The sequence below is a fragment of the Cryptomeria japonica genome, chromosome 6, assembly GCF_030272615.1.
Source record: "Cryptomeria japonica chromosome 6, Sugi_1.0, whole genome shotgun sequence".
Lineage (NCBI taxonomy): Eukaryota > Viridiplantae > Streptophyta > Pinopsida > Cupressales > Cupressaceae > Cryptomeria > Cryptomeria japonica.
This window is the reverse complement of record NC_081410.1, coordinates 617812247-617884335: the sequence shown is the minus strand read 5'-3', so window position 1 is coordinate 617884335 and position 72089 is coordinate 617812247. Positions and strand designations below refer to the sequence as shown.

At 34.7% G+C, this 72089-nt stretch overlaps 2 protein-coding genes across 3 annotated transcripts; both read left to right on the top strand.

Moving 5' to 3' along the window:
- Positions 1 to 20116: 20116 nt before the first annotated feature.
- Positions 20117 to 52328, top strand: LOC131055014 (mitochondrial outer membrane protein porin of 36 kDa). 2 transcript variants are annotated; one of them, XM_059207525.1, is made up of 7 exons: positions 20117 to 20387; positions 20495 to 20545; positions 20628 to 20695; positions 22743 to 22853; positions 23156 to 23242; positions 51303 to 51511; positions 51698 to 52328. In XM_059207525.1, exons 2-7 carry the CDS (start codon positions 20497 to 20499, stop codon positions 52002 to 52004), a joined length of 831 nt encoding a protein of 276 aa, XP_059063508.1. In that variant the 5' UTR covers positions 20117 to 20387; positions 20495 to 20496; the 3' UTR covers positions 52005 to 52328. The 2 variants fall into 2 exon arrangements, with proteins under 2 accessions (XP_059063508.1, XP_057845600.1); XM_057989617.2 differs by having other exon boundaries at positions 20120 to 20387; positions 20485 to 20545.
- A 9664-nt stretch (positions 52329 to 61992) lies between these two features.
- On the top strand, positions 61993 to 66224 carry LOC131055030 (exocyst complex component EXO70A1). Its single transcript, XM_057989638.2, has 2 exons — positions 61993 to 62593; positions 64230 to 66224. The coding sequence occupies exons 1-2, from the start codon at positions 62159 to 62161 to the stop codon at positions 65757 to 65759; spliced, it is 1965 nt and encodes a 654-aa protein (XP_057845621.2). The 5' UTR covers positions 61993 to 62158; the 3' UTR covers positions 65760 to 66224.
- Positions 66225 to 72089: the final 5865 nt, after the last annotated feature.

Sequence of the window (72089 nt, the reverse complement as noted above, 5' to 3'; positions counted from 1 at the left end):
ATGTTATATCTGATGGGATCTCTTCCTCTTTCTTCTTCATGGCGACTTTGTCGTTTTGATGCTTATCTTAATTGGGCAAGATCAAAGTCAGAGGGGAGCTTGGCTCCTTCTTGTGCAAGCTTCAAAAAGTGAGCATCCGCATTGCTCTTGAGTATTTCGTCAAAAAGTCTATTAAATAGAGGGTTATGCTAGGCCCTTTCTATTGTTGCAGGATTAGGAGTACTTGGGTTTTCGTCATTTGCATTTCCTCCAAGGGCTTCTTGGAATTCATTGATGTTTTCCTCCTCTTCTTCCTCAATCTCCATTTGTCTAGTTCTTAGTCTAGTATGAGCCATTTTGTTCACAAGTTTTTGTTGAAGTTGAGTGAAAATGATGATGAGTTGTTGATGAAATGAGAGATTGATGGTTGGTGATTTGTGTTGCATGTGGATCTCTAGCACTTTAAAGGTAGATGTAACCAAAATTCCTTCTTTGAATTGCTTGTTTGTTTGATAAGATTTGATGTGATAAGGTGTAGAGAAATCTGAGATGTGTTACAGATTTAACTACCTAGTAATGAGAGGATTTACTCATGAACTAGTTTTAACTTGCGTAGATGTGTCTCTTAGGATGAGCTTATCCTAGATGTAGAAACAATCTAAAAAGTGATGGGATGCGTTTGATTCAAGCAATATCTAAAAGAGAACTTAGGACAAGAACCTCTTAATGTTTTGAGAGTTGGAACAGATTGATGATGAAGTGATGATGTATGAGTGAGATAATGGATGAAATGTTTTAACTTCAATAAAAGCTTTGTGTCACAAATGGAACAAATTCTACCTCTTCCCTTTCAGGCGTTGATGGTGTTTCTCGAGTTATGTTGTATGTGATACAAACATTTGGGAAGAAGTTGGGATTAATCTTGCCTCCTTAGTTTTTTGTGATAACTCAAAGCTCTATATTGCATAAAATCTCTGCGGTTTAATGATTCTGAATCAAATTCGTTTGTTTTGCCTTGAAGGTAGAGACGCATGTGACGTAGAAAAACTCTATGAGAGACAAAGATTTGTCTATTGAGATAGAAGAATTTCCTCCTTTTGATCAAAGCCTTTGAGCTCAATAGTCTTCTTTTTGAGTTGATGTTCTGATGACGATTCTTCTCTTGCAAGATGTGAAGAATGGTCATAAAGTTTGATACTTTGTTGTTTGCACTTTGTTTTTGATATTTTTGGTTGTTTTGAAAGATGTTTGGTTGGATGAATACTTGTTTTGGAATTGATTTTTTATTCTTCTTTGACAAGAAAACAAAGCAAGCACACAAACACAAGAATGTTGCCTTAAAAGGCACAAATGAGTATGGGTCTAGATTAACCCAATCTTTGGACTTTTTATGACCCTTTCCTTTAAGTGTATTTTAGGTGCTCTTCTTTCCAAAGCTTGAAGTAAGCTCAATTTGTACTTGGTCTTGACTAAAACGAAGACATCTCAAACACTTTGTATTCCTAAGGTCAAATGGCCAGTTGTGATAAATTCAGCCCACATCTTGATATTTCTTCGACTTTGGTACTACATACCTTATGAATCCCGCCGTGGCAGGTAAGGATGTGATATACTAAGTCTTGTGCGAGTATAACAAATAGATGATCCCTATGATGGGGGAGTCACCACTTTTATCAAGCCACAAGTGACTTTTCAAAAAGCTATGTTTCTACTCAAGGAAATATGTATGGTGAGTATCTTGGGAGCAAAACCATTTATGCTCTTGCACTGAATTGTATCTTAAATATTCTCAATCAATAGAATGGGTGGGCTACTACTTAAAGGTGTTTAGTCATTTTCGATGTCTTTGGACATAAGTTCATTATGCAATGACTCACTTAAGAGCCTTGTAACTTGTGGTGGGGCCCATTTGTCCTTTCGACAAGTTACACTGTAGGAACAGCTATACCTAAGGCTACAACTTTTGCTCTCACCTAATTTCTATAGCGGCTCGAAGGATTTACCGCGCGAGGTCGTTCCCAAGAGTGATGTGTCTCTTGGCAGGCCTCTCTTAAAAAGATAAAATTTTGAGCGTTACTAACACTTTTCTCTTGCACCTAGGACCACGAAAGCCAAGGGAGAGGATAGTGTGTGTTAGAAGTAGGACCACTCGACCAACCTTTTGCACAAGTGTGCCAAACACGAAATGCACTTGTTCTTTTTAACTTGCCATCGCAATGTGTTTTAACTATTTGGAGATGTTGCTTCAATAATCATGGTGTTCTTTTTAACTTCAAATGCAAAATTTTGAGTAAACTAGAATTTTGAAAATCTTGGTCAACTTAATTTGAAGCACATATGAAGGAAAAATCACTTTGCACACATTTGGAAACAAGTTGATTGTGAGTTTTATTTGCACCAAAAATTGAAGTGTGGATTGTAAATTTTTGCTTAAGTTTGATGCTAGAAATAAATTTGTCTTGTTGATTTTAAGCACCAAATGAAAAGTTAAGCCTAAACTTGCAATAAACACAGTTGTTTTGTTCAATTTTAGAGCACCAAATACAAAATTTGATCCTAAGCTTGCACGAAAGCAAATTTTGTTTTGTTCAATTTTAAAACACCAAAAATAAGTTTTTGATTTTTAAGGAGGTTGGTTTTTAGACCTGCACAAGAAACAAATAGTTAGTAAAAATCGAACCTATGGTGGGTTTCTACAAGCCTAAGAATTTTCACTTTTTCGTTTACAGGGTCTTTTTTACAACGTTCTATTACAATAGCGCTACTCTGTGTTTAAACAGAAGCGCTATTTAACACAAACACGCTAATATAGACACAACAACGCTAAAAGTAAAATTTTGACAGAGAAAACAATAGCACCAAAACAAGGTCAAAAGCGTTGAAACAAGGTCAATAGCGTTGAAACAAGGTCAATAGCGCTACACTTGGTACTATAGCGCTATTGTAAGAACAATAGCGCTAGAACAACATGTTGCAATAGCGCTACAACGTGATCAAAAGCGCTAAAGCGCAACCTGTGTGTCAAGTTTCAACATTCAAACATGTTAGTTGTCAAAAAAAATTGTTTATTTAAGTGTTTGGATTCACGTCGGGTTCACCAAATGATGTTGTGCAAAAAGGGAAGGTTAGTCAATGATAACAAAACACAAACAAGAAGAAAAGCCAAGTTGTTAGTGTCAGAAATCATAAACAAAATACTTTCCTACACAAGCATATCAAAAGAGATACCAAAAGCATGACATAATATCTAACTAGGAAGGTAAATATGATGAGGCATCTCCAAATGCCTCCTAACATGCTCTTGGCTTCTTCTTCTTTGTTCCTCTCCTCTCCAAGTTCCAAAATAGTGTAGCTCTCAGCAACTTTTTGCACTATGGATGCTTATGGAGGTTTGAGATTGAAGTATTTGTTCTAAATATGAATAAGAAGCTAATACTATGCTATTGATACTAAAATGATTTATTTTAACTAAAATGACAAGATATTAGTTGATTATGCTAAAATGCTCTCTCAAAATGCCTATAGCTTAAATGCATACAAGTTTTTAGGATTATGGCTAAGAATGCTAAATGCTTGAGGATGCTTGAGGATTTGAAAATGAGGAATGTGAGCTCTATTTATAGGTAAAATGGAGCAATGGATGGTTGAGATTGAGTAATCTCAACAAGGGTCAGGAATGAATGATATTCAATCTATGTGATGACTTTCAACCCAATTCCAGGATGACAAGTGTCAATATGAGATAGGTTGAGAGGAGAGGGAATAAACATTAAATATTTGACATGACTTGAGAGTCAACTTGGGGGTTAGGGTTAAGGTTGGGTTGAGTGAATAAATTCTTTATTCAAAGAATAAAGCTTTTATCCAATGGATAAACTCTTGTGCAAAGGCAAAAGGGATAACTATGGTCAAAACAATAAATGCTTGAGGAGACACATGAGTGCAAGTTGAAATAACCATAAATGGTTATGTAAGAGCCATTAATGGTCATGTAAGAGCCATTAGTGGTTTTGGAAGACTTTGGAGGTTAAATTGTTGAACACACAAAGCATTAAATGCTTTTCAAAGACTTTGGAGTCTTTGAGAAGTGACTCAAAGTTGCTTAGGAATGTGACAATACTTAGGGAATGGATTAGGCTAATTAGGAAGGGGCTAGAAGAATCTGGAAGGGGATTAGATTTGCAAGTGGGTTTGGTGGGTGAAGGAAAATAGGATTTTTATTTAAAATAAATTAATTTATTTCAATAAATGTGTGCAAGTTGCATTTGTAGGAAAATGCAAGTGGGGGGGATAATGATTTAAATAAATGTTACTTTATTTAAAAGAGGAAAAGGGGGATTTAATTAAATAAATAGATTTTATTCATTTAATTGATTGTGAATTTGGTTTAATAAATTAATTAAAATAAATTGAATAATTTATTTAATTAATAGGAGAATGCTTGAAGATGAATTAATTAAATATTAATTTAATTAATTGATGGCTAGTGGATTTTTAATCAAATAAATAGCAAATATTCATTTAATTAAAATGGACAGATTTGTGTGACTACAACAACAATAAATAATGATTAACATCAACATAAGATAACAACAATAAGGTATAAGGAGATCACCTTGTGTTGTAGTGATCAAGTGGTTCCATTTTAATGGTGCAACCAAGGTTCAAATCCCCACTTGTCCCAACCGATGTTAATACCAATTTGGGCCCACTTTGGTGGACATGTAGGACAATGGAAGTGCAAATATTGAAGTAGTGCAAAGATTGGAGGACATGTTGGTGGTTGTGGAGGTGGAGATTGGAGAATATGTAGGAGGTGGAATTGGAGGACATGTGAGGAGGTGCTCAAGAGGAGCTTAAGGACTAACTATGCCAGACCTTCGTTGGGTTGTTGTGCTCATAGACCTTGTCCGAGACCCATGTTGGGCATGTGCTGCTCGTGGATCTAGATCCTCATTGGCGCGTGCTCCTCGTGAACTTTGTGTCAGACCCACGTGGGTCTTTCATGCCTGGTATTTTTGTATTAGATCCATGTGGGTCTTTCACTCACACATGCTTAGGGTCCCTGCTAGGCTTCTGTGCTCGCAGGTCTGGCTTGTTGGATTCGGGGATGAGGTCCCCCAGTTTGTGGCCTCACCTACTGATTAGACCAGGCTAAAAATCCATGTAACTGATAAAAACAACAACAATAAGGCATAAATCAACAACATAATATGCACACATAACACACCTTTTACATGCATAAACCGTTATAGAAAAAAAACTCCACCAAGAAGAGAGGACAAACTTGTATTAATAACATTAAAAGTGCTTACAACATAATCACTTCCATTCCCCTCTTTGCCTCCACCATAGAAACACCTATGTACATGTAAACAATCTCCTTATGCCTCACATTTGTCCTTCATTCCTGCAAAGAAAACTACATTCAACTATTCCACATAATTCTACACTCAAAAGGCTGAATTTATAAAATGGTGCTGGCCCAAGAAATCCAAAACCACCAATAAAATTTCCCAAATAAGACTCTTCATTACTCACAACCACAACCCTTTGAATGCCTCCACTAAACTTGAAAATGCATTTATTTATCTTCCAATACCTTCCCTCCAACATGGACACCTTACTTGCAAGATCAACATTACATTAAATGTAATAAATGACTAGAAACCAAGAGACACTTGTTACCTCTTCCATGCTCCCACTTGGAGAAGCCCATAGGTCATTTTATTTCCACTTTCTTAAGTCATTAAATATCTTATTCTAGACATCCATAAGTGGGAAAAATAATTTTAAATATTTGTGTTCACAACTCACTTTTACCATTGCTAATGTAACCCATCACCCCCTATGAATGTATTACAAACGATGGTGAGAATTAAGTATTACAAATTATATTCGTAATACATCTTAAGTGCCTTATGACACTTTCCAAGGATGTTTGAACCCCGTCGTAGGATGCACAAGGTAGATGACACCTTAATCCTAACAGAGGGATGGGATTTGGCATAGATGTTTTAACTTCCATAACCATTTTATCAAACCAACTCATGATGTTTGTTTGTGAGTTTTATATTGGAAAAAAAATTGGATTTTTTTTTCATACTTGGTTTTTATATTTTGGGATATACGTTTGGAGTGTTTGGGGGATAATGGATGGATGTTACCTATCTCAAGTCTATCTCTCTAGATGCCTACAATGCTAAGATAGTGAAAAGTAGACTTTCAATACTTTTTTATATGTGACATAAGCACCAAATTATGCAACAAAAGTGCCATAACATACAACAAAATCACTAAAATAGGCAAAAAAAAGTGTCAAATGGTTGCAAATGTGCTAGAACAGGATGCAAAGGTGCCAAAATAAAGTTCAAAGGTGCTAAGCACCAAAATAGAGGACAAGGGTGCTAGAAAAAAGTAAAGGCACCGAATCAAACACATATGCACCATAATAATAAAGCATTTAAAAGTCAATTTTGGGTAGATGTTTACAATGTTTGGATGAATTATTGAGGAAAAAAATTGTTTATAATTACTTTTGGCTTGGTTTCAAGTGACTTAGATACAATTTTGGTAAGAAAACACAATAGTTGTTTACATATTCAAGGTAATTGGGTGGAATGGTGTCACTAGTATATCACTAGACATAATAACAACTTATTTTATTCAAACAAGGCATATTTTTGATAGTTCAAACCCACACAATAAAATGTCATAGAATTGTGCATGCGTGCTCCACTCTCAAGAGTCAGTAGGGTACAATGGCATAAGGACTTGCCTAGAATCTTACTTTGAAGGTTCAAAAACCTTTTAGCTTGAATGATTTCCACCTTACTTAGGACGATACATGTTGGATAACTTTAGACATGATATTGTACCTTGCACCACACTATAGAAACAACCAAAAGTCTTAGGGCTTCTAATAATAAGGTTTGTAGTGGTATTTGTGAATAGAGAGCCTGTCTGTAATAGCCTAAGATCATGGGGTCTCCACTGCTCTCCTCAATTGCTAGTCTTGGTGGATTAAGAGTCTTGCAACTTGGTTTTGAATGATGCTAGTCACTCTTTAAGGTACAACTTTTGATCTCCCCTCTCTATACAATCCATCATAAAATATGCTTGATTTTGACCTTTAGGTGATGAAAATAAAAAAGAGTGTTGGTATTCCTGATGTACCTAAATTTGCACAAAGTGCAAGGGGAGAGCATACATACACAACAATTCTAGGTAACACAATAGATTTGTGCAAGTGCACCAGACATGACAAACAAATTATTTTTTGACTATTTTAATTTAGTGCCTAAAAGGCTAGTGATAAAAAGCAAACAAAAGTCTTTGACAATTGTCTTGCAACATATCTATAATAGTTTTCTTTTGTCTTTTGATAAACAAGCTACACAAATTGGGTTAACAACCACAAAAACAACAAAGTTAAATAAAAAGGATAAAAGTGAACACATGAACAAAAATGCAAAATCAAATAATAGAAGGGCCATAAATATTACAGAAGTGATATAATTTAGAATGTATGTGTTTGAATAGAACAAATGAGACAAACCTGAACATATGAGCCATGATAAAATAGAAGAGTCAAAACAACAACAAATGAGCCAAAACAGAATAAATTCGCTAAAACAAACTTCTTGCAACCAAAATGACAAACACAAAACTAAGAAGCAACATATTATCAACTTGAGAAATTAATACCTCAATGGATGGATTAAATCATGGAAAGGTTACCACAATATTTGGAAGAGACTTGTTAAAAAGTTCCACAAAATATTAATGAGAAGAAAACATAGGTGCCAAAAGAAGTCATTGAAGCTCCAAAACACAAAATGGATGTGCTATTAGGTGATAGATTAGACAAAACATAATAAATGTGCTTCAATGTGATGAATGAGCCAAAACAATAGAAAAAAGTGACAATCTATACCTGCAAACTTATAAACACAAACATCTTCACGAAAGATCAATAACCAAGGACATGGATCCCATTGAGTATGCCAAAATGTGTGACATGAAAATGATTAAAAGACTAAATGATTAAAACAACTAATCTATAATCATTCAATCACTCAATAAAGAAGTAACAGTAATGCAAACAAAGGAAAATAAAGTAAATCAATACCTCATGCATAAAACTTGAAGCTCTCCATTGACTCTTCAATCACACCTCAAAGAATTGGATGATTTTGTCGTGTTGCTCTCATAAAGCACAAATAGTGAATTACACAAATATTCAAATAATAGTTTAAATTATTTAGATTTTGTTAGATATGATTATTTGTCACGATGATGAAGAAGATGCAAATTTGTAGACTTTTGAAGATAACTAAAAAATAACAGCTTTCATTTTAAAATATAATTCAAATTTTTTAATTTTTTAGTGGAAGTGGGCGTGCACAGTTTATTTTTCATTTCGAAATTGAGGAAAAAAAGCAAGTTGCCAAAGTTGTTATTTCTCAAAAATCAATAAAAACAAAGAGAAATATTTGTTTCCATATTCTAAATTTTGTAAGATTTGAGGACAAAATTTGAATTCAATAATTTAAAAAATTATTTAATTAATAAACGAGAATGAAAATGATCAAATAAACTATCATACCTATATTTTGAAAAATGCATGTAAAATACGTATGAGATATCAAATTTCAAAATTTTTAACAAATTCATGAGATAAACAATGATACAAAGTGATGCATCCATAGATTCAGTTTAGAGCATATTCATCTATACCTAAAAAGTGGGCAATGACTTTTGTAAAAACTTGGGCACCCTCAAGCTTTTATAATGCCTAAAAATTGATAATAACAAAAGTTTACAATTAAAATTAAATAAGTTGTAAAAGTTTGATATCCTTAAACTCTTAACTTTATAAAAAATTGAACTAAAAAATAAAATCAAATCAAATCTATGAAACTATTTGATTGTGAAAATCTCCTAAATGAATCCAATAACATTTAAATCAAAAAACTTAAATAGAGCCTACATTTGACTTGTAAATTCGATGCCCCCCATAATAAATTTAAAGAATAAAGGTTTAAAAAAGACCACTTCCATATTTTTTAAATCTTTCTAATTTATCAAGTCAAATATCTTTTTAGATTTTTAATAATGTGATAGAAAATTTATTTTTTCTTTTTTTCTTTTTTCAAGACTTCGTAATTAAATTAACTTCTTTGTAATTTAATGTTATTTTTCTAACAAATTATTCTTTATAAAAAGGTCAAAACAAAAATCAATTTTCTTTTTATAAATAATGCTCATTTTGGTAACATCGAGTTTTCATTTTTATTAAAATTAATTAAACATCCATTAAAATTTCCATGTATAACTGTATGTTAATAATGACAATCATAGATGACTCTAAATATTCCACAATAAATAGATTATTCCAAGCACTTCTAGATCTCTTGCAATGCTTTCAATTGTAGTAACTAAAAATAAATTTTGAAGGGCCAAAATATGACATTATTCTATAGTAAGCAAAGAGAAATGACATAAGTTTCAAAGCTTCAAAACAAATGACACAAACCTTTAACAAAATCTATTTGTAAGTCATTAAGTGACAATTTGACTGATCACGAATTCACCAACATTCAAGACATGATGAGTTGCTTTTGTAAAAATGGATATGATTGGTGATCACTTAAATTTTAACCATTTATTTGCCCTCGATCATTCACCATCTCTATCAAATTTACTTGTAGAAATATTATGACAAGTATCTCTTAAATTGTTTGAAGTGGTTCCCTTGAGAAAAATAGTGTTGATGTTTTGAATGTGGATAAAATCATCCCATATTTTTATTCCTTAATTTCTATTTTAAGCAATAAAAATATAACAATTTAAAGCAACAAAAAAACAACAATCTAAAGCAGCCAAAAATAACGATTTAAAGAAGTAAATAAAATAAAATTAAAGCAACAAAAAATTAATGCAAAACAATTGATTTAAACAAAAAAAATCAAATATAAATTTTTTATATTAAATTTTATTTTTGTACTAATAGTTATTAAATGACAAATTATTATCAAATATTTTTTTTAAAATCTATTTTTTTTGGAAGGATATCTTATATCATTCTTATGTTTTTCAAATGTTACATGTTTTTTTTTTAATAAAAAACAATATGAGACTTTTTTGGATTGATTAAAGATATACTTTATTTATTATAAGAAAAGCTTACAATCTGAGTATCATATTACAGTCATATACTATAAATGCCCCTGACCAAACCACCACCCTACCAAATAGCAACCTCAAGTATCTATGGAATAACTGCCCTACCAATAACATATCCAACCATGAACATTGTGTTCATACAACAAATAGCAAGTATATATTAGATTTACTGTAATATATTGACAGACCAATTGAAAACCACCAACCTGATAAGTTCATCTACATTCAATTTACATCAACTGCCAAAAAAGAGGCTCGTGTACCTGATTTTTTTACAAAAACTTGACAAAAATTAACAAAGGTTACACAAAAATTGGCTTTTAAAGCTCTCCATGCCCTCTTGCTCGCCTACCCATCCTATAAATCCTTCGCCTTGAACCTGAGCCGCTTCCCCACAAATGCTTGACTAGTTTCCACTTATAAAGCCCTTTCTTGCTCCTAATTAGAAATGTGTTGCTTGATAAATTCCTACCCAATATGTGATTCTTCTCTCCTTTCCTCTTTGTCACTACCCTCCTTCGATATAATGAAGGGTCTCTTAGGATGAACGAATTCAAAAAAGCGTCGCCATTCTCCAAATGGGGCATTGAACCCTTCCCCCAGCACTGCCATTTCCAATAGTCCTTCCAGACCTAAATGCCATTCATTCTTCACTAGAGCTAGCATGATCCACCTCGTGGTCTCTCTATCCCCGAACTCCAGACACTGTGCCATGAGCAGAGAAGCAATGTCAACATTCATGCAATAGCGGTATTCAAAACCCATGCATTCATCCCCCAAAACTATTTGAATAATTTGAAATAGCATAGGGTTGTCAAATGAGAAAATATTTCTCAGACGATCGTCTATGATTTTTCCCATGAATGCAAGCTATTGCTTCAATATTCTCAAAGAGAATTTCACCTCCATTAACACTTCCAAACAGTGCAATAAAATGCCACCATCAAACTTTGCAACTCCACCTTTAAAATCTTCAAACACCACCACACAAAATGGCAATTTCTGCGATCACCCTACTTTTTAAGGTTGCTCACATGTATTAGTTGACATGCATTGGTTGGCACAATTAAACCTCAGTGCATTCACATCACTTCAAATCACCGTCCGTGCAACCAATCCTTCCATTTGCAAGTCCTAGAAGTCGAGCCACTAGAATTCATGGTTACCCTCGTTTAATTTGCACACCCAATTCAATAATAAGTCTGCCACCTTGTTGCCATCCCTTTTGACATTAAAATTTTTAAAGTATTTAAAAATAATTTCTCCATAGTGATATTAATAAATTTATTAATTTTCCAATTTTGAGCTTCTCCTTTAATTATAGCATTGACAATTATATGTGACTCCCCTTCCAAATGAACTTGAGGGATCTCCATTCTTTGGGCCATGTTAATTGCTAGTAGTGCCACATTGGCCCCAACTTCATTGTTTGTTCCCAGTGGTAGTTTCTAAGCATTAATAGCTAGAATATTCCCATTTTCATCCCAGGCCATACAACCCACTCCTGAGAGTTCAAGGTTGCCTTTCGAGGCCCCATCAAAATTAATCTTAATACCTTGAATTAGGTCTCAACCATTTTGTTCTCTTCATCTAATCTAGATATGGATTAGCCCATGAAGGCCCATTAACATGCCAAAATTTGAGTTAAGGGCATTATGCTTGCAGTCTAGAGTCTTCAAGGGAGAAAGGATACTTACTGTGATCGTGAGTAGTAGCCGTCACACTCATCACTTCTGCAATACTACATTCTATCTTAGAAAGCAAAATATAACATACTTTTTTTAATATTGATAAAATATTTACAATTTAATTTTTTAAACATAAATCACTAAAATTGTTTATATATAAAATATAGATGGACAGATGGGCATACAAAGGTTTGTCCATACATTCTATGAGTATAATACGCCTCTCAGTATAAATTTAATTACTTAGAAGAAAATGAAAATTAATAATTATATTAAATAATTTAAATTATTTATTCAAATTATTTAATAAATGTGAAAAAATAGAAAAATGTTTACTTTTGAAATAATTAAATAATTTTTAATTATTTAATTATTATTTTTGGTCGGTAATATTTAATTTTTATTAAATATAAGGAAATATAAGTTTCATTACATATACTGGGCCTGATCATCCCCCCCTAAAAGCCCATATTCTCACAGACTATCTACTGCTTACTAAATTTTACATAAGTGATTCAAAAAGCTATGCATATCAGTCATTCTACAAGCCACTAACCCCTTCAGGGGGATAAGACTTCAAATCTAGACACTTCCCCCACTATTTTTAAACAATAAGAAATTCATCAGCCTTATAACAAAAAAGGATTTCAACGGGTTTATACTTAAGAAAATTACCCCGTGTAGGACCAAGTATAGCTACTAAAATAACCCACAAACAAAACTGCAAAATGCTAAAATTCCATGCTCCTGGTCACTGCCGAGCAGCCAAAAAAATAGGAAATTAGACTCCATCAATAAATGAATAATCCCCAAGTCGGTTGACGTCTTGCACCACGCCTCCTCCTAGGAATGATAGTCAGGAACCAAAGCCTTCGACTTCCCCTAGAAACTCGATACTCCCTTATTGTCGCCACTAAAGAATGCCATTTTGTCTGAATGTGGTTCAACTAAAGTCTTTGATTAACCATTATGGGACAGCGCACAAAGGGGACTAAAACCAACTCCTCCACTGCAATTTGACTCTCGAAACATTCTCCATAATAAAACCCATATCCTAGGTAAGCCCATTCCAGGATGGAGTCAATTCGAGTTAGTAAATCATGTTCGAATAGGGAGTTCATGACCCAACGAATGTCACCTACTGAAACACCTAATTCAAGACCCCATGCCATGAGCATCGTTGCGATGTCAACATTTAATTTCCATCTATGGGTTGCCTGCTGAAAAAAAAATCCAAGCATCCTCTGCACTGCATTCACCACCTCATCAGATGGGCATTCGAGGAGGAGTTTAAGCCTATGATTCTCTACCAGCCCATGTAGAGCCTTTTGCTGCTTCCGTGTCTTGAAAGTGAAAGTGGCTTCCATCTTTCAACCCAATCAACACCTTCACATAAACATAGAGACAAAGCAAAAAGGAGATTTGAAGAAAATATTTGATCTTAGCTTCCTTAAAAAGAAAGCTAGCTTGTATGAACTGAACTGTTCACATAAACATCGGGACGCCAGGTTATAAATGTGCTTTGCTTTAGCCATCAAATCACCACCTTCACGCAGAGTGTGAATGGAGTCATTAAATACACTTGCTTGATTATAATCCACTATCCTCAACTCGCTTCACTGTTGCCACTACCATCATTAAGGCATACTCCTTACGAAGGACATGTTAGAACTACCCCTACCAAATTTTTCAAAAAACTCATAAAAAATGACAACTAAGAGACCCTGTTATAATCTTCTATTGAAAAAGTTACACGCGTGTCCCCGACACCCCTTAACTGCCATATGATTTCCTATCCTTCATAAGGTGTTAAAATTAAAAAACTTCAAAACCATATAAATCATCCATTTAAAAAATCGCCTATTCCACTTTAAAAATCCTCTGACACTACCCATCCTTCGCACCACCTTACCTCATGGAGAGTATTCGACCTCTCGGCTTACAGACATATATGTTGGGTTATCATTATTTAAAGTGATTCATCTAAATTTAGCTCACCATCAAAAACTTCAAATCTTGAATCCTCCACTTGGTTAAAAGACAAGGCCCATTTAGATAATTTGTCAACCACCTTATTACCCTCCCTCCTAACATGACTGACCACACCATCTTCAAATGAATTCAAATCCTCTAATACTAGTGATAAATAGTTCTGCAAATGCCATGCCTTAATTTCTCCATTTTTGATAGCTTGGATTATGATTAGTGAATCCCCTTCCAGATGTAATTTTCTAACACCATGTTACTGAGCACACTGGATTGCTAACAAAGCTTCATATGCTTCAACTTCATTATTAGTCCCCTTCCCAATACTCTGGGCCCCTAATTTCACCAAATCGCCACAATGATCCCTTAGCACCACACCCACAGCAGACAAGCCCATACTGTATTGCGTAGCTCCATCGAAATTTGCTTTGATCCATCCCCTTTGGGGTGGATTCCACTCTATGGATTTGTCCCTTTTATTACTTTACTTATTATTATTCCAGACCCCATGTCTTATTTTGATATTTGGCCATAGTTTTTGAATCCTCTTATCCTCTAGAGTGAAAGGGACATTCATGGATCCCAACTAGGAAGTTGCTGCCCCTAAAGACTCTTTGATTGCCTGATCAATTCAGCTCACAAGCCTCCTTTCATCTTCTATCTTATCTTGAAAAATCCTTCGGTTCCTTTCCTTCCATATTTTCCATATCACTGGAGATGGGCAAATATTCCATATGCTTGAAAAAGTAGACCGCTTATTTTGCCTTGGCCAACTTTCAAAGACATCTTTGAGAGAATTCTGTAACGGGCCATGCCAATTTAGCCTTCCCTTTACACTTAAATAATAATTTTGAGTTACCTTGCATTGTAATAAAAGATGGTCGAGATCCTCTTCTGCTTCCACACACATTACACACTTTGTGGGCCCTACTAGCCCCAAACTCTTCCTTCTTTCACCTGTAAGAATTCTCCCTTTGATAGCCAACCATGTAAAAGCTCCTGCTTTGGGGAGGCAGTGTTTGTGCCAAATTAAGTCGTTCACTTTTGAGCGGTCTTCCACCATACCTTCCAAGATTTGATACCCTAATTTTACTGAATAAATTACCATCCTTAGATCCACGCCAAACCACTCTATCCTGTTCTTTCGTGATAAAGATCTTCCTATGATCTAAAATTTGTTTTAAAAGAGATTGTTGAGCCTCTGAAAGCCTCGTGTTTGATAGATCTTTCCAGCACCATCCTTCCCCCAAAAGCCTTGTTTAACCTCCAAATAATCTCTGACCCAGTCACCCCAAATAATGCATAGCTGTGTCTTTATATCGGAAAAGTCAGCCATATCTTTTATTATAGGATAAGCTGCCCAAGAGTCATCCCAAAATTTAGCTAATCTTTCATTCCCAATATGCCATGTTAAATGATCTGTTAGGACTTTTCTACAACTCACTATGAAGTTCCATATTGCAGATCCCTTTGGCGAATTTCTAATTGTGAAAATTTTGTGGTCTTCCATAAAGTCCAAATATTTAGCCCTCATTACCTTAACCCATAACTGTTTCGGATTGGCATAAATGCTCCAGGTAAGTTTTGCTCTGAGAGCCTCATTCATAGTTTGCCAATTCCTTAGGCCTGCACCCCCCTTCATCTCCGAGCCAATAAAGGGATTTTATCTTGCTCATTTGCTCCATTCCAGAAAAAATTTCCTCATTTTTTGTTTAATCACATTTATGGATTTACACGGAATTTTGAGGCACATCATAGAGAAAATTGGAATCACCGAGACAACTATTTTAAGCATTAAAATTCTACCAACCAATGTCAGCCATTTACTTTTCCACCCCTCAAGTCTGCTAAAACAACTCTCCACTAAATTTTTCCATAACGTTGATTTGTTTGCTTTTCCAAAGAGAGGAATGCCTAGGAACTTGCTTGGTAGGATTCCCAATTTCATGCCAAGTATTCCACTAATCTCCCTTTGTTTGGAGGGTTCTGTATTAAAAAAAAATCTTTGACTTGATTTAGTTCTCTTTGACTTGACACATGTTCATATTTGTCAATGGTCCATTTTATGACTCTACCCTCCCTTGTCAATGCCTCTCCAGCCAAGAATATGTCATCTGCAAATTGAAGACGGGTAAGTGGTTCCACCCCTTCTGCAATCTTCACACCCTTCCAACGACCTGCCCTACACTCTTTAGTGATCAATCTCCCCAAAACCTCCACCATAATTATAAAAAAAGGGAATAGGGGATCCCCCTATCTTAACCCTTTGTTTGAAGGAAAGAAACCATGTGGGTTCCCATTGATGAGAACCTAAAAGCGTGGGGAATTGATACAACTGTCTACCCAAGCTATCCAAAGTGGATCAAAGCCAAATTTAGTTAGGACTTTTAAAAGGAAATCCCTATTTACCTCATCATAAGCTATTTTTATATACACTTTTATCATCATTTTTTCTCCTTTTGATAGCCGAATGGAATGAATTGCCTCATGTGCTAAGATGATTCCTTCATAGATGGATCTTCTAGGTGCAAACCCACTCCGTTCCAGGGAAATAATCTCCAAATTTTGTTTCAATCTATTTGCTATCACCTTTGATATCATTTTACATATCGTATTACAAAGGGATATAAGCCTAAAATCATTGAAAGTAGAGATATTCTCCTTCTTCGGTATTAGGGCTATGAATGTGTTATTGAAATCCCTAAGGACAAAGGCACCCTTTCTTGATTCCTCCACAACTTCCCACAAATCTCTAGTGAAAAAAAAGAGGGCAAGAAAACCATCTGGGCCTGGAGCTTTGTCAGAGCCCATACCAAAAACCGTGGATCTCACCTCCTCCATTGACACAACACTCAATAACATCTTGTTATGTTGTTCCTTCACACAAGTAGGGATGATGTCCATAACGGACTGTAGATCTTGATCTATTAGCACTTCTCCATTGAAAGATTTAGAGAAGTGACTAATGGCTTCCCTGTTAATAGTTTCCTGAACTATTAGAGGATCACCCTCCATATTATTAATTGAGAAAATCTTATTTTGTGTTCTCCTTACCTTTACCGCGTGTGGAAAAAATTGGTGTTTCTGTTGCCTTCCTTCAGCCAAGTTTCATGGGATTTTTGTCTCCAAAATGATTCCTCTCTTGCTAATATTTCAGAATACAACTTGTTTTGAGATCCTTCTCTTTCAAAAAAGATACTTCATCCATGCCTTGTAGGATGACTTATTCATGGAGCTATTTCAACTCTTCTTCTAATTTCAATTTCTCATTGAAAATGTTCTTGAAAGATTCTCTATTCCATTTCTGTAGTTGTTCTTTAACAAATTGAAGTTTTATAAAGTAAGTGAAAGCTTTATTTCCTGCCTTTTTTTGAGATGTGCTTCCACCAAACCTCCATTAGAGATCTGAGGTTGTTGTCCCTAAGCCACATTGCTTCAAATTTGAAAGGACATCTATCTGGAGCTTTTTCATCCTGTATTCGAAGACATATGGGGTAATGATCAGACCCCGTAGAAGGAAGAATATCTGCAATGCATGTCCAAAGACTAGATGACCAATCACCAGCTATGAAGAACCTATTTAGCCTTTCAGCTATGTTTAAAAATTCGCTTCTTCTATTGGTCCATGTGTATTCACTAGTCTTGAAAGGAATCTCAATTAAACCAAATTATGTAATAAAGGAATTGAAGTCTTTATTACTATGTCTATTCCAACCAACTCCACCCATTTTATCCGAAGGTCTAACAAAGGAATTAAAGTCACCACCTATAATGAAAGGATTTTCAATGTCCCACTTAAGACACTTGGATAAATCAGTCCATAACTGTTTTTTTTAAATAGTGTTGTTTGGACCATAAACATTGATCATATACACATGCATATGCAATTGTTTGGAGTAAACTCTCACCCATTGCCACCAATTACCCTGTCTCATGATTGTGACATCCACCAAGGAGTCATTCCACATAAAAGCTAGACCACCCAAAGCTCCCCGAGCTTCCACTAAAGCACATTTCTATTTTTTGAATCTACTGTGAAAAGTATCAAAATCCTCTATCTTAATTTTAGTTTCCTGCAAACAAGCTAGATCCGATCTAAACTGATCAAGGCATCTCTTGATCAATCTAATCTTGTTAGGGACATTGTAGCCCCTAACATTCCACAAAAATTGCCTCCAGGAAGAGACCACGTCCCTTCCCAATCTCAGTTTGAGTTTACTCTGGCCAACAAGACTTCCTGTAATTTCCAGTCTAACTCTGTTGGACTTAAGTCCTCTTTTCTTCTATTCCCCTACTTTTACTTTGACATTTTGAGCTGGTGTCGTTTCTAGAGATCTCTTTTCTTGATCCCCTCTGACAACAAGTAAACCTAACTCATCATCCCCTTCCGGGGCATCAGATGATTCTCCCTTTGAATCTGATGATATCAATTCCCCTCCACTGTCTTTAACTCCTTCAAAAGATGCCTCTAGATTTCAAATGGGAGAGATTTGGATATCTTTGAAAACCATTTCTTCCAGGTCTTGACCATTATGAAATCCTTGTAAGGTTTCCCTATTGTCTTGGATTTGGGACTGTAATTGATCATCTCTTGTAAATCTCTTGTCCATGTTTTCTGCCTGAGTCTCTGGGACTATTGTCTCCTCATCATCTTTATTGCCGTCATGGATCTCGTTCGATATATAGTCATCGACAGGTTTTAGATGATCAACATCCTGGATGTTCTCCTCCTTTATGATATTATCCGAAACACTATTACCCTCTTCAGTAGCCCAGGGGTTCTCGTCTATAAGCCTCTCTCAATTCTGCCTTTGAAGATCATTTTCTTGATGGTTGGTCTCTCAAACCAAAGATTCTATCTTGCGAACATCTGAAAAAGTCTCCAAACCCATAATAGAGGACTCTAGCTCAAACATTTCATCAATAAGCCCTTTCATTAAAGCGACTTTATGGATTGTGTTGTGCTCTAAAGCACTCCCCCGTTTGTGGTTATGAAGCACATCCCAGTCCAAAGCTTCCCAATTATGTTCCCAGCCATTAGATTTTGAAAGCCTTATAATTTCCTCAGCCAAAAAAATTTGTTCTTTGAGCTTCCCTTTATCCCCTATTTTGCAATCCCCTTTTGGATGAGCAAAAGATTTGCACTCTGGGCATGACTCCATCAAATCTTCTAACACCACCTTTTGAATCCAAATACCCGATCCTGTTTTGATTTCTAGGGTGTCCGGTAAATTGTGAACTGGATTCCATTCTATGCAAATCCTCGAAATCATGCTGAAGTTCGAAGAATCAATGAATTCTTCTACTTTCTTGAAAACCCCTAAACTTTCACCTATTCTTCTTAGGGTTTCTATATCCTTGTATTCTTGGGGCAACCCTGTAAGTTTTAGCCATATTGGAACCCTACTGATAATCTCTTCCTCAGGGTTAAAATTTGGCTTCCACTTGATAATATTAAAACCTTTCCCATCCATAAAGAAAGGGCCATTATCCAAAATCTAGTTCCTGTCCTGGGCAGAGGGGCATATAACTAGAAAGAAACCATTTTCTAAAGTTTTAAGCTCCACTCCCTCACCCCAGATGGAAACACACCATGCTTTGTCTTAGAGAAAGTTGACCATGTGCCCCCCCAATTCAAAAAAAGGGCATGTTCACTAAAAATCTTAAGTTTTCACTCCATTCCTCATTAGAAATTTCTATGTTCAAAACTCTACTGTAGACTGAGTTCGGGCATACCTCTAGGATCTTTGCAGCTTCCACCGAGGGTTTTGACCTCCAAAATTTCTCCTGCATTGTTTTAAAGTCGATCTGCTGCCTGTTATTTAATTCTGCATAGCCATCAAATCTTGCCTTTCTCCAGTCCTTGATGTTTTTCGTGGTTGCTCCACCTGAAGGCCTTCTTTGTTGAGAGGTCTCCAGACCCTTCCATGGCCATGACTGTCTTCTGAACCTTGATTGGTACTATGGTTCCAGTTTCTTTTCAAAGGCTATTTGAGATTTAAACCACCTCTGTAACGAAAGCCTTCATGCCTTCTGAAACTCTGCCAAGAACTTCCATCCGCCATGTAATGTAAACTTCTCATTCAGACTCCATAATCAAATGGAGTATTTAATTATTTAATTATTAACAATAAAAGAAACATTAATTTAATAAATAATTGACATTATTTAATTAATATTTAATATTGATCGAATTATGAATGAAAAATGACGAATAAATGATTAGCCAATTTTGAATCTACATTAAGAACTTGCACATTTGTGAAGGAGGTCTACCTACGATGAAATTATGAGGTATATGACATTTTAATTTATCTGTTCTGAGCTAGTGTAGATCAACGGTTATTTGGATGGAATCTCATGGACCAAACGTGGATCGAACGGTCATAATAACTCCAGAAATTGTCTAGAAAAACCCTTTCCTAGGGTTTCGGAATCTGCGGGTTCTAATTGGTAGGACGAGAACTACGATCGTTAAGAAAGCCATTCGTTAGACAATCTCAATCTGTCACTCACCGTGTCTGAATACATTCTGAGGATCAACAGGTGACCCTTTTCATACATTTTAACATACTATTTTCATAGTCTTGATCTCATTCCTTTGTTTTTTTTTCTTTTTTCATTTTTTCCTCATTGTGTTCAGGTGATTTTAGTGATGGGGAAGGGTCCTGGACTGTTTTCAGACATTGGCAAGCAGACCAGAGGCAAGATTATTATTTTAATCCGTCTTATTTATATGCACATCTTGTTTCCAATGCATTAATAATAGTGGGACTTATTGGGCAGATATCCTTAACAAGGATTACAACTTTGATCACAAGTTCAGTATCACCACCAATACAGCGAGTGGATTGGTAAGTCCTTTGTTTTAGCCTAGGCAATAGGTTCCTGAATTTTATTAAAACATTGTTCTTTGAGAATTTTCTATGACTATTGTAAATCTTGGGTGAGGTTTCGGGTAGCCCTTTATATGGTCGTCCCACATAGCATTTTTGTGTCGGATATACGGGGGCCACATTCATTAATTTTGAATTTAGGTTGTGTCGGGATGTAAATGCTAAATTTTTCTGAAATTCTGACATTATCATCTCACCACATTATTGTACCATTGCACGGTACAGTTTGTTATAGAATGTTTTCTGGACATTAGACTGTACTGTGGGCTTCTTTTTTAATGCTCGTATGTTTTAGGCAAGGTCATGAATTGCCTTATTGTGTTGAGGGGAATTGAAGTATTTGTCACTCTCCTGGTTCACATCTTCCACATATCTCACCCTAGTTGCCATTACAACACATTTCCTTGGACATCTTTCTTTGTTGTATGAAAGAAAATTGAACAAGAATCTACTTTTCTCTGATTATTCATACTATTTCAGCTATTTTATGGAGAATGACACTGATATGAAATAAATTTAAACAGGTAGAGAGTCTGTGACCAACGATCACAATGAGTGATACTAAAACTAGATGACAGATTATAACTGCTAAGATGTATCTATACAAACCTAAAAGAACCATGCAACATAGCTCCAATAGCAGGTAGGCCACCGATCGGAATAAAACCAAAAGAAAGAAAACGACCATAGTTCTAAAGTCTGATGTTTGAGGGTTTGACAGCACACATTTTGTTTTCTGTCACCATGATTGTTGTTGGTCCCAATCAAGTTGGCTTATTATTAACATGAGTGTTGCGAACATCAAGAATTGCCTGGCTCACACTGGTTATGGTTTATCTTTTGATACTATTGCAGTGGCTTTTATTTCCTTCTAATTTTGATTTGGTATAATGCTTGAAATTACCACGTTTTGTCCTATGTTGTTCTGTGTGGGTACAATGCTAGAATGCTGAAACGTATCTCTTGTGTAAGTCAAGTTCAAGTAGTCTGTTTCAGTTCAATAAATGGCATTATGAATTTCTCTTTAGAATTGCTGGTCGTATTCATCTGTGTTTATCTGTTCATATGGAACTAACGAGCAGCATCAACAAAGACAAATAATGAGACATCTTTTGAAATGAGTTGAAAAATCAATAATTGTAGAATTGCATTCTGGCTTTCTTCAAAATGCAATATATCTTTAGATCAAACAGTTCATCTTCATCACTGTCAGTTCTTCACAGATTTTTAATTACCTTTGAGGTTTTATTGGGTATTGCTGAATTTGGTTACTTCTATTTGCAGCATCAAGTGCTTATAATCAATGTGAAATGAAGGTTGGGTACCATCTATTCTTAGGCATGGGATTGCGCTAGAACCCAGCCAAGTGCGTCCTTTCAGTTTCACATTGTGTTTTCATGTAGCTGCAGCTGTCTGCTTCACCACTGTCTTCCATCTGCCTCCTTTTTGTACACACTGCCCCAGTCCTTGTTTTTTAGCCCTCCATGTGGTGAAGTGTTGTCTGCCTCTGTGCAGATCAACATGCTATTTGCACTTGTGCTACTGTGCCATGTAACCTTGTGATTAATCAAAACTGGGCCCAACCCAGCCACTTTGGATCGCTTTATTATCCAAGCCTTCTTGGACCACTTAGGATCAGAAGTTAGAACTATCTTGGACCATTTTAGTATTGCTATCTATTATAATTTAAATTTGCACATTTGATCTATGAATTACTGTAGATGATAACTTGATGTCCAAATTATATCATGACATAACATGACATGATTTTTAGATTTTCTGAAGATAAGAAAATTGGAGCTTTAGTATTATAGCTTAGGGGAAAATCTTTCTCTAAATACACATAATAGATGAACTTTGTTATTTTATTTATTTATTTTTGGCTGATAAACTATTTTATGCAAATCATAAATTTATGAACAGTTTTCAAGATTAGATTGCCACTGCTTGTTTTATTTTCTCGTATGCATATCTAAAGTCCTAATGGCATCATTGTCACATTCAGGCATTTACATCTACTGGCACCCAGAAAGGGGCGCGTTTTCTTGGAGATGTGAAAACAGAGCTGAAAAGTGATAATATTACATTTGAACTTAAAGTCGATCCAAACTCCAAGGTATGGCATTCTATTTCATTTTAACTAATGTTTTACAATACTATTATATGCTTAGTTTACCTTAAAACTAAGGCAATGCTTGCATGGTTTGATGGTTCTGTTTGCTTAAAGTTGGTCTCTTTTATGCCCCTTTATTAGTATTAGAATATTATTATTTGGCATTTATTGCATTTATCTTTATTACCCATTGTTAATTTTTGACCAATGAGGAGCCTGTACCTATGGTGCTCTGCTTCTATCAAATGGATTTTCATGACTCAAATTTAGTTAAAAAAAATTTATGTTGTCTTTCTGATTAACAGATATTTTCAACAGTGACAGTTGATGAACCAGCTCCAGGTGTGAAGGCTATTCTCAGCTTCAGTATTCCTGATCAGAAATCTGGCAAGGTGTGAAACTATATTTCTTGACTCAAATTCACACACTTCTTCTTGATTTAACATTTTTTTATTTATTTTAAAACTGCACAGCCTAAATATTAAGACATAAGAATTTCTATTGTGGCATTTGTGACGGTCTTCTCTAAATTTTCTACAAATGCTCATGGTTTTCTCTTGCCCTTTTAAAAGTTGATTGGGATTCTCCGAGTGCAAAAAATGTTTTTGAATTTCAAGTGTATGCAATCCACAATAATTTAGAAGACATGCAAATTTCTGCGGGTTTTGGACAAAGCCCTTCTTTATTGAAGGGTCAATTTGGTGTCTAATGTTGAATCAAGCTTTTACTGTAGAATAAATCATATTCCTAAAAGCTAGAACATTCTTCTTGAATATTTACAGTAAAGGCACTGAGCACAAAATTATAAGATCAGACATACATCAGAATAATATTCACGTAAACAGTATAATTTTTAAATTTTATGTTATGTTAATTCTTGTAACTTGTGAGGCAGAGTTATTTTGTTATTTAATTGTCACGAAATTTAATGAAAAAGTAATTGTCTCAAAATTTAATGAAAATCTGGCAGGCACAAAATATAATGAAAAAGTGATTGGCACAAAATTCAATGTAAAACCTGTGATAGCCTTACAAGTATTAAAACAACATAAAATGATACCGTTTACAACAAAGAAGCATTAATCGTTTGGGGAATTAATCGGCAAATCAAAAGTATAAGATTTTTTGAAAAAATTGGGAAAAAATCGGATTTACAAAAAAAAGTAAAAATTTGAAGAAAAACAATCAAAAACTACTTATTTTTTTATATATAAGGGCATTTCCATAGCATAGAGATATTGAGAGCAGATACAATTCAAAGAGTTCAACCCATAAATTGTAGAAAATAGATTTTCGTTGTTTATATTCATATTGCCGATTATATTGCACAGAACATACAACAACAAAAATAATAACTAGATTGTGACAATTGTCAAAATGTCAATTCCAATATAGTTTGTGATTTTGTACAAAGTCAACCTATAAGCTAAGTACAAAGTGCCAAAAATCAATTGTAGCTAATGACAAAGCTCTTGGGTGAGAGCTTGTCCTAGCTTGTTCAACAAATTGGAGCTCGTGTTGCATAGACAATTTTTTCGGTTGTACTAATGTTTGCCAAAGTCCTAATTTTAGATTATTATTCAATTTTTGTCTTTTTTTAAAAATTGATATTTGATTGGAAACTATAGAGACTGAAGTTAGTAGGTTGGTGGCTTACGGATTTACTTTATTCATTTAAACTACAAAATATTAAATATTGGGCCTGGTTTTGAGTTTTCAATAAGTATTAAATCGTCAACAATATGTAGTAATTGATTATACATATATAATTTTTTATATTTAGTTACTTTATTTATTTATTTTATTAATTTAGACTTTAAAAAATAAATTTAATTACATATTTATAAGAAATAACATTTAAGTATTTTAAATGTTTATATATTGTAATTTTTATTAAAAAGTTAAATTTAAATCAATTTATATTCTAATTTTGTTCAAGATTGTATAGCTTTAAATTAGATTGTAGGGTTTAATAACATAATTTAAAATTAAATAGAATTTATATTTTTTGCATTTAAAAATATATTTTAAATAATTTTCCTAAATAAATAATTAAATAAATAAATAAATTCTCATCTGATAAAATTTTTCCATTCAAATAACTAATTTTTCTGATAAATTTGATTTTTAAAACATATAAATAATATATCCAAAAGTTTATTAAAATAAATAATATTAATTTTGTTTAATTTAATTTAAATATTTAAATTAAATATTCTAAAATATTAAAATTTTGATTTATTGAATGCTAATTTAAAAAAAAAAAGAAAACAACAAAATAAAGTTATATTTTATTAAATATGGTGCAAATAAGGCAGCGTATATAGTAAAGTAAAATAATACATGTATTATAAAATTATAGTATTGAATATCGTGCAAAGTAAAACAATAAAATTATATTGTATTAAATATTAATTTCATACTTCATAGGATTTTTGAAAAGCAGAAAAAAAAACAGCATCGTATTTTGCCGTGGACGCCCACAAACCCTACTTTTTCCTGCCACGACCATCGCAGAATTGTTCTGGCTCGCAGTTCAGACACCATTGAAATTTCTACTAAGCAGCGACCCTCATACCTCTCGACCACGAAAATGAGTTATAACCCTCGCGCGACCTGATCTACAATGTATTCGCAGCTTTTTTTTCTGGATTTTGCAGGTTTTAGGGTTTTCGCCATAATTTTTTGAGTGTTTATTTTTTGGCGTGTTTTTGGACGATTAACCGTGCGATTTAATTGTGATTGAGCCGCTAAAAAATCGTGGAAAATCGTTGACTGATTTTTCCATGATTTTTTGGGGGAAAAAATCGGCACCACTCACGATTGCCGATTAATCGCGATCAGTCGCGATTTTTTCACGACTATTGCTTTCACTACTTTACAATACACATCCATGCTCATGAGTTTTTTTTTTTGATTTATAATTTCCAGAGAGATTTATCATTTAAGTGAGTTCCTCACCCAAACACAAGGCACAAATGGGTACGCAGTCATGAGGCACACCTTAGGGTGCACTTAATGGTACAAATCCACAAGGCACAAGGCATATGAGCAATCCTGGCCCAGCCAGGATTTGAACCTGGGTGGCCAATCAATCAGCCACATCTCTCAATCAATGTACTATAAGGCATATGAGCAATCCTGGCCCAGCCAGGATTTGAACCTGGGTGGCCAATCAATCAGCCACATCTCTCAATCAATGTACTATGCCCGTAATGGTGAATGCATACAAGCTTTGGTATCATGAGAAATGGGAAATAAATATATTACAAATGACCCTTAACCTATCAATATCATTTACAGATCTTCATATCACCTATTTTTGATGGTCAACTAGATTTATTTTGGATATCCATCATCTATTGAAAACTATCCTCCAGCAACGTTAAATATTTTGACTTTTCTCTTTGTTTGAGTTTAGTTTTCTTTGCAATGCAGCCTTGTTTTTGAATAATAATATTGTTATCAAGGTTCAACAGCTAAATTGACTACCTGCATGGCTATCAGCAGAAAAAATGTGTTGGAAAATGCTAAATCTTATATATAAATTTAATAGCAATCTAACACTAAAAATTTGAGTAATTAGAACAAAATTTTGAGTGTTGGATTGGGAAAAATCTGCACGATAATATTTTAATAGGAGTTTATAAATGCCAAATCTTTCATTGTGGAAGCAATTCAATTGTGGAATGCAGGCCAAAGTGCATGCTGAGACAGACTTGAGTTACTGAAGATAGAGGTTGACAGTAAGAGTAGCTGAATGATTCATTCCTATAAGTGTAAGACAACTTCTTCTGAAACTTACACTACAAGACCCAATATTTGTTCTCCACAATCTTCCAATAGCAGGCATGCCAAATATAATGCCCTCTATCTGCTATATTAGCTGAAACCAGAACTGATGAAATCATAGAGGGTAGGAAAACACAATTATAGGTTAGAAACGAAACACATAAAAATTCATCCTAGACCCCTGTTCAAGATCATATGTGCTGTATTTCTTGTCATTTTCTGCTTTCTGTTGAGGTTCTGCATTGTCTGATTGATCTGTAAATTGATTTTGGAACATGAGGTCATTGTGCTCTGACTTCATGATGAAGAAAGCTAAAAAAGTTTACTTTGGTGGCACCGAAAGTTGAATATGCTTTACATGTTTAGATACCTCCCAAAAAGTTATGTACCATTTTCAAGAAAAAGGTACCTCATTTGAGTCTGAATGCAAAGGTTATGACCTCAAAAAGAGGAGTAAAAAATGAGCATGTAAGTATTGGTTTTTTTATTATAATAAGTGTGGTTTTGTTTGCGTCATAGGGTGGTTTCATAATTACTGGGCGAATTACACAATTGCTGTTTTGATGAAAGTGATGAGTTTGTCATGCATCAAAATATGACAAGTGGCATTTTGAATTCTCTGCAATTTCCTGATGTCTTTTCCTCCATTGTTCTAGCTTGCAAAAGTATAAATATACTTTATAGTTGCAATTTTAGCATCAATGGGAGAATTTGAACTGAATTCCAACATGATTCAAGTGGGATGTGGTAAGGTGGACTGAACAGAGAGAGAGAAAGAGTGAGAGAGGGGGTTTTTGAGTGATCATAGGAATAGAATATTTAGAACATTGTTGTTCTTTGTGTCATTGGAGGAAAAATCATCATTTCTTGAATTGTTCTATTGTTTTCTCACAATTTCCTTTGGTGGAAGTTGTGTGTGATTTTGCAGGTTAATGGCCACAACCAGATAGAAACCCTTGATGAAGAAGCATGATTTCTCAAGCTAAAAGCTAATATTGCAGGCATAGCTCAGTCAATGGAGATTATGTAGGTACATGGAGAAATTGTGCTCATTGGACGATGCTATAAAAACAAGGGGAAAGCCCTCTTAATAAAATGAGAGGAGAAATGGCAGGGTGAATCAACTCTACGAAGGACACCTCAATTCAAGGCTGAAACAGAAATTGAAATTTCACCATTTAAAGGAGAGGTAAATTTGGAGAAGCTTGACCATTGGTTGGAACAAATGGAGATATCTTTTAGCATTAATTATCTTAGTTTGGATTTTTTTCTTCTTTTTCTACTAGATTGAGAATGGAAAAACATGCTTTAACTTGGTATGAAAATCTTTTGTAGGCCATGGCTTTAAGAAAACAAGCTTCTATTGGTTCTTGGAATCAATTTGAATTTTGTAACAGAGTACATTAGCGAGTCTCAAAGAAGGGCTATCCAAATGGACAAGGATGTGCAAGACAAGGAATGCTTGGTTAAAAATATTGGAGGCCTTCATAACCATATTGGATGAGGTCTTGTTAAAAAATATGGGAGGGCTTAATAACCATTTTGTATGAGGTTGTGGTTAAATATAACGGAAGCCCATATTGCTCTCTAAGTCGATGGACATTGACGAAGCATCTATGCATGTTCATTACCTTGAAGTTGATAGTTCTCCATCCTCTCCAAAGATGAGAGGAGCCATGGCCAATTCAAAAAAGGCAAGTTCTACAAGCACTAAAACAAAGCCTGCAATATATTGTGACCATTGTGATGTGAATGGTCATATGGATGAACTTTTTCGAAAGCTAAATGTAGAGGAGTAACCGTATTGAAAATGCAAAAAGGTTAAGAAAACCACTATTGGCGCCATCATTAACATGTAAAAAGAAATCAATAGTAGTTTAGAAGTTGATACCGAAATTTCTTGTTCTCCAAGGAAGCTTAGTTTTAATCTTATGGTACAAGAGGAAAGAGGCAATCAAAATTATATAACATTAAGATTCAGATCAAGGGTTTAAAGTTGATTTACTTCTCAATCTAACCTCATTTCTCAAGTGCTGGCTGAACATCTTGGTTTAAAAATTAAAAACTTATCGACACGCCCAAGACTTCTGCTTTGGTTTGGATTAAAGAGGGTGCTGATTTGCTCATTAGTAAGCAATGCAAATTTAAGGTGGTTGTTAATTGAAAGTTTGCTCATGAGGTGGTTGTAATGTTGTTCCTTTGGATGTTTGTGGAGTTGTGTTTGGCAACCCCTACATGTATGATAGGGAAGCTGTTGGTTGAGGGCCACCCCTCATTTTGAGTTTCCGTAGCTTTTGGGGATCAAAAGCCTATGTATTGTACTATTGAGGATGTGCGATGTGTAAATGGATTAGAACATGATTTCATCACACTATGACCCACGATTAAGAAAGCTCAAAACACATACTTTGAAGGCACCCAATGTTGAGTATCCTTACATTGTTTATTTCTTCTTGAAAAGTTATGCTCTTGAAAAAAATACCACCTTGTTTCAAATCTGCGTGGAAAACTTATGTCTCCCAAGAGTTGGAGGAAAAAATGAATGCTGAAGTGGTGGTTTTGTTTCAATCATAGCGGTATTAACATGATTGTTGGGGCAATTATGAAAACACTGATTTTCTAAGTGCAGTGGCCTGTGGCATTTCAAATTCTGCACTTTTGACTTCTTGGTGTCTTTTTCTCTTCTACTTTGGCTTGCAAAAGCATAAATATTAATACTCATTATTTACAATTTTAACATCAATGGTGGTTGCTGAATTTGTTGATATCAATGAAAAATGCTTTATGTGTATAATTCTAGAAGTTATTCACATATGATGATTTGTACATTTATGTTTTGTCCGATTAAATATTTATGGTGGGGTTTTATCAGCAAAATAGCTGACATCTGAATTGAGCATTTTAAAATCTGAAAAAACAGAGGCCCAAGGCTTGATTTTCATGGTGTAGAGCAATGCAGCTCACAAGAACATGTGCTCTCTCTCACCCAATCGCCAACTCAATAACCGTGTTTGTGCATGACTTGTGTTGATACTTTTTTAAATTTTTATCTTAAGTGTGTCTAAATAGCTTGAGCTTTTGCTGCCTGATTGATTTTTCGCTCATGATTTTTTCAGTGGACATTTCATTTTATATTATTCAACTTTAGTGTTTTATTCTATTTCAATTTTTCATTAATAGTTGTATTTTGATAATATATATCATATTTATATTATATATAATTTATATATATAAATATTATCTACTAGATAAATATATTTATAATAATATATATTACATTTTTTACCTTATATAAATATGCTATATACTATTTGTTTATATAAATGTACCTTGGAATTTTTTTAGTATACTATTGTGGACCATATGTCCTTAGTTCAATAAAAAAAGTAATAAAAGAAACAACAATATAATTGTATGATATGTTAAAAAATGAATGACAAATTGGATAAGTTTAGAGAAACAACAAGAAAATGTTAAAAATAAAATATAGGAAGCTTGTAAACAAATTTTTGTATGCACTCAAAAAACTTAAATTAAACTTACTTTTGAATGCTGAATATCCTTGGTGCAAGTTATTTGATTCTTGAGCACTTCAACACTCAAAATAACCAACCATGTTTATCAATGAAAAATAACGAGTTCTGGAAAATTAAAATGATAAAGTAGTAGTTTTTGGTTTCAATGTTGCTTTTTAGTTTTAGGGTTTAAAAAAACATTTTTTAAAGATTTATTGATCGTTTGATTCATGGGTTTGCCCAAGGCATGGCTTGGGTAACTTGGATACTGCTTAGGTGCTTAGGCGTGTAACTAGGTTGCTTGGACCAAGCCTATGTTGAATCTAGGATGCAGACCCATTTGGGTTGGTTATGGAGGTTGGAATAGGCAAACTTGTTCCTAGTTAGGGGCTGGATATGGGGGTTGGTATGGGTGAACCTGGCTACATAAAATCTGAGATGATAAATGATTGAATAATTACAAAGGAGACAAAAGATCCTTAAAAAAGAAATTGTAGAGGATCTTTCCATAGCGGAAATAATCGAGAACTAAAAACATAAATGGAAGTTACTAGAACTGACTAACTGACATACAAAATAGAAAGTTACTAAGTAAACTACTTATATGACTTAAATGACCATTATAAGCTAAATATTACAATATGACTTTAATACCCTCCCTTAATGGTCATTCTATTAACTAAAGCTTTTGTCTCGACATTTTACAACCAATCGATACAACCCATGATCTTCAATGTCGACCGCAATGGTTTTCTTCTTGCCATGGAATCTCGGGTTGCCTTCCAACATGATGTTGGGTAATGAAGTCGTTTGTCTCGCTATTTAGAGACATGTAAAACGAGATAAAATGCAGTGTCTCAAATACCTTCGATTTTTGTTGGCAAACAATTGGCAAAAACCTGAAACCCACAAATTGATAACAAATGTTACCGTGATTTTTGCACTCAAGGATCCATGATTCTCAACACTCACAGATCTGTGATTTTGCCTTAAATAAAATCCCACTCCTTTTTTTTAAGAAAAAATCATCCAAAAACTTATGAGAAACAATTTCCAGGAAAGCCACAAATTTAATAATAAAAAAATTCGCCAAAAACATAATTCCTCGATTTTGTTTAAAAAATAGTGGGCAAAAATCTTCTAAAAATTTCTAGGTAAAGTAAAGTTCACAAATTTTGTATTAAAAAAACTTGTAAAAAAAAAAAACTATGCTCTGATACCCTGAAATGATAATTGATTGAATAATTACAAAGGAGACACAAGCTCCTTAAATAACCAATTACAGAGGATCTTTCCATCATGGAAACAATTGAGAATTAAAGACAAATGAAAGTTAGTAAAACCCCCCTTAATGGTCATTCTATTAACTACAACATTTGTCCCAAAATTTTACAACTAGCCGATGCAACCCATGATCTTCAATGGCAACCGCAATGGTTTTCTTCTTGTTGTTGGATCTTTGGCTGCCTTTGAACTTGATGTTGGGTAACGAAGCCATCTCTCCCGCTATCTAGAGATATAGAAAACGAGATAAATGTAATGTCCCCACTTTGAGATATAATTTAATAATAAATAATAATAATAAAGTTAAAATACAAAAGAATAAAAATTAAAGTTTGATTAAAGTTAATGAATGGTCAAAAGGCATTAAATGATAAGTTGTGACTCCCCCAAATATATGTAATGTCCCCACTTTGAGATAAAATTTAATAATAAATAATAATAATAAAGTTAAAATACAAAAGAATAAAAATAAAAATTTAATTAAAATATAAAAAACTACAGTTAAATATAATTAAAATTTGATTAAAGTTAATGAATGGTCAAAAGGCATTAAATGATAAGTTGTAATTCACCCAAATATGAGGTATAAAAGGGAGAAGAGAACTCATTTGAATGGGGATAATATGGGAATCAGAAGTGCAGATCTGATTGTGAAAGGTTGTGTCCCTTTCAAAGGGCAGAAATATTGAAGAGTTGCACTCTTTCAAAGGGTGCTAATGGTGGAAAGGGTGTGTCTCTTGCCAAAAGGCATACATGATGAAGAGGTGTGACCTCTCCTTTACATTGAGAGATATAAAGGAAAGGAATCAAAAGCATGCGGTGACATCACCATAGATCAGATCAGATCAGATCTGTTATTAAGTTACAGACAATAACATCTTTGTTCTTGGTGGTATGCATGGGGATGTGCTGAATATGTATGCTTAATATATGAATCTTGATAATGTTCTTATGCAGAATTTAGTAGTAATATTCATATAGACTGCAATATGTATGACAGTCATACTTAATTTCATATACATTCATAGTACATGAAAGACCATTATATATTATATATAGCCCAGTCTTTAGTCTTCTGCTAATGCCTACGTAGGGATAGGGGATTTGTGTAGGGAAAGGTGGAGTAATTTAGTCACTAGATGGGTAGATCCAAAGATGGGTAAGGACATATTTTTGAGGCCTTGAGGGAGCCCACTCGTAGACTGTTTCCAAGCGCCCTAGCATAGTTTTTCCACCATCTTCTGTAGGGTTAGGGAATAAGTGAGAGCAAACCCTAAATTTAATTACTTATTTATTGCATTATATATGCTTCTGATCACAATAACCTAATTGAAGACATAGTAATGTTAAATGATGTATGTAACTATTGGGAAACATGTAGCATTCTAATAGGGGATATTACAATAAAATGCAGCAACTCAAATACCTTGACTTTTGTTGATAAAAAATTGACAAAAATCTGAAACCCACAATTTGATAACAAACGTCACTGTGATTTTTGCACTCAAAAGATCCGTGATTCTCAACACTCAAAGACCCATGATTTTGCCTTAAAGAAAATCCCATGATTTAAAGAAAAAATCGTCCAAAAACTTTTGGAAAACAAATCCTAGGAAAGCCATGAATTTAATTATCAAAAAATTCTCCAAAAACACAAACCCTCGATTTTATTTTTAAAAAATTGGGCAAAAAACTTCTTCGAAATTTTTAGGTAAGGACCACAAATTTTTATTAAAAACATTCGCCAAAAACCCCCACGACTTTTGTTTAAAAAAATTAATCAAAAACCTCCATTAATTTCCTCAAAATTTCTAGGTAAAGACCATGAATTTTTTATTAAAAAAATTTACCAAAAAAGAATCTATGTTCAGGTACCATAAAATGATGATTGAATAATTACAAAGGAGACAAAAGGTCCTTAAATAAGCAATTACAGAGGATCTTTCCATTATTAGAATATTGTAATGTTTCTTTAATTGTCATCTTAGTCATCTTTAGTTAGTTTTTATTTTCAGCTTTAGTTTATGATTGTTACTTTTAGAAACATCATCTCTTGTAAATTCTTTATATAGAGCTCTTGCTGTATTGTTTAATAACATCGAATATTTTAACATGGTATCAGAGCAGGCCAAAGGGATTTCATCTCCTGTAAATTCTTTCTATAGAGCTCTCGCTCTATTTTTTAATAACATTGAATATTTTAACATGGTATCAAAGCAAGCCAAAGGGATTTGATATATTGGCAATTTTTTTGGGAAAAAATTTGTAACCTCTTCTTATTTAGAATTGTTTTTTCCAGAGATTTGTTTTTTTGATTTTTTATAAATCGTTGGAGGTTTTGTTGAAATCTATAATTCGAAATTTTTGTGGGTTTGACTTGTGTTTGTGGGCAGTTTGGGTGCTGCGTTTGAAGATCATGGAGGTTTTCTTCTATTTAAGCCAGATCACGGGTTTGTTTCTTCCTATTCGTGAGCAAAGTTGCTGAAAATCGTGAGAAGTTTTTGGCCCGTGACTGGTCGCATCTATAGTTCGATATCCTTTGTGGACATTTTCATCACAGGGTGTGCGATTCGCGACCTTCTGCTTTTTTGTGTCAAGGGTTTTGTTTGTATTTATTTGCGCGACCTATCTTTCAACTTGTTTTTCTACCGTCGGGGGTTCTTCTGCTTTGTCCACGACTTTGTTTGGTTTTCGACTTTTCGTTTGTGCAACTGGTTATTTCACATCATCCTTTGTATGTGTGACGTCTTTCCATGTTTGCTCGCACGAGGGCTTTGGTTTCTGCACTCATTTTTTGGAAGGATTTTTCTCCACTCCTACTTGTTGCTTTTGTTTTTTCGTTCCCACGGATTTTTGGTTTTGGTTTGCGATTGTGGTGTTTCAGATCTGCAACCCGCATTTGTATTCTACATCCTATGAACTAGGGTTTCAGATCCTCTGTACCTGCGGTCTAGGGCTTCGTGGATTCGGACCATGTTCAATGTCTTCATCTCCTTGCAACATTAAGACTAGGGCAAGCAATTTGCCTCTTTGTTTGGTCACCTGGAGATGTTTTGATGGGTTTTATTAAATTTTTTTCCCTTAAAAAATTTCTGATGGGTTTTAACAATTTTTTTCCTTAAAAAAATTCTGGGAGGGTTTTAATAATTTCTATCCTAAAAAAATTATTCTGTTGGGTTTAATAAATTTCATCCTAAAAATCTTATTCTCTTTGGTTTATAATTTTTTACCTTAAAAATTATTCTGTAAGGTTTATAATTTTCTCCTCAAAAATTATTATAAGGTTTTTTCGATTTTTGCCTCCTGTTTGGTTTATAATTTTTTACCTTAAAAATTATTCTCTGAGGTTTGTAATTTTCTCCTAAAAAATTATTGTAAGGTTTTTTCGATCGTGTTGGATTTTGCCTGATTTTATCCTCAAAAATCATGGGTACAGGTGTTCCTGTCTTAAGGGTTTTTACTGGTGGTTTAAAAAAAAAATGATGCTTCGTAAACTTCAGTTTTTGGGTTTGGCGATCTTTTCCTCAAAAATCGTGGCTTCTTGCAGTTTGTTTTGAGGTGTCATGCTCATTTGCAAAAGTTTGTGGACAATTTGTGTTATCCAAAAGTTCTCCAGATTCTGGGAGGGTCAATGGCAGGCTCATCTCGGTGATAGGGTCTTATGGCAGGCTCATCTCAGTGAACATTCTGAGAAGAAGGGGGCAGCTTTCTTTGTTTTTCTCTAGGTAGTTACAACAATGACCATTAAGGGAGGGTATTAGAATATTGTAATGTTTCTTTAATGGTCATCTTAGTCATCTTAGTCGTCTTTGGTTAGTTTCTATTTTCAGCTTCAGTTTACGATTGTTTCTTTTAGAAACATCGTCTCTTGTAAATTCTTCTTTATATAGAGCTCTCACTCTATTGTTTAATAACATCAAATATTTTAACATCTATAATGGAAATAATCGAGAACTAAGGACATAAATGGAAGGTACTAAAACTGACTAACTGACATATAGAATAGAAAGTTACTAAGTAAACTACTTAAATGACTCAAATGACCATTATAAGCTAAATATTACAATATTACTTTAGTAAAATCTGTCTCTTCCATGTCTAACTGAGGCTCTAAAATCCCCAAAAGATAATTCCTTTTGAATAATCTTTACTCCTATCAATAGAAAGCATCTTGAAAAGCAGCTATGGTCCACTTAACCTCGTGATCATCAAATGGAATTCTGTCAAGAGTTATGCCCGTGCTATTTTGAATTATTGAATAGCCTGCCATGTAAATGGGAATGCTAATCTTATGACAATTTCTGTCTATGGTGTTTCTGATTTCGTTATAAATCCCCCCTAGTGGTATCTCTTGCATGGCTGGACAGGTCTTAAGCAGCTCATAATTCATAACTCATAAGATTTTTGAATCTTATATATTTGTTTGAGAACAAGATTCTACGGCTGCATAACAAATAATGCCAACAGTTGTAGTAGTGAATGCACATAATACCAGGATGTACCTTTTTATCCTTATTCACCTTGGAAACCATCTATCTAGACTACTCTCTAGAATCCATTTTATGTTGCAAAGAATCTTTGGTTTCACCTTCTGCACTTAATTCTTGCTACTCAAGTTCAACGAGTTTCGAGCTGTAAATTGCTAGGGATGTGTGGTGGTTGCAAAGAAGCATCTGCACATGCATGGTAGTTGAAATCATGTTGGGGGTTTGCAAGCAAACTTTTGATATTCCATAGTGTTTACTTTGGTTTACTATTGTGTTTATAATTGAATAAGTTGGACTCAGCAATAACTTGGCTGACCCAACAATTTCAATCGGTTGGGACTCAGTAGTAATATTTTTTATCTTTTATACAAGGCAGTGGAACTCAGTCCATGTTAAATATCCATGAAACAACCCTTATAAAACAAAACTGAAAATGACGTGAAAATAAATAGTAAACAAAAACAAAAAAATTTCTCTTACATCCTGATGATGGATCATGGAGAGATCCAAAATGTTGATGCAAAAATTCTCACACAGTTGAATCCAGAAATTAATTACACTCAAAAAGAAAAAAAATTACCAGTCTACCAACCCTGTAAATCATTTCAAAATCTGCTCTTCAACACTAGCAAACGTTAGTTGAATGCCTACAAACCCTAGCCAAATGCCTGCATACCCTAACCAAATGTAGAGCTCAATATACACAGTCAAAATAAACAGAATGGGATTTTTTTTCAGGTGGGGATAGAGTTATAAAGTTGCAGCCAAGTTTCTCTCCAAAAATTACAAGTTTTTGCCAAGTAATTGGCAAGCAATTGGCAAGTCAACAGTGATTTTTTCTGAATAACTTGGCTGCAAGTTATTCCGAAAACTTGTGAGTTATTTTTGATTTAGCAGCTATGGTTGTCATAATGTCCAGAACATGAGGTCTAATAAATGTTTCCCTCTTGCTTTGACAAACCTGTTGAGGGTTTTGCAACTATGGTTGTATTCATGTCCACAGTATAAGATCTAATAAATGTTTCCCTGTCTTGGTTTGATATCAGTACCTGCTGACGCCAAACATTGGCTAGCTGCACTATGCTGGAGGGTCCATCTTCATTTCTTGCATTTGGAAGAAGCACAAACTGGAAAGATGCATAATTTATATTTCAATTACTGTCCCCTGCTTGATCAAAATGGATTTATTTGGATGAAGTGATGATAATTTTGGTAAAGTCTAGTGTTTCTCCAAGTTCTGGGTATGATGGGATGGCATGTATTTTTTGGATTGTTAGACTGCAGGAATCAGGTATAGCATCCCCCTATAAACTGCAGTGTGCCAGGTAAACTTTTTAACGTGACCGGTGACGCTGGCACGACACGTCCTCCATTACCACGTGGGCTGGGGGGAGACTAGACCTCGTGACCTCGTGCTTCACCACTGGAAGCTCTCACCAATCAAGCTACGCCCCCAGCCCTTTTTCCTGCTTATTTTAATTAATTAATAAACTGTAAGTTTTTTTAATTACCAAAATTAGGAAGTAAAGCTAAAAATAAATATAAAACAAGAGGGAAGCAAAAATGTGCAGCCATGTGTGTGTGCAGGGGCTTTATCAATTTAGCCCACACTCTTCCTCCAGGGGCTTTATCAATTTAGCCCACACTCTTCCTCCACAGTTGAAGTTTCAAATCCTAAGCTGTAGCTGCTCCACCATTTCAAGAGAAGATTCCAAATTATGCATTGTGCCAATTACAAAATTAGATCAACTGCACCTTAAAAAATTAAGCAGTAAGCAGCTGCTTGAGACCATGCTATAAAAATATAAACATATATAAGTGAACTCTTGAAAATTTCTCAACATTTGAAAGGAAGCAACTACAGTTGTCCAAGCAATGTCAGTCTGAAACACTTTCAATTAGGATTTCAGTGAATTTAACTTGCAAGGTGGAAGTTTGTCTGGCCTCATAGTGATAGACACATTGAAGGCAAAAATTAAGTTTGAATAGTTCAATATATTTCCTTTTAAATGAATACGTTAAGGATGTCTTCTTGTGGGCGGCCTCTTACACTCATAGTTTAATGTTGACTTAATTTGCATCTATAATTAGGTTCTTAGTTGTCAATCAAATAAACCTTTAACTATCACCAATAAGATTTGATCACAAATGTGTTTTCCATGCAACAGATCCCCAATTTTTTATTTATTGGATGTGTGTGTTTTATCCCTTGCTTTTAACGAGTGATGTCTTCCTGTCTATGTTCTTGCTTTTGTATGGCAAAATGTCTACCAAGGAGTTGATATTTATCATTTTGTAAGTGAATGAGTTTTGGTTCAACTATAGTTTGTCTGAGGAATGAGTCTTACCAGTTCTCATGTGAGTCATATTTGACAAATTCCAGGAGGTTAGTATTATCGATTTAGCTTTGTTAAATCTTGGAAGGCCTAGATTCCTCACTCTCCTCTGTACTTTGCCTGATTTGGCTTGATCTCAGTGACAAAAGCCCATAGGATGCCTTACACATTTTCCCAACTTTTATTGCATTATGTGTTTTACAGTTCTAATTGCAATTTCTATCTCAGGGTCTTTCTATCCTAGTACTTTTGCATCTCAAAATTTAGGTTGGCAGATTTAGTCTAATACCGGTGTCCCAAGTTTGGCAAGTTTTAATCTTTAGAATTAGAAATATCATTGGAAACTCAAAACTTTTTGACATATTCATTAATGAAGCCTATGTTGTAGATTTTTGTAGTAGGGTTGCTTATGAGGTGCATCTAATTATGATCTACTGGACCTTTTAGGTTGCACTTGCATTCATGAAATGGGTTGAGTTACACTAGTCCAACTTAGAGGATTTTGTTCTATTTTTGCTTTTGTTCTGCAATTAATTGAACCTACAGAGTTAGCCTTCTCTACAAGCCTCTTTTGTACGCCTCTTTTATTCCCTTGGCAGTTATGGAAAGAGGTGCCACCTTATCCTGGAATGTCCCTCCCACATAAATGGCAATTGGTTTTTGTTCTGAAACTATAAATGGTGGGGTTTTTTTGGCATCATTTTCGTTCCTTTTTTCCTTGGGTTTGGGTTCAACATTAAGATTGAGATGAAATTTGAGTGTATCTTATTTCTTTTGCTGCTAGAACCATTTATAATTCTGTTCCAATTTTCAACAAACTTAGGGGTGCAAATGAACTAAAATTTGAAAAGTAGAAGCTGAAATGCTCTAATTCCCCTGTCTGGTTGAATCACACCTGGTCTAAATCCTGATCTGTATTGACCAGTCATATCACACATGTAATAGCAATGGATTGATCGGAAACAATTGATTAGGAAATAGAAAGTAGGCACCCGTGGGATTGACCTTTGGAAATGAATAGTTATGCCCTGTAACAGGGGGTATATAGATGTGGGTTGAGCTTCTCCACATATTGTTTCTCTTTGTTCTTTAATCTTTTGCTTGTTGCATCCCCAAAATTATGTTGCACATTTAATTGTTTTTATTGGTAATGATGATTCATGAAATATCTTCTCTGTCTGTCTTTGGTTTTCGTTAGATCTTCTTAAAAAAAAATGTGTAGGTGGTGGTTGTCAATGATGACAAGGGCACAGGAAATGGCATCCTCATGGATTGTCAATGAGGGTGATGGATGGACATTCTGATAACTCAATTTTGGATGAGGAGGGAACATTTTGCCTCATCTGGAGAAGCTATTCATTGCAGACTTGAGCCCCATGCAAATAAGATCTACTTCACGTATTTATAATTTATCTGTGTTGGCATCCATACATTCTCATTAAGTTCATTTTTTGTTTTTTGCTATTTATATATTGTTCAGTTCTTTGAGAGTTTGTACCATATTTAGTTGAGTGGGAAAGTTCCTGAATATATAGTTTCCTGCTCAGTCAATGTTGTAAGATGATTGAAGCTATACCCTGGTCCTATTATGTCTGGGCTCTGTTTGTTAATATACTTATTTTATATAATGAAATTTAGTATTTGCTGTTTTTTTATTTCCACCAACTACTGTTATGCTGGATGTATTGCAAAAATTAATAGAACACAATATTTTAATATTCTATTAAATAACTGGATTCATTATTAGAAAGAGTTTCATCTACTTATATAGAGATTGGAGAAGAAACTACCCAAATGGATAAACATTACATAACTCACTAAAAAGTGAACTTAAAAAATGAAAAGATTACACTTGCCACTAAGGTGGCTTTATTATAACTGTAAGCCTTATCTTTTAATAATTTAATATTATTCTAATTCCCCCCCTTAAGGCTTACTTAACTGAAAACATAACAAACTAAAAACACCTTGAACCATGAATATCCCATTCTTCAAAAGCTTTTCTAGGTAGAACTCAATCAAGTTGCTTCAAACCTTCGTAAAGGTGTAGCTCCTAAGTTCTTGGATTACTAGCTTATCTACAATGGCTGCAACTTCTTCAAGTGAAATTTGATCCAATTTTGTTGAAGGACCCTCATTTTATCCAGGTTCTATATAAGAAAGAAGACAGTGAGCTATGAACGTACACCAGGTTCTTTGCTTTCTTTGATCCTAATCAGTTCCTTTTTAGTGAATAAATAAAACCATAACTACTCCAATTTCTCTCACAAGATGAAGAGTTGACTACTTGTGAGAGAAATCTAATTGCAAATGATTGAAATTTAGGGGTTTCACCTCCATGGTTCCATCCTCACTCTATAGGGTTTTTTTTTTTTTTCATATCATATAAAGCTTCCATGAAAGAAAAATCACCATGCCCACCAGAAAAGTTATTCCATTGACTCCTCAAAAGTGAAGCATCCTCACCTCGACCATAAGTCTTTTTTATTGCAGCCCAAAATACCTTCATTACGTCTCCATCCTCATATGGAGTCCTCTTATTGGCCATTTGTACATCATACCATTTAGGATTAAGGGCATAGGTAGCACAATGAAGAGGAGTTAAGTTTGTTCCATCGGCCACATGACTTTTCCTCTATCAAAGGATTAAGAGAAAGATCTTTTGCATCTGTTGTCTTCTTGACTCTTTCACACATGGAATCTACTACTTCTCTAAATTTCTCCCAAACATGTGTTGTTTGAATCTGCAAATCAGATCACCTCACATATGAGCTTAGTAAAGTCCACAACAAGTTTAACATAAGCCAAAAAATGGTCATCAAGGACCATACCTCTCACCTCAATTGTGATTTAGATTGTTTGCAAGCTGCCCATGCATCACTAACAACCGTGGAACACAAAGCTCCTTTGACTTAACAAAGACGGTCAAGAAGAATAAAGTATGTAGCAAACTGTGTATCAGTAGTTTGAGAAGTTCCACCTTGGAATTTTTTTTGATAAATGGTTTGTTTGTGGTGATGGTTACATATGAACATCTGTATTTTTCTGCCCTTTTCTATGAGATTTGAAATCCATTGGAACTTGCCAATACCTTTGAGTGCATTATTCAATGAATGCACTCACCCAAATATATGCTTGTACCTTTTTTGCACCAATATGCTTGTGACTTTACAAATTGAGGTAGTATCAGTAACAACTTGGACTACATATGATGCACCCACCTCCTCAATGCTATCACATAGCTGGTTATGAAGAAAAGCTGCATTTTTTATTTCCCCGAACAATCGATTACCTTCAAAATATAAGGGTCTTTGCTGCATGTTACCATATGATATTAAGCAATGGACAATTTCTAGCATCTATCCACCCATTCATCATGATATTGGATCCTTCTATAGCCCACACTCTTTTCATTTCGCTAGGTTGCCGGTTCGGGTTCGGGTTCGAAGAACCCGGTACGCCGGTACGACAAAATTTTGAAAAGGGGTTTGGGTTCGTTAGTACAAAAACATGTAATTTATATATATATATATATATATTTTGATATTTGTGAAGCCTATAAGCATGAATTAAAATATGCATGTCACATAGCATCATATAAACAACAAAACAAACATAAACTTGTAATCATAGCATCATGATCATACCATAATTGATAATAGCATCATATACATCAAGTTTAATATCAAAATGACAAAATATTCAAGTATCATTGTTTCAACTTTCAACAATATAAACTTAAAGTTTAATCATCAAATGGATCATCTAATTCATCCTCCTTCTCCTCCTCATTGACATTGACATTAGATGAGCCAATGCCACTTGCTCTTGCACTATAAGTTGGCTCAATTTCCGAGTCATCAAGTGTCAATGCAAGAAGTTGAGAAGCAGGAGCATCCAAATCAGTATGCTCTGGCTCTATATCCCACATCTTTGTTTCCCCTTGTGTGTAGTCATGTTGTTTGTGTGAAAGAAGACGTAGGTTGGAATGCACATATACTAAATTCTCCGCTCTTTTTGATAGCAGCCTATTGCGCTTTACTGAGTGGATGAAAGAGTATGTGCTCCAATTTCTTTCTAAAGCAGATGAACTAGCAACCTATGAAGACAAAGTAAACTATAAATAAACTAAAACTTGTAAATTTAAAATTTTAATTAATTAAACTTGTGATAAAACTTTTATAGCGAGGGGTTGTAGGTGTTGGAAGCATGTGCCATGGAAGTACCACCAGCTATGAGCATCTTTCTTGGATCTATGATGAAGTGCATCAACACTTAGACCATTCCCATTTGCGAATTCTATGAACTCATTTGTAACAACATCTCGCAAATCATCATCGGGATATAGTCTAAGAAATGCTGCCTTGTACCCATCAGATACTTCTAGATCTCTCCATGGCGGAATCCTTTATGGTTTATCAAGAAACTGATTGCTATAGTACTTAGGTGTCAAGGCATAGGCAAGAAGGTGCAAAGGAGTGGTCATCTTATTCCACCTCTCTACAATAATTACTTCTAGTTCTTTGAAGAATTTCTCCTGAGGATCATTCTCTTTTTCATTTATAGTGACCTTTATTTTTTCAAGCATTGAATCAATGCCATCATAAATCTCACCTATGCAAGGCCTATCTATGTCTGTATAGCGAATCATGCTCATGATGGGCTCAGTGATACTTAGGAGATATGTAACAAGATCCCACCATTTCTCATTCAATATTCTATCCCTAATTTTTTCTGCCCTCTCAGTGCTACTTTGCTTCCATACAGTCCAATTGGTGCTGATCACCATATTGCATAGTGCCACTCTAACTTTCACAAGTCGTCTTAAGACAATTGTGTTTGATGCAAAACGGGTCTCAGCAACCTATAACACAAATTAATGCCAAATGATTAAAAAATAAAGCCAAACTTTAAAGAAGAATACACAATATAGCTTACACAATGATATTATTAACATTGAAAATTCAAAAAAATCAGAAAATGTAAAATTAAATTACTATTTCACTTACCTTCAATAGCTCCAAATTCGAATAGGTTCTAAAAATCCCTTGAGACATGTGGTGGTTTGTGATGAACATCTGGATGTCCTCAGCCTCTGCATACACATCTCTGATCCATTTTATTTTTTGCCCAATCCTTTGTAGCATAAGATTGAGTGAATGTACCGCACAAGGTGTCCAAAAGATGTGATCATAGCGTTGCTCAACCAACAAACCAGCAGCTCTACAATTTTTTGCATTGTCCGTTATGACTTGGACAACATTGCGGGGTCCCACAGACTCAATGGCAGAGATGAGAATTTCTGCAATAAATTGGCCATCTTTTATTTGGCCCTCGCAATCCACAGCTTTCAAAAACATTGCCCCTTTAGGGGACACTTCTATGACATTGATCAAGGGACGGTTTTTAGCATCTTTCCACCCATTTGAAACAATTGTTACACCTATCATAACCCATGAATCCCTTATGAGTTTCAATGCATCTTCAACCCTCTTCACCTCTTTCTCCAATAATGTTCCACGTACCTTCTCATAACCGGGGCCCTTATACCCTCTTGGTGCCTCATTAACACTTTTTATCATTTGCTTTCAATATGGGGAGCGAACAACATTGAATGACAACCCATTTGCATAAATGCACCTTACTATATCTTGATCAGCATTGTCTCTACTCTCATTTTGGAATGTGGTTTCTAAAGGCCCCTTTGTTCTTTTACGTGTCAAGGGTGGTTCACTTTGAGGTTCATTTGTGGCAAAGAAGGGGTGGTCTTCTCCTACAATACTGGGATTAGAAGGGCCTTGCATTCCCTTTGTTTTCTTTGATGCGGTTTGGTTCAATCTACGGGCTTCCCTTTCTTCTACCGCCTCATGCTCCCTAATATATTTCATCACTGTCTCATCTAATATAGTTTTACCATTTTTTCCAGGGCATTTTTTGATGCCTCTTCTTTTTATTCCACACAAATGGCCTACCACCCGATAATATGAACTATTACGTTCAATATCACATCCATGGCATTTCCAACGGAATCCCCCACCTCCCGGAAGTTGTTTTATAATGTCCACATATTTCCATAAGGGAGAATTTGGATCATTTCTTTGTTTTGCAATTATTTGTTCATTGCCAATGGAGGAAGATGTAGATGTGGTGCAGGAGCACCCTTCCAAGCTCTCCCTCCTTTGTTTTGTTGGTGTTATGCTTCTTATGAAGCCATTGTACATAAAATAATGAGCCATGTGCTCATAGGTCCTAGTTAGGGTCCTAGAGGAGATCTTAGGGGTCATTAGTTAAGTTTGTGATTTTCTAGAAAATAGAGGGTATGTGTGTCTTTGTGGTGTTTAGGGGTCCTTCATAACATGGTGGTGTCCTTAGGTTGGCCCAATGTGGGTTTAGGAGTCATGAAAAGCAACATTGAGAAAGTTGCTCAAAAGTTGCAAAAGTTGCATGACAACTTTTAAAAGTTGTCAAGCAACTTTTCCACCAAAAGGTCTAAATCCTTAGTTTGGCGTGGACAACCCTAATATGGGCACATAGACCGAGGCAAAGGTGGTATAAGTATTTGCAAACCCTAATTGGATGGGTTGGATGTCAGAGATTGTATGGCTCAAGCAAACTGAATTGACTGTGATTGTTTTGTTGGTTACCAGTCAGTTTGAATGAAGCTACCGAGCAAGTTAATGGATTGATTTGCGTGCAAAACTGTGTGAAATGTCTTCTATGGTGTAAATACTTCCATTGTGAGTGATTAGATTAGCTTGTTATTTGCAGGTTGAGTGTGTTTGTAAATAGTTTGTAGACTGTCTTTTCTCTGTCCAGTTTTAGACTGGTTTGTGCAAATGAAGTCTTAACTCCATTCCCCATTGTGGAATCACCATGAAACCATGGGGAATGGAAGTGAAGACCCTGTACTATAGTCCCATGCAAGCAGGGCCCTTGAAAATGCAGGGAGGCCATCAAAAGACCCAATCCTAGGTGAGACTGAACAATGCCCGGCTAGGAAAGGTCAAGTTGCAGAGGTCTTGAAGAGCAAGGTTGGTCAGAGGAGAGTGCACCCTTTGGAGGAGGTGTAGAGGAGTGAGTGAAGCATCATTGGTGTGAAGGAGGAGCCTCCACCAGTCCAAACAAGGTGGTTAAAACCCAAAACACTCACTGTGACCCAGGCAGACCTTAAAAACCCTCACAAAACCCTTAAAAACCCCAAAATTCACCCTAGGCACTGTACGGTCACTTGGAGGCCCAAAACCCAAGAAATCCTAGAGCCCTTGCCAAATGAATGGCAGTCCATTTTGGGAGTTTGGGTAGTTTGTGCATCGTTTGTGAGAGGAAGCCCTAAAGGACCGGGTAGGAGGCCTAATTGGTCCTAATCCTTGTAGCCCTATTTTGTAGACAAAACACAAAATAGTGAAATCGGTAAGGGGTTGAAGGCTTGAAACCTCTTGGGGGCATATGAATAGGTGGAAAGACCATGAAATAGACCTGATACAACCTTGCTAAGACCTTGGAAGGTGTGGAACAAGCCTAGCCCTTATTAGCCATAGTAAGGGGTTTTGAGTCTCATGAGTAGGTGAGATCTTAGGAGCAGCATTGCAACTCATTGGTTGGTGGATTGGGCAAGGTCAGGGGATTCCTCAAGCAAAGGAAGTCCTAGAGACCCTAGGGTGTGTAGAGACCACTAGGTGATCCAAGGAAAGGATCCAAGAGCATAGACTAGGCTAGTCTATCCCTAACCCCATCCCATCAAGATGCCATTCTAGTTCCTATGGCAAGAAATAAAATAAACATATTCAAAAACAAAAACTAAATAATGAAAAAAAATTTAAGTTTCATGTTTGACAATTTGTGAAACAAAAATAGTTGGAAAAAAATGTTTAAAAACCTACCTCTTGCAGCCAATGGAAGCTTGAAAATGTATGGAAATGATGCTGCAACACTTGTTGAAGCTTCTAAAATCAGTCTTCAACTCCTCCTCTTTGATCTTGGAAGCCAAATTTTGTTCACCCTTTCTTCAACCTGCTCTCATAAAAATTTTGTTCGCAACACAAATGAGGTGAAATGAGTCAATAAAATGTTTTAGAAGTGTTTTTTAGGTTAATAACTTTCACTTTTTACAAGGCGGAATTGAAAAAAGAAAAAAATTTGCTTTGTTTTTTGACTTTATGGGCCACCCGGGTTCGACTGGGTCCGCTCGAGTTCGACTAGGTTCGACCCCGGGTTTGACTGGGTTCGACCAGGGTCGACCCACTCTGGGTTTTTCGAACCCTGGTCGAACCTAGGTCGAACCAGACCCGTACCACAGACCCGGTTGAACCCGGACCCGTACCAAGGCGTCCTAGGGGCGAACCCGGTAACCTAATTCATTTGTGCAGTTTGTTCTTCTAATCGAGTTTTTTCTTTATCGATTAAAGTAGTGCAAAACTTTTCATATGCAAGTGGTGGTTTATACTCTATTGTTACATTACTAATAGCTTGGATCATCTTTCCGTAGAAAGGTGTGCAAGCAACATTAAATGGTATTCCATTTGCATAAAAGAATCGTTTAATTGTTACATCGACCATTTCTCGACCTTGCACATCAAATAATCTTCCAATGGGGTTTGAACTAGCAATGTTTGGTCTCTTGTGAGCATATTTTGTTGCTACATCTCTAGAAGATGCATCCGCCTTTGACTCTATTTTGATTTTGAGCTGCAGTAGTTGTCCCTATTGTTGAAGCATGCGAACTAAGATTAGGAATTTTCACATCAACCCTTTCTTGATCCCTCATAGCATCATATTGTTCTGCCACATTTAGGAAAGGATCAACACCTTTTCCAAATATGTGAAGGAAATGAGCCCTCACCCTCTCACCCTCATGTAAGTACCTTGGTATGCCATTGGACAAAGATTACATTTGACCATGGATGTTCCAACTGAACCCTTCGGCCCTCGAACATGATCAAAATACTTCCTCAATAGGTACAAGCCTTGTTTTCCTCCACTCAACATTCTACACGGAAAAACAAAAAAAATTAGATTTGATGTGAAATTATGCCATTTTTGTCAAAACAGTTGGAACGCAAGTTTCTAATGCAAATAAAATTCATGAATCATAACAGAGTTTCATTTGAGTTTTGACAATTGACATTCAAAGATTCAAATATGAACTATGAAGCATTGTTGCATTTGCAACAAATAAAAATATTGCATAAATGTTTTGGGTTCAAATAGACCATGTCAGGTGGGACTAATACTTTCCTATAGTGAAAGAAAGACGACTGTGTTGATGTGTAGCTAGGTCAGATCCCTTCTAGGGCTGACTTAGTACACCTAAATGCTAATTGGCCTGTCGGCCTTAGCATTTTGGCAGCTTACTTTGTATGTTAACTCAAATTGGGGCAGGCCCTATTTTGGCGATTGATTTAACTTGTAACTTGTAAGACTCATTGATATGTATCTTGGAGATGGGTCCTAACCCATATGTAACTTGTGATTTCAAATTATATCTTGGCGCCAAAATATGCAAGGCTGACCAAGGGATAATGATGAGCATCATATCATATATAAGCAATGTAACCAAGGATCACAAGACACAATACAAGCTAATTATCTATCCTCTCATATGCGAACTATCTCTGATTAATAGCTGCATCATCAAGCGAATTATATCTGCATTGGCAAATCCGTCTAAGGCAGCGAATTGGAGTTCTCAAGCTGGGCGATCATCCTCAAGGTTGAGCGAACTTGCATACCAAGCTGGGTGAACATTACTTAAGGCTGAGCAAATACCATCCTGGGCTGCCGAACTTGTTCAAGGGCTTGTGAAGTATGTCAAGGCTGCCGAATTCTGTCTCAGATTGACAGTGACCTGCATATACACACTGTCTTCCAGATTCAGATAAGTTTTGCTATAGTTGATGTGTGCCCTAAGACGGGTGAAGTTGTAATCTGCCACTGTGTTATTGTTCAATCTGATCTGAGACATTTCTTGCTGGGTTTTTCACCTTCAAGAGGGAGGTTTTTCCAGGGTATCACTGTGTTATGTGTGCATTTCATGTTTTCCGTTTCTTACTGTCAATCTGATTGCTAAAACTAACAGACTCTGCATTTTAGGTTTATTAAACATGCTAAAATTTAGAGGCCTCTTTCCATTCCACGTCCAACTCAAAATGAACAACAAATGGGTACTCATTTGTATTTTCTTAGGGTTGACAACCTTCAATAATCCATCATTCCACAATGATTACTGCAATGACATTTAAAAATTAAAATCTGTATGTGCATAGTGTAATTTCTGTGAGCATGGTGCAATTGTACACCTGATTTGAATGAGCTTCAAAAGTTTAACAATTTATTTGTTGATAATTGTACTAGTCTGTTTACCTCAACAACAATTCATATGATCGATAAGAAGATTGGTGAAAACCTTTACAAGGAACATCTTCTACGTTGGTGAAAGATCCAAGCTGGAGGATTACTCGGTGATTTCACCTAGAGATCATAGCTGGTCTTCATCGTGAAAGATTTTAGTTGTATTTACAGTCTTTATTTGCAGGTTTATTTCCTTTATTTGTTTGCCATATAGCCTAGGGAGTGTTTTGACCATAGAGGAAGGTGGGGTTTGAAGAGATTTCCATTACTGTTTGGAGGCATTTAGGGTCTACACTACTATTTCTATGCATTTCATGACCTTTGAAAAAGTTATTGAAGGTTGGTGTCCAAATACTCCAAACTACAAGTGCAAGTTAGTTGATTTCAGTACCAGTTCAATCTATTATATTAGTTGTATTTTTTGGGTTGGTGTCCATACTTTTGAGAAATATTGTATTACCAAAGCAGAAATTAAATCTGGAATATTTCAGCTTGTGGGTTTTCCGTTTTAACTTTTTGTATATTGTCAATCTTTTGAGTTGTTTAATTGCTGCAAATATTTATATTAACTGCACTTTACATTATTCTATAAATCAATTGCAAACTCATTTCAAATAAAAAAAACAAAGGCAAAACATGGCAGCATATTACAGTAGGTAGAATAGGGCAGCATATTACACATGCTCAAGCAAGTTATTTTGCATGAAAATTCTTACATGTTTCTTTGAAAAAAATCTGCCCACCCAAAAAGTGCCAACCCGTGATTTAATCTTGAAACCCTTACGAGTTTTTCCACAATATTCAACTCTGTTTTACTAGACTCCCTGCTTTGGTGTCATATTGCAAAAATTAATAGGACACAATATTTTAATATTCTATTAGATAACTGGATTCGTTATTACAGAGAGTTTCATATCCTTATATAGAGACTAGAGATGAAACCACCCAAATGGCTTAACATTACATGACTAACTAAAAAGCGAACTACAAAAATAAAAGGAACACACTCGCAACTAAGATGGCTTGATTACAACTGTCAGCATCATCTTTTAATAATTTAATATTATTTTAATTGGATGGCTATCATGGTGTGTATCAATTGGAGGAAGTATTTTCTACATCGATATTCTTCTAATTTCTTAGCAATAAATGTAATGTCCCCTTTTCGGAGGACACTAAATCTTGGCCACTTTACTTGTAGAATTATTGCAGGTTATTTATTTTCAGTCTGCTGTGATAATTTGGACAGATTCAATTTGATTCTGTTTCCCTCTTTGAAAGCTGAACGCTGCTTTCTTGGATGAGTGCTATTGCTGAATGATTCGATCTTTATTTGATTGTTGAAGGTTCTTTACTGTCTTAGGAGAATCGATGTTAATTGTATTGATTTCCTCCACTGATTGATAAGTCCCCCTTCAATGCTTGGAATGAATTCTCCTTTATACTTTATTGGTGGAAGGGTCACCACCTTTCATAAGAATTGAGTCACCACTTTGCATTGTTGCCCTTGAGAATAGTATTATTCCTCAATGATCTCCCCTTTTTATCTCCTCGAATGAAAACTTCTCCCCTTTATATCCTCCAATGTGAGGGAGAGTCACACCTCTTCTAATGGTCACAACTTTCACAATTACCACCCTTCAAAATGGTCACAACCCTTCATCATTGCTGCCCCTTTGGAAGAGTCACTTCCATATCTTCTTCCAATTAATGCTTCCTTAATTCCTTTGCTCCCTTCTTTCTCCTTTTATCTACTTTCTCCCCAAATGAAGTTCTCTTCTCTCCCTTTTATATCTCATGTTTGAGGGAGTCACAACTTTTCATTTAATGCCTTTTGACCATTCATTACACTTAACTAAATTTTAATTATATTAAATTTTATTTTTATTTTATATATTTTAATTTATTATTACTATTTATTAATAAATCCTATTTTAACAAGGGGACATTACAATAAATCTGCTGTACATGGCTTTATTTTGTTTTGCTAGATAACAAATCTTCTAAATAATTCTCTGCAAGTTCCTTTAGCTGAATGACAGTCAGTTGCAGCCACAGGCTTTGCTAAAAACTGGTGCATAGTGAGTGGAAAATTTGCCAAAGCAAGTGCCATTACTGTTTATTTTATTCTGGTTTTAACTGAGCTTCTTTACAAGATCTCACTCTTAACAATATTTTGGCTTTTTTGACAAGAATCCACAATTATGAGATTTAAGTTTATGCAAATCATAATAGCAAATATCTGGAAAAATTGCAAGTTATGTGGCCTGGACTTGTCTGTGATCTGATTTGAATTGGATCATTGAGATTTTGGAGGTTCAAGCACAAAGTTTTGAAGGCCCAAGAAATTCACAAATCATGATTTCATCTGCAAAATCATGTTTTGATCCCAATTCGGCATGAAATTAGAAAAAATAGCACTTTTTCTCTCTTTTTATGCAAATTTCAGCATTTTTTAGTTTTCCATTTTTTTCCCAATTAATTGAAAAAATCTTCTATCTTTTGGTTTGCCGTGTCAATCCCAAGAAAGATTTTTGCTACTATGATGCAAATGAGTATTTTGAATGCTAGATGGGACTCAAAAACTTGGTTAGATGTTAGCATAAAATTTGATAAATGATAACTTAGTGATGCTAAATTGATTATATGAGATGTTTTTTTCTCACAATTTGCTTACACTGTTGGTATCAGGTTGAGCTGCAATATCTGCATCCTAATGCAGGGATTAATACAAGCATTGGGTTGACAGCAACTCCTATAGCGAACTTCTCAGGAGTCATTGGAAATGGGAACTTCGCTGTGGGAGGCGAGATTGCCTTCGACACTGCATCACGAAACCTCACTAAATATGATGCAGGCTTGAGTTTTTTGAAGCCCGATTTTGTCACTTCTTTTACCTTGTATGTTTTCATCTTGCCATTTCTCAAGATTCAAACAATTTATTTCTTTGGCAGGAAGATAAATATAAAGTTTTTATGAAAAATGCACATCTAAAATCAAAATATATCAATGAAGGTCTTATGAAGAGAGCATTTTCTAGAAACATGATTAATAATCTCTTACTGAAAATGGTCTATGATTTGCAGAACTGACAAGTGTGATACCTTGAAGGCATCTTACATGCACAGTGTGAGTCCCCTAACAAAGACTGCTATTGGAGCAGAGATATCACATAGTTTTTCAAAGAATGAGAATTCATTTACCATAGGAATGCAGCATGCTTTGGACCCACTGACAACTGTGAAGACACGCCTTAATAACTATGGAAAGGCAGCTGGACTTATTCAGCATGAGTGGTTTCCAAAATCTTTTATAACATTTTCTGGAGAGGTTGACACCAAAGCCCTTGATAGCAGTGCAAAGATGGGTTGTTCTGTTGTCTTCAAACCTTGAAGGAAACTGTCATGGATAGTTAATGTTAGATAAGACTTGAGCAGTCGGCTGTGTCAAATTTTGATTGAATTTTTTTCCCTCTGCAAATAAAGTTGAGGAAGATGCTTTTGAAAATGGATTTTGTCAAATATGCCGGGTTGGAATACAAATCTGGTATAAAATGAATCAGGATGTTTTAGATTGTCGGCAATTGATCCTACAGTATAATAGTTAGGCTGTTAACCAAGTCCTTATTGCTGGACAGAGGACAATTTTTTTGTTTTGTTTTATATTCAGACCTTTTCTATTGCTTCAGTATATTTATGAATCTTTGCCTTTCTGATATCCTTAGAACATCATGGTTTGAGAATATGTATTCAAGCTTTGGTGAGAGTATCAGGGGAGCTATTTCTAAGTTCCAAGTGTTTAACAGCAGGTTAGACATTGAATTGATGAATGAACAAACTTGATATCAAAATTTTCCACAAGATTTCATGATGCTATTTAAGGTGCCATCTAAAAACTTGCATCCCATGATAGATAAAATCTACGCTTTATTTCTATTAATTGCCCTGTATTCACAGGCTGTCCGTTTTGAGGTTAGGAGTGCTAAATCATAATTTCTAACACCACAAATGCAAACATGGTGACTTAGCTTTTCCAAGATTTTGATGGCACTTGCATTTATTGTGTTATTAACTAGAGGGCACTCTTCAAGAGCTTTCTATTCTCTATTCTCATAGCTGAATGCCATCATTTTTGTTGCAGATCTGTTGATTTTTTTGGTAGCAAAGCATGGCTCTATACTGCTTGGTGCAGCGAAACATTTGTAGCAATTGAAACTGTAATGCATGTGCTTATTCTCATATGATACTGAGGACTGCGCCTCTTTTACATGAGGGTGGACCATTGATAAATGACACAAATTAGAAAAGATGTTGGCCTTTCTTCACGAGTGACTTGGCACCTTTAGTTGCCTTATATAGTTGTTTGGAAGCTCAGTATGCCAAGGGCCAGATGAGTTTTTCAAGTAGTTCTACTGGCCATGCTTATATATACTGCCTGTTCATATATATAGTTTTAAAACCACTGTGACCCATATGAAATGTTTTTGATTCATCACTTGCACATGCAAACTTCAATAACAAATTAGAGATAAGGTGCTGACCACCACATGACACTGTTATTGTTCGACTTTATAAGTATCGAACATCACACATCTTCTAGAGAATGAACTAAGAAATTAGTCTTCACAATTTCATATATTTGAAAGATACAACTAAGAAAATATTATAAGTTGACTAAACCATTATTCTTGGCTAGTTTATAAACGCCCTCCTAGAGGTGTAGGTTGGATATATATAAGCTCGATGAGAATATGTTGGATATTTTTCAAAAATAAATGTAAAATTAAAAAAATAATAACTCCTTTAAAGGCGCGACCTCCAGTAATCAGAAAATAAATATGAATGTGATATTTAGAATTTATGATGGTTTGAAACGGGTTTCTTTTCCTTTTTTATGGATATAAAAAGTCACACCTCTTCATTTTAATTAGGCTGGCCTAAAGGAATAAGTAAACTTATAAATGAAAATCTGAGGTTTCATTACAATTAAGAAGATAGATATTAAGAGCATATTTCCCCTTTAAAAAAGTGTCATCTTTGACACTTAGCGACTCTTGTTCATCTTTCCATGTTGCATATTTAGTTAGTAGATTCCTCCACTTTATTAGGAATTCGTAGATGACTATTTTGAAACTGCATTAATTGTTTGCCAATGATATTTTTAGGTTTTAATACGATCTTTCTTTTTTCATTCCCGAGCAATTATGATTGGATTAGAATATTGTTACCTACAACTTTCTTCAAACAAGAGACATGAGGATGGGATGAATTTTGGAAGAGGTTGCATGTTCCAGCTTATTAGCTACACTTACTATCTGGTGGAGGGCCTCACGGGGACCATAACATTTGGGTGCAAATTTGATGTTTTAATGCTTCTTTAAGTGTCAATTGTTTAGAAGGTTGTGATTGAAGAAATACTCATCTCCCTTCTCAAAATGTCTCTTATTATAGCGTTGGCCTATTTCTGGTTTCATCTTATTTTTAGCCACAACTAAATTCTCCTTAAGAATTTGTAGCATTTATTGTTGCTATTGAATATGATCCTCTATTGCTCAAGCTTTGGGATGAGATAGAAAATAAGTAGATGGTGGGGTAGCCATAAAGAGCTTCAAATGGAGTCATCTTTGTTGATGTGTGAAATCAACAATTATAAACTTGGCACAACTACATCATTAATGGTCTATGCAATATTCAACTCAACATAGTGGTTTAGAAGTTTAGTGGCATACAAATAAGAGCATTATAATTGAAATTAGCTTAAGTGAAAAAGGAATATGTTAATAACACACTATATAATAAACTAGGATTTTTTATTACCTTGTGAAAAGATAAGGGAGAGTATAGACCACAAGGAGATGTACAAGTGAAGAAACTTATGAATTCCATAGTGGAGAAAATAATGTTGTTAACAGTATAGGTATGGGCAACCATTAACCAATTCACAATATTAAGGAAGAAGGATCTATTGGACCATGTGGATTATTGGAATTTTCCCCTATGAAAACCATTCTAACCATAATGGTAGGGATATCTCTATAGTTTATAGTAATAAAGAGAATTGAGCTACCTTACAACATAACCAAATTCTTCTACACAACTTATATGATCCACAACAAGATGAAATGAATTATTTTTTTGATTGGATGAAAATAATTGTGATTTATGTGGAAAAGTTCCATCTTTGGTGTATGGAGAATGGTATACTTAGTGTTGTGGTTTGTGTTCATATTGCAAATACTCATAGGAGCATAAATAAAAAATGTCGAAACATGTACATTTTGAAATGTAACCCTATTGCAAACTCATAAACAACCCAACCACAAACCTAGAATCTACAAAACAAAGCAACAACACCGATAGAGCGCTAAATCAAGTATGCAAACAAAATAAACCAAATTATACCTTCACACATATGATAAGCTTGACTCCATTGTTCTCCAATCTTTTAAGACCTTGTGGATATTAGTATTTGCTCTCAACATTAAGCACTAGCATAGGATGGCATAAAGAAATGGAGTGTCATTGATTGATGATGCAAGCATGATAGTAATATGATAGCAATAAACCAAGGAAGCTCTAAGCAAATTTTGGCATAATAGATGTAGGCACTAGTTGTAGATGATCAAATCATAAGAAAAAGTTCTTTTATAGAAATCTCCAAGAGAATCAATGCTTAAGATTAAGTGGTTTAAAGATGAATGACTATGATTAAGATGTGAAAGGAGAATAAATAGGATTAAGAGATTAAAGTGAGATGGAAGATTAAGAGGTGGAAGAGAGTAAATAAGGTTAAGAGGTTAATTTGATTGGATGGATGAGATTCAAAGATGGGTTGACTTTTTGAGTTCAATGAATCTAGACATGTGAAGAAGGGATACGGTGAGACACTTGTCACATGACTACGAATTTAAATTACACTCCATGTTAACAATGTTGAAGGGTTAGGATTAGAAAGAGGAGGATAAATAAATAAATAAAATAAATAAAAGTATTTATTTAATTAATAGAAGAAACGACTAAAGAATTAATTAAATAAATTGAAATATTTATATAAAGGATAGAGGAATAATGGTAAAATAATTAAATAAATAATAAATATTTATTTGATTATAGTGAGGACATCTTTAGGCGTCTACAAAACCAATGAAATATTTGAAAGTATTTAAAAAAAAAAATAGAAGTGTTATCAATGGGTTGGGAAGGTTAGTAAAATGCATGGACTTTAGTTCTCAAAAGTGGGTGAATGTAAGATCATCATGGGTTAAGTAGTGACAATAGACAAAGATATGGGTGTATACTTAGCTAAAATTGTGAATTAAATATGTGAATTGTTGTTGGATTCAAATAGAAGTTCTAAAAAGGTATGGTAATTTCAAATAAAAATATATATATCCATTTCTTTTGTCCCCGTTATTGGGTCCAACATCCATTTGACTTGCACATAATAGATATTTGTTATGTAAAACTAATATCCACCATTAATATATGGTCATTTTTTTGTCCTAAAATATATTCCATCTATTTTTTGTTCAAGAATATTTTGGATTTAGGCTTTGGCATATCAAAATTATGAAGTTTCCATGCTAATCACAAGTGTAGAGGTTTCATACTCTTTTTGCAACTTCATCCTTGATGTTGACACATTTTTTTAATCTCAAATTGAATAATGAAAAGGGTATATTACAAACCCTCTCACAATTTTAATATTATTATTATTATTATTATTATTATTATTATTATTATGTTCCTAATAAACATACTAACTGAAAAACTTCCATAACATTTAAAGCATATATATTTTCAATATTCTAAAAGATGTGTCAATCTATAATAGATATGATTTATTATTATTATTATTATTTTACATACACTAGGCTTAAGTTCCTAATAAACATACTAACTGAATAGCTTTTGACTGGAGCTATGAACCAGTGGGGACACAGTAGGGGGCCCCATCCCCATTACATATCTTTGAATTATTATTATTATTATGTTTGATTAGATTGACCCCAAGACCTTCCCCATCCTATTGAAGGCCAAAAGTCACAACTTAGAATTCCACTTCAGATGTCCCTATTGGGAATTAAACTTGGGTCTCCACAGTGAGAACCCAATGTTTTAACCAATTAAGCTCAACCCCTTGGACGCCAATCTACACTTTGTTGCTACATATCTAAAAGAATAAATTAAATTTCATATTTGTTTGATTAATTTAGATTTAATGAAAAAATACTTCATATATATATTTTTAAAAATTAGGATAAAATAATCATAACTATATATTTACTTATAAACAAATTCACAAATATGTGCCTCACATCTACTCATCTATCCATTCCTTATATTTAATGATTGGAATCATATTTAGGTTAGATGGAATGATGCCCCAATTAAATCTTGAGGGATCTCATTCTCCAAAATAGAGTATCTCGAGCTAACAATATAAAGCTACATATCTTGTTTAGCAAATACTCGCAAACACTTAAACTTTCCATTAATAAAAAACATCCAATCAACCCTATCATGTCTTCTTAATATCAATTTTTAACAACATACTACTCCATTTGGTATTATTTACTAATTGAATTCCTTCTTGGGCTATTAATACTCCGTCTAAGATGAATTGGTCAATCACAAAACTACAGGATGGTGATGATTCCTCACAAGATGATCCTCTTGCTACTAGTGTAGTCTCCTTAGGCCCCATGGATCCTCCTTTGTCTCATGCTACTGGTGTGTACCTATCTGGACTTGTGGACCCTTCTCTGCTTGTTTCTCATGTTCTACTCCAACCTTCAATAGTGGATTTGTCACCTGGTTAGTACCTACTCTTGGTGCTAGTAAATTCCCCCCCCTTGTGTGGGTGTTCCAAATGAAAGTGTTGCATGGATTGTTGTTCGTCGACGAAGGAAAGATCATTCTTCCTCTTCTTCCCAAACTCTTCCTTGAGTTGTGGGGAAAACTTCTACCCACCTTTGATGTGGGTTACTAGCTACTCTACTAGTGTGTTGTAAATGGGCCGGTTTGGCCTTTGATGTCAAAGGTTTGTTCTTGACTAGTTGTATGTAGCCTTTTTGGCTTGTCTTTGTGTAAGGTCGACACCCTTGTTTTGCTGCTTTATTAATAAAAAACATATGAGAATATGAGATTTAGTTTATTGGTTCATGTCTTGGAGAAAATTTTATAAACTATGTTGCACAAAGATATATCAAATCCTAGGCCAATGATGATAATTAGGGATCATGTACACATACCCAAGGGAAAAATTGACTCTTGAGAATGGTAGCCTAATTTTTTTAATTGTGAATTTATGGGACACATTATTTTGTTCTAAAGTTTTAATCTTTTCATAGTTACATTTGTATTATATTATTTTCTGTTGGTCTTTTAATAACTATTTTTAGACTATAATTGAATTTATTTAGAGATTTGACATGCATGTGTAAATTTTGAATACCACATGATGATAGTTTGGTTTATAACCAAATCAACCTACAAACTAGTGTCAAAACTTATTTATTTTTTGACTTTCTTTTGAGAAATCATGTATACAATTAGAATGAACATCATCTATGGAATCCTCCTAGATATTTGGTACAACAATTATGGATAATCCTCTCTAAAATATATTCCCTCCATTTTTGGCTTAAAAATACATTGAGTTTAGGTTTTAGAGTATAAAATATTTGTATAATTTCATGCTAATTACAAGCTTAGAGCTTTCATACTCAGTTTGTAACTTCATTGTTGATGTTGACAAAAAAATTCTACAATTAAATAATAAAAAGGTTATGTTACAAACACTTTTACAATTCTAAACATACAATATATATGATTGATTATATTATTAATCTAATAAAAAGTATTTTATATAAACTAGGTTTGAATCTCTAATAAACAAACTAAATGAAAATATCCATAACTTTCAAATCATATATATTTTGTATATTCTCAAAAGACGTGTCACTCTACACTTTGTTGGTACATATCTAAAAAATAAAATTCAATTTCATATTTTTTTTTATCAAGTTAGGTTGGTTTAAGAATTACTTTAATTTTTTTTTTAAAGTTAGGATAAAACATTCATAACTATATATTTACCTATAAAAAAATTCACAAAAATGTGCCTCACATCTACTCATGTGTCCATTACTAATATTTAATAATTTGATTTTTTTATTTTTTTTGCTCGTACTTAGGTTGGATGGAAGATGCCTACTTTTTATTTCTTTCCATTTTTTTAGTAGTGTCCCATTTAAATATCTATTTTTTAAAAATTAAAGAAAAAAATTTCAAAAGAAAAATACTACCCAATAAATTACATTCATTTCTCTACAAGTTTTATTCTTACATATCTTTCAAATTCAATAGATAACCTATTCAAATTTTCATGTGAAATTTCTTAAGTTCATTTTTTAACATTTTTATTATCACTTTAAGGTATTGTTTGGTCCGTGACAATCTTGGACTCACCCAATTTCTTAAAAGGATGACACAAGAGATTAATTTGAGAGGCTATGAAGAATTGAAACAAACGAGCAACACTAATTTCATTGATAACTTATCAAATAGAAACATACTAATATAATCTCTAGACAATCCAAATATATATAATTAATTTTCATTTCTAACATATGCAATGGTAGGAAAGCCATGCCACCCTAAATAGTTCTAACATGAATATTTGGTCATGCTACAAAATAGATGGAGAATTCAAACTAACGAACTCAGGGGTTCATTTTTGCTTACCCTTATCCACTTCCTCCATTCCTTTTTTTCCCTTGTTCCCATACCCATTTCTTATAGTATCTACTGTTCATCATAGTTTTACAAATGAATTAATTTTCATCAATTACTTCTTCCTCTTTTCTTGTGATGAGTTGCCGCATTCCTTAGAATCTTGTTGTGAATACTCATTTTTCCAATGAAAGCATAACTTGTTCAATTGAATTCTCTACTTTGTTAAATGCCAATTTCAACTAAGATTTGGGTGTTTTAAAATATGACACAACCTATGATATTGTCATTTTTAGGCCATCAATTGAAATTTGTGCTAAAATATTAGATGGCCTAAAAATATAATGTCATAAATTAGATTACATTTTTTTTGCTAGAAAAGTAATTTAAGACATGATGTGAGGGGAGGGATATTAGTTTTTTTAATGTTTGAACATTTTGAGTGAATTCATTTTAACCAAATAAGTTTTGTATAAAACATTACATATTATGTTGGAACCACATAGATGAAAAAGGGTTTAGGTGAAATTAATTTTCCTTAACTATTTTTAGGGAAAGTTATTTTGGTGGAACTACTTAGGTGGTCTACAAGACAAGAAAATTTAAAATTTCACCATAATAAATTGTTATTTTTCTCATTGTCACTAACATGTATAATTTTTCCCTCTTTAGTTCCTTGTATATTTTCTATGCAACCAATTAAACGAGATATATTTTGTTTCTTTCTTTTTCATGGTTGAGATTTCAAATAGTGACTTGTACTATACAAAGACTCACTATCATGTCCAAATGGAACTTGATCACACTATACACTTGCATCACATAGAGATGCCTACATTACCACATTGTGTGGAGATTTATCACATTACATGCCCATACCATGCGCAGATCTATAACATTTCCACATTGCATGGAGATTTATTAGTATCACATTTGTCACATCACTTGGATATTGACCACATTACTGCATCGTGTAAAGTGTTGATCACATCTCTTGCACCACTTAAAGTAGTAATGCATTGCCACATCACATGAAGTATTGTTACATGACATCATTATATGGACCCACATCACATGAAGTATTGTTACATGACATCATTATATGGACCCACATCACATGAAGTATTGTTACATGACATCATTATATGGACCCATATCACATTATTACACCATGCTAAGTATTTTTGTATCATTTTCTGTATGCAAATTTTTCTATCCCTTTTCTCTACTTTTTATTTTTAATAGACAATAGAAGCAACTTACATCTTGTGTTTATTCTGATTATGAAGTAGGAGCTACTATTGTATATATTTTCAATGTTTTGAAGGTATTGGCAAAGTGTTCATACCAAGGAGAATTATTGTATCCCTTTTTAGAGAGAATATTCTCTTATAACCATTTAACTATTTACTTTTTATTTTGACTAAGAATGCCCATATACTAAAATGAATATACATGTTACATTTACACACATCAAAGTGGGGTCAAAATGTCATAATAAAAATTGCATACACATGCCACTTCTCATTTAGTTTTGTGTTCACCTCGGTGGAATGCCTTAAAAAATGTTATATAGCATATTGACAAGTGACTTACTCTTGTGCTTGGTGTGACTCATGATCCAAAACTTATCCACCTTTATTTACCCCTACTTTATAATTATCCACATACATTTGTCATTTACTCATCATTATTATACCATCATTATTCTCTTCTTGCCTTGAGATTACTATTTTAGTCTCATGGTTAATTTTTGAGTGGCACGAGGTTGATCTAATTCAATCTCAAAGTCATTTGAATGATCCTAAAATTTAAACTATTCAATTAAACGCAAATTTTCTCATGACTTCTCACTAGTTATTATGAACTTACTTGGTATATTTTTGTGTGTCATTGTATTTAAAGAGATTCAATGTGTAACTACTTCATATGTGATTACAAGAAAAAATCATTAGAGCACATTTTGATTTCTAAAGGGACAAATAACAAAGTTCACATCATCTACATATATGCCACTTGCATGTTGGTGAATGTTGTCTTTACTAGTTTTTGTGGCTAATAATTTGGTTCATTGAGTGGGTTGAGTTAGGAGAACTCACTCATCTATTGAGTTCGCAATCTCCTTAAAAATGCCCTTAGATACCACTTTGACATATTTAATAATTGGGAAGGCAAAGGTGAGTATGTTTAATAAAGTCCATTTTGTAAGATCATTTTCACGTGGCATAATTCAACATTGCATGTTAATCAAGTTTGCATTGTTTATAATCAACTCACTAGCACTTGAAATTAAGCCTATTACACTCATTAGATTAAAACCGTTATTTTTGAATATGAAAATAAATTTAAATTAATATAAATAGTGTTTCTATATCATTAGATTGAATACCTTGAGCCTCACATCTAATGTCAATATATCATGTATAACTGTCAAAGTAAAACATTTCTATTCTCTAAACTAATTTTGTGCTGCTTGTTTACATTTATCTAATAATTAATCTAGATTAAAATAATTATGTGGCAAATAGGGTGAAAAATTATAATGATCATTGATGGGATTCTAAGGTATAGTAGCTAATCATTTTCTCCTTCAGCAAATTCTGGTGGGGTCATAAAATATGATGATCCTTGCTAAATACAGGCGAGCCATTGCTCGAATTTGTACGCGAGGCCGCCTCAATTATTCAAATTTTCACAATCGCCCCCACACGTTCAATTCAACAGCTCACAGAGAAACCAATCACTGTAATAAAACAGTAGCAAAAGAAAAAGAAATCAAAGAAATGGTCTGGGCATGTTTCAATCTTAAGTATGTTGACCAGCTTCGAACTCAATACCTTCCAAGGTCTGCTTTCAGCACAAAAATCCCTCCTCAAATCCACCCACAATGCAAAGCAAATTGGCCAGTCAATTCATAAATGCGGGCACAATTTGCAGTTGATGAAGCAGAGAAGAGAAGATCTCGAATCGGTGGTTGCTCCTTTGCTTTCTCTTTCCAGAGAATCTCAGAATTTGATCAAATGTATTAAGAATGCGGTTGCATCTGCCGTGGAAGTTTTGGCGGCCATGATGTCGGTCAGAGAATTGAGAAACACTCTAGTGGGAGATGATCCTGGAGCCAGTGTGGAAGGCTATCTGGGAGCTGCTCTTAAGCTTGAAGGTTACTTGAATTTCGTTGCAGAGAATCTACCACTCGCGTTGAGCCAGCTGGAAGAGGCCGTTCGGGTCTCCAACTCCAGTCCTCTGGTAAGATTAATTGAAATGGGTTTCATTAATATTAAGGTGTACAGGTCTTTGGGGTTAGAATCTATTAAAGATTTGGTTTTTTTTTTCATATTGTACATAGTTTGGAAATATTCTGCTCATACAAGCATACTTGTGATATCAATACAAGTATTAAATAGAGACTGAGACAAGCTCTTCAGAAATAACCATACTAAAAAACTTCAATGGAAGACTATGGGTTATTATTTAGAAATTAGTACGTCCATATTAGATATCAATTATAGAAGATCAAAAATACAATTTAAAAATTCACATTAGATGTCCGAATCTAAGTTTTTAAATAAGAACTCAATATTTTAACGAATTAAGATCAACCCTTGAACAACTCATTTTAATATTTTGATCATAGATCTGAAATCAACTCAGCTGAATTTCATTTTTTTAAAAGCTCAGCCTACAGTTTGTGCCAAATCTCTTGTGTGACATTTTCAAACTAATGATGATGAGAGTGGTTTGCTGTCGTTCATTCCTTTATCTCCTGACCTGGATTGAGTGCCTAAAGGTTGCATAGCCGAAGAAGTTTGGTGGATTTTTGATAGGATGAAGACCTTTACGCATTTTGACAGGATGTAGGCTGATGAACTTGACAACCATTGACATCCTTTATACCAAATTGACCTGTAGGCTCTATCAAGTTGTATAGACAAATTAGTATGACTAGCTTTGTCGTTCAATCCATTCCTGGTGTTGTTCAGATATATCAATGTAAATAGACAAACTAATGCGAATCTAGCTTTGTCATTCAAGACATTCTTGGTATTGTCCTTGTTTTAGTAAGCTTTCTCTATCTGCTAGTCCTCTGACTCTTCAAAAATGGTTGATATGTGAATCTAGCATTTAGATGATTTAGTTTTCTGATAAGCTTAGTTGAGTTGACATGATATTAAAGCTTAGGGTTTAAGGTTTGCGACTTCATGGTAAAATCTAGCTTTGCACCTGAAGTTTTTGTACTTGTTTAAATTGGTGACATGAGATTTATCTTTGCTATACTGTGTAAATATACTTAATGGTTTTAAGCATTGGATTGTATATTTTCCTTGATGATGGGTACAGTTATGTGGCCTGAAATGTTGGACTCTAAAATACTGTACAGTTGATCCCAGAAGATGATTGACATTTGAGTCACTGTGAACAAAACACTGTTAAGTATAAAAATAATGGTTAGCTTGTTTAATTTTTATATTGTTCAAGGTATGTTTCTTTGCTATACAATGTTTATGTCATAATGATGCTTTTCGTTCATTTGAAGAGTAGTCGACTTATTTAAAGCGACTTATTTAAAGGCCTTCATGCTAAATTGTCTATCTGAGGCCTCAAAATGTATCTACTTGTTTAGATGAGTCTTTTGTGTACGGTCCTTTCTGAAATAACTTAAGAATTCTCCAAGCTTTCTTTGACTATCCTGATCTAGGATTTCTTATACTAGATTCTGACTACAACGATGTTTGTACCAGGTTGACAGATATTAAATATATGATGCTGAGATGAGTGTTGCCATAATTTTTGAATTCTCTGATCTTTTCTTGATTGTTTTTAATTTTATTTAGCACATGCTGTAATTGTTTTTGAGTTTTAACTATACATGTCTATTTACTAGGTTGACGAGTATACAATGGAGAGACTAAACAATTGCATTGAAGCTTTATGGAGGAATTCAAAGGAGGGTGATCATGATGGTGATAGCAAACGGCTGTTGGACATGGCAGCACAGAAGCTGGAATCTTCATTCAATCTGGTTCTAACTGACTTCACTGTAAGTTACAGAAAGACCTCAGAACTCCTAACATCACAAGGAGAACAAACTTTGAATTTTGATGTTTTTATGAATGGAAACTTAAAAACCGTTAAGGAGATTGCACAGTTCCTGAAGAGAAATGGCAGAGCTCAGCAATGCTTTAAAATGTACTGGGATGTTAGGGTTAGAATAGTGAAGGATAGTTTCCAAAACATGAGACCCTACTATTTAAGCTATAATTCTGAAAATCTCAAAGGTCTAGACTGGGCTGATTTGGAAGGGCAGTTTTCAGATTGGTTGGCGTTATTGGATGTGGGAGTGAGGGAACTGTTGTGGCCTGAAAGGCAGCTGTGCTATCAGATATTTGAGGGCTTTGATGAGGAGGCATGGACAAGGTGTTTTGGCAAATTGGCCTTGGTGGGGGGGATGGATGAACTTATTCGGTTTGGGGAGGCTATCGTTGCGAGCCAGAGAGAACCGCAAATGGTCTTTAAACTTTTGGACACTTTTGAAAGGCTAGAGAACTTGAAGGGAGATTTAGAGAAAGTATTTGGAGGCTATGGATGCATGGAAACAAGGCTTCGTTTCAGAGAGCTTCAGAAGCAGTTGGCCCACAGTTGTTGCCAGGTGCTTTTGGGCTTTACAAAGAAGGTGGAGGAGGATTCAGGTTTTCCTGCGGATGGTGATCTGCTTAAGATCACTAGATATGTTGTCAATTACCTCAAGTTTTTGGTTGGTGAATACCGCCTTGTGATGGTATGGGTTTTGGAAATGGAAGGGATGGAAAACCCTGAAATGAAGCTTTCTCAGATGGTAGAGGATGTTTTTAGTGCTTTGGAAAGGAGCTTGGAAGGGAGATCAAAAGGGTATGCGGAACCGGCACTTGCCCATCTATTTTTGATGAATAATTACTGGTATATATTCAAGAGGGTTAGGGACAGTGAGCTGGCATTTTTGGGAGAGATGTGGCTCAAGGAGCGGAAACGATGGGTTAATCAGCAGCTTTTGGGTTATGAGAAACACGAATGGGGACCTGTTCTTGTGCATATGAACAGGGAAGGATTAGCTGCATCTACTGGCAGCAGAGGAGCAACCAAGGAGCTGTTTAAGCAAAGGCTCAGTGCATTCAACTCAGCACTTGATCATATTCGTGAAGCACATCGACATTGGGTGATATCTGATGATGATCTGAGAGAGGGAACTCTTGTTAAAATTACACAGGTTCTTGTTCCTGCTTATAGAAACTTCACTGAAACTTATGGCCATTTATTGGACAATAATGCCAATAGAAATAGGTACCTGAGATATACCCCAGAGAAACTAGAAGACTTGCTGGCTAATATTTTCAGTGAAAAATCCCACGATATGCCAAATGAAGTTGAGTTTACCTAATAAAACTTGATATGATAAATTGGTTGTTTTTGTCTCTTGCCAGCTAATGTTGATTTATGGAAAAGGAATGGCATATTGCCATTCCTTGCTTGCACATGCTGACTTAACCTGTCATATCCGGGTAAAGATTACAGGATTAAAGGAAAGTATTCCAATTTCTCCAATCTAAAACAGGTAGCTGGACAATCTGGGAATATTGAATTTCTTTTCTTTACAGTTCAGAAGCTTGGTCCGTGCATCATTACTAACTGGATACCCATTCGAGAAGGCATCCTTGGTTTTTAAGTGAAGTCTTGGCAGTAGAGAAACTGAATGTAAAGTTTTTGGTAACAGCTAAGTGATTTTCTAATTTGTGTTTATGTGAATCAACCAACTATTTTTGTAAGAAAGGATAGTTAAAGTGGAGACCCTAGTTTGTCTAGGGTAGATGGTATCATCACTTCCTAATATGATTTCGTTGATATATTCTTCATGCTGCGGAAGCAATCTTACATATCTTCAAATTGACTCCAGTGAAACTAAAAGAAGTTGGGGGTAAATGCGAAAATATAACTAGCGTACAAGAATTGTTGTTTTTTAAATATCTGACTAAAATGCAGTGAAACAAAGTTTCTTCGGATGCACAAAATCTGTTACCTTATCTATGTTGAGAACCTATCCAGGTCCAAGCTTTTTCACGAGGAGTTTATTGTTCCTCTATTTGGTGAGCCATGATGTCTCGGGAGTTTTATTTTTCCTGAAGTACCTTAGTATGCGTGCGGGGATCTTATCCAGTGCCCATTTAATTTCAGGGTTTTGGTCTTTAAGTTACAATCTGTCTTTTTGTTTTTCTAAGAACAATGGGGATTGGTATTGGGCCGAACCGAGAAAGAGCAATTCAACCATTAAAAATAACAGATGTCGTTTGTCTTTTCATTTAATGAAACAGAACATTCTGCTGAGTACATGCCTGGGATATCTTCTAAAAGACACAGGAACCCCAATATTCGGTAGTGTCCAATGCTAACTAGCTTAGGAAAAAATGAAAAATATAGTTAAAAGCTCAAAACGAAGCCCTCAAATGGGTCAACAATACTTCAAAGCCCAAACAATGAAGATGGATTTGGCACTGGCAGAATTTGGGCCACTCCTATTTCTTATACTCTTGCTGCAGAAACATGTACAAATATTAATCCAGGTCCATTCAAGTATAAAAAAATTGTCCACCCAAGGGAGCCACCCTGTTCCCAGCCCTCTATCCCAGTCAAACACAAAGTTATCTAAGAGTTGTAGATCAATCCATGCATGAGAAGAGCCACTTTAATGAATGAAATCCAATGTATTGTCAAAAGGTAGCCTTTGACTGATAGCTAAATATAAGGGAACAAGCCCTCTTAGAGGCTAGAGCAGTCATCTCAGTGAATGGTACTCCTCAATTGGCAGCAACAGAGACAACGTGCTTTTTTATCCTACTAATAAAAATGCCAGTCCCCACAACAAAATCCTTTCCTATTCTGTCCTCCTCTGGTTTGGCACTTGGCACTTCAGCTACGAGGAAATCAGAAAATGTGTATTGTTTGGGATTTGAAATATTAGTGACCCATTTGAGGGCTTCATTTTGGGCAATGGTGCTCCTCAATTGACAGCACAGAAACAACGTGTTTTCTTATCCTATTAATAAAAATGCTAGTCCCCGCACTAAAATCCTTTCCTATTCTGACCTCCTCTGGTTTGACTTTACCACTTCAGCTGCAAGGAAATCTTCATTGTTTGGGCTTTGAAGTATTGTTGACCCATTTGAGGGCTTCGTTTTGAGCTATGGTGCTCCTCAATTGATAGCAGCAGAAACAATGTGTTTTCGTATCCTATTAATAAAAACGACAGTCCCCACACTAAAATCCTTTCCCATTCTTACCTCCTTTCGTTTGACACTTACCTCTTCAGCTGCAAGGAAATCTGTACTGTTTGGGCTTTGAAGTATTGTTGAGCCATTTGAGGGCTTCGTTTTGGGCTAGGTTTGAGGAAGCCCTTGTTGATCCTGATACTTGACAAGCAAGTAAAATTCCTACATTTGTAGTCACTTTATCTGGGATTTTAATTATCAAGCATGTTCTGTAGGTATTGATAAATAGGCAAGGGCTTCTGAAATTGCAGGTGTTTTGACCAAGCTCTTCTCCTAGGCAATAGATCACAGTCTTGCATCACCAGCTTCTGTGTCAAATTCCCAGTCATCTATGCACAACCTTTAATGTCAATCTCTTAATTCATCAGAATGCAAACAAGTGCGAATGCTACATATATGTCATTAGTCTTCGACAGATTGATTTTTTAAAACTTGTTCCATCTCATTGACACACTTTCTTAGTTCATCTGATAGAAAAACTCCTCTAGAGTCCAGTGTGTCAGCATGTTTTTTTGTTTTGATGACAGTTATCAAGAATGCAAGACCATATAAATAATCATACAACTTGATTAAAGATTATGCTGGTCAAAAGTTGGCTACACATAGCAGTGATAGCACAATACATCACAATACATTCAATGGATTAAGGGTATAGCATGCTTCCCCTTCTTCAAACAAGTGTTGTCTACAATGCTAATAAATTATGAATGCTTTTGCACAAAGTCTTCATTTTTCCACGTAGCATTCTCAATTGGAGAGTTATTTCATTAGATGAAATACTTTGTGACGACATTTGCTTGCAGCATCTTAGAGCGTGTTTGCAGGATCCTATCAAGTTCCAAAATAATTCTACCCTCATCAAGCTTTGATAACTCAATCTAGGTTGCAACTCTTTGACAAACAACCTTAGTTATAGTTGTAATTGCACAAATATCCAATATCCCACTTCACAATTTCTTTCACTATGGCATTGATTAGTTTTTTGCATCATTTTATTTTGTGCCATTGCTAATTTCTCCATGAGACTAGCAAATACCTCTTGTTGATGTTGAATGTGTTCTTCAACTATTCAAATATTTGGGCATGCCCACAATGAAGAGGCAATTGATGGTACCATATAGTACTAAAAATGGAGATTTTTTCGATAAAGTATGGTAAGAAGTGTTATACCACCATTCTACTAATGGCAACTATTGCATCTATCTCTCTTATTTATCTAAAGTTGAACATTGAAGATAATCCTCCAAACACTTGTTAACCACCTCAAACTATCCATTTGGTTGGGAATGATATGATGAAACATGAGAAAGCTAAGTGCCCAAACATGAAAATACACCAGTCTAGAAATTACTTGTAAATATAGGATGATGATCACTTACTATGACTTTTTGAGTCTCGTGTAGTTTTTGAACAATATTCATAAAGGTTGTTGCTACAATGCTTGCTACATATTGGTATGACAAAGCACATAAAACATAAGTATTTGATGAGTAGATCCACAACAACATGTTTTTTCCTTTCGAACTAGACAAACCTATGATGAAATACATAAGGGTTGAAGAAAATCTAGAGTCTTAATTCTCTCCCTTTTAATTTGTTGGGATAAAATGCATCCTATTACAAATGTTTGAACATCCTTTTTGAGCCCATATCCCAAAATAAATTTTACTTGATTTTATGATAAGTCTTCCCTATTGGAGAAGCATATAGTTCTATTAAATTTTTTTAACTTAAGGGTTGATTTCAAGTACAACTTGTCCTTACAACTTAAATCATTTCGTATCCATGCAAATTTGTTTGACATACTTGAATATTATTAAAGTTTCTCAAAGAGTTTGAGTATCCCTTCTCCCCTTCTTCTTGCACCTCATTTACCTAATCTACTTGCAATATAGAAATGCCATACAATAGTGGCTATGTGGGTTCATTTCTCCTCGACAGAACATCAACCGCAACTTTCTCTTTTCCTTTCTAATATATTATCTTAGTCATATCCAAACATCTTTATTACCCATTTTTGTTGTTCTTTTGGTCACAACTTCCATTCCAAGAACTATTTGATACTATCATGATCTATCTTCACCTTAAAGTGTCTTCCCGTTAGATAAGGTCTCCATTGTTTGCTTGTACGTAGGATAGCCAACATTTCCTTCTTATAAACTAGCTTCAACAAATTCTTACCTTTGATTTGGTGACTAAAAAATGCTATGGGTTGACCATCTTGTATGAGTATTGCTCCTATGTCATGCATAGAAACATCACATTCCACAACGAAGGTTTTAATTTTTTTTTGGGTAGTTAGAATTGGAGTTGTGCAAATGGCTTTCTTTAGCTTCTCAAATGTCCTCATGGCTACCTCGTTCTATTAGAAGGAATCCTTCTTCAGTAAGTTTGTGAGATATGTTGCTATCCCACCATATATTTTTACAAGTTGTCAACAATACACCATAAACCCTAAGAAACCTTGTGGATTCTTGATGTCTTCAACAATTTCCAAACTACTATAATCTTGATCTTGTGAGGGTTCACCTTGAATCCTTTAAGTGACTATATGACATAGGAATTCTACCTCTTCGGCTCCAAAAGCACACTTGGATGACTTAAAATAAAGTTGATGTTGTACAATAATGACCAAAACTTGATTCACAGTTGCAAAGTGTTCCTCCCAATTTTTTCTATATATTAAGATGTCATCACAAAATACCATTTTTTTCCCCCCAAAGTTGACCTAAAGGTAGAGTATATCAAACTTGGAAATGTAGATGGTGCATTTGTGAGGCCAAAAGACATCACCAAAAATTCAAAGTGGCCCTCATGGGTTTGAAAAGTTGTCTTACATCCTCATCTCTAATCTTGATTTGATGATATCTAGAATTAAGGCCATGGTTTTGATCCATTAATGGGTCTGATAGGGTTAATAATATTTTACCCAAAGCAAGCTTATCTACATGGTGACCTCTAGATCATGGTTGGATTAAAGTGAATTTTGATGGTGCAGCTCACAACAATCCTGACCCTTCTAGTGCGGGATGTGTTGCCAAGGATTGCTATGGCAAAGTTATAGCCAAAGGCATGCAACACCTACCCCCGGGAACAAACAATGATGTAGAGGCTCAAGCGTCTATATTGGAGATCCATGTGGCAAGAAGATTAGGTGTTTCAAAGCTCCAATTAGAAGGGGATTCACAAATTATTACCCATGCCATTGTAAGGGCGAAGCTCCAAACTGGAAAATTGATAGGGAAATTTAAAGGATTAAAGTCCTATTAGCACACTGGGTAAGTGCACCAAGATGGTGAACAAAAAGGGGGGTATAAGTGGCCACTTCTTTTTTTAAAATTATTTATTTATTTATTATTATTTATTTTTATTTATTTTATTTTTTATTTTTTATTTTTTATTTTTGCTGAAAACAGGTAAACCTGAACTTCAAAGAGATATTCAAAGGTCACGCACTCAAAACTAGGAGTTGAGAAAAGAATAAGAATTGTAGTACTCTGAATCTAGTTTCTAAACTACTAAATTTTTTTAAATTTGGATAAGATTAAGAGGGTCAAACCTTTCTCGCACGAAAAACTATTCCTGATTTTTTCTGAAAAACACAACATAGCTGTTTTCGTGCGCTGCACAAAATATATAATTAGATTTAGTATTTTGAAAAACCCTTTGGTAGGATGATAGGTAAGATTGAGATCTAGAAGTTGTGTATTTTTTTGTAATTTTTCAATGAGTATTTTTTTTTAATGATTTTTTGAAGTGACCACATCCTGAAAATTTGGTACCTGTTCGTGCGCTGGGCATAACTTGCATAAAAATAATCGAAAATGAAAACTTTTTAAAAAAAAATTGTATAGAATCTAGTGTAGAACAATAATATGTAATTTATTTTGAATTTAGTCAAGTATATCAAAAGTTATTAAAAAAATGGTAGATGTGTGTCTCTGAGGACTGAAAAGGCACTAGTAAAGAAAATTAAAGTTTACTATGCTAATGTTGTCTAAAAATAGAAAAATTTATATGGTCAGAAAGATGAGAAGATGTGTGAGATTATGGTGGTAATTTTAGAGATACCCACTTGATCATTTATAAACCTGATGATGATGAAGTTGAGAAATCATGTTGGAAGATGAAAAAACGTGTAAAGGGATAGAAATGGAGGGAAAATGGGCTTCCAAGTCTTAGGGTCATTTTCCAACCCTCTTACCAAGCCAAAACCCGCACGGGTTCTGATGTGCAATATAACCCGCTTGGGTTTTGAAAAACAAAAAGTACCATTCATAGTTCTACATAACCCGTACAGGTTATGTAGAACTAAAATCATCATTTTTAATTTCCCAAAACCCGTACGGGTTATGAAAAACCAAAAATATGTTTTTTCATAACTCGTACTGGTTATGAAAAACCAAAATTATGGTTTTTCATAACTCGTACTGGTTATGAAAAACCAA

Excerpts from the sequence above, each read along its gene's own strand:
- LOC131055030 (XM_057989638.2), top strand. The coding sequence starts at position 62,159 with ATGTTGACCAGCTTCGAACTCAATACCTTCCAAGGTCTGCTTTCAGCA. Across the intron at positions 62,594-64,229 it reads TCTCCAACTCCAGTCCTCTG|GTTGACGAGTATACAATGGA; the intron begins GTAAGATTAATT and ends TCTATTTACTAG.
- LOC131055014 (XM_059207525.1), top strand. The coding sequence starts at position 20,497 with ATGGGGAAGGGTCCTGGACTGTTTTCAGACATTGGCAAGCAGACCAGA. Across the intron at positions 20,696-22,742 it reads CCAATACAGCGAGTGGATTG|GCATTTACATCTACTGGCAC; the intron begins GTAAGTCCTTTG and ends TGTCACATTCAG. Across the intron at positions 51,512-51,697 it reads TTTGTCACTTCTTTTACCTT|AACTGACAAGTGTGATACCT; the intron begins GTATGTTTTCAT and ends TATGATTTGCAG.